The sequence below is a fragment of the Cucumis sativus genome, chromosome 4, assembly GCF_000004075.3.
Source record: "Cucumis sativus cultivar 9930 chromosome 4, Cucumber_9930_V3, whole genome shotgun sequence".
NCBI classification, from domain to species: domain Eukaryota; kingdom Viridiplantae; phylum Streptophyta; class Magnoliopsida; order Cucurbitales; family Cucurbitaceae; genus Cucumis; species Cucumis sativus.
In genome coordinates, this window is record NC_026658.2 from 24,946,363 (window position 1) to 25,012,152 (window position 65,790).

At 30.2% G+C, this 65,790-nt stretch overlaps 6 protein-coding genes across 10 annotated transcripts; 3 read left to right on the top strand and 3 right to left on the bottom strand.

Moving 5' to 3' along the window:
* Nucleotides 1-6,928: 6,928 nt before the first annotated feature.
* LOC101212868 (homeobox-leucine zipper protein HAT9) lies at nt 6,929-8,911 on the top strand. Its single transcript, XM_004141368.3, has 3 exons — nt 6,929-7,407; nt 8,174-8,253; nt 8,330-8,911. The coding sequence occupies exons 1-3, from the start codon at nt 7,006-7,008 to the stop codon at nt 8,631-8,633; spliced, it is 786 nt and encodes a 261-aa protein (XP_004141416.1). The 5' UTR covers nt 6,929-7,005; the 3' UTR covers nt 8,634-8,911.
* Nucleotides 8,912-11,795: 2,884 nt separating this feature from the next.
* LOC101213104 (homeobox protein knotted-1-like 2) lies at nt 11,796-15,726 on the bottom strand. Its single transcript, XM_011655860.2, has 5 exons — nt 15,334-15,726; nt 15,133-15,255; nt 14,907-15,042; nt 12,373-12,626; nt 11,796-12,290 (listed from the first exon to the last, which is right to left on the bottom strand). Exons 1-5 carry the CDS (start codon nt 15,724-15,726, stop codon nt 12,087-12,089), a joined length of 1,110 nt encoding a protein of 369 aa, XP_011654162.1. The 3' UTR covers nt 11,796-12,086.
* Nucleotides 15,727-30,247: 14,521 nt separating this feature from the next.
* On the bottom strand, nt 30,248-36,614 carry LOC101213349 (endo-1,4-beta-xylanase 1). 5 transcript variants are annotated; one of them, XM_031883990.1, is made up of 11 exons: nt 36,464-36,593; nt 36,238-36,272; nt 34,874-35,062; nt 34,406-34,498; nt 34,263-34,319; nt 33,715-34,079; nt 33,466-33,625; nt 32,881-33,224; nt 32,618-32,795; nt 31,979-32,515; nt 30,248-31,701 (listed from the first exon to the last, which is right to left on the bottom strand). In XM_031883990.1, exons 4-11 carry the CDS (start codon nt 34,487-34,489, stop codon nt 30,595-30,597), a joined length of 2,832 nt encoding a protein of 943 aa, XP_031739850.1. In that variant the 5' UTR covers nt 34,490-34,498; nt 34,874-35,062; nt 36,238-36,272; nt 36,464-36,593; the 3' UTR covers nt 30,248-30,594. The 5 variants fall into 5 exon arrangements, with proteins under 5 accessions (XP_031739850.1, XP_031739849.1, XP_004141418.3 ...); XM_031883989.1 differs by having other exon boundaries at nt 34,874-35,118; XM_004141370.3 differs by lacking the exon at nt 36,238-36,272 and having other exon boundaries at nt 34,874-35,118; nt 36,464-36,614.
* A 6,691-nt stretch (nt 36,615-43,305) lies between these two features.
* Nucleotides 43,306-44,928, top strand: LOC101205433 (zinc finger CCCH domain-containing protein 23). The gene is given in 2 exon segments (XM_004141257.3): nt 43,306-44,165; nt 44,168-44,928. Coding segments are annotated over 2 exon segments (1,050 nt in total). The 5' UTR covers nt 43,306-43,496; the 3' UTR covers nt 44,549-44,928.
* Nucleotides 44,929-51,608: 6,680 nt separating this feature from the next.
* LOC101213587 lies at nt 51,609-54,042 on the bottom strand. The gene is made up of 7 exons (XM_004141371.3): nt 53,888-54,042; nt 53,681-53,767; nt 52,972-53,202; nt 52,702-52,863; nt 52,548-52,601; nt 52,294-52,440; nt 51,609-52,108 (listed from the first exon to the last, which is right to left on the bottom strand). The coding sequence occupies exons 1-7, from the start codon at nt 54,026-54,028 to the stop codon at nt 51,728-51,730; spliced, it is 1,203 nt and encodes a 400-aa protein (XP_004141419.2). The 5' UTR covers nt 54,029-54,042; the 3' UTR covers nt 51,609-51,727.
* A 4,892-nt stretch (nt 54,043-58,934) lies between these two features.
* LOC101205668 (glycosyltransferase BC10) lies at nt 58,935-61,095 on the top strand. Its single transcript, XM_004141258.3, has 2 exons — nt 58,935-59,456; nt 60,138-61,095. The coding sequence occupies exons 1-2, from the start codon at nt 58,935-58,937 to the stop codon at nt 60,774-60,776; spliced, it is 1,161 nt and encodes a 386-aa protein (XP_004141306.1). The 3' UTR covers nt 60,777-61,095.
* Nucleotides 61,096-65,790: the final 4,695 nt, after the last annotated feature.

Sequence of the window (65,790 nt, forward strand, 5' to 3'; positions counted from 1 at the left end):
TAATTATGGATGCAGTCAACCTTAATTATAATAAAGAGACTCAAGCTTACCATAAACTTCCCTTATTTAGGGTTGCAAACAAAAAAATTCAAAACTCACGTGTAGACACATAAAGAACTCTTGCTCAACCTTTATTAGTAGTTAGAAGAGTAAGTTAGAGCTCTCATATTATATACTTTGAATCTTTTATTCGTTTCTTGTATGTTTTCTTCTTCTTCAAATTTCTAAGGGACAGTAGAATTAAATATAACTCAACTTTACATATGTTTATTGAGAAACTTCAACTTTTGATTTAATTTGTACATCTATTGATAAACTCTATCTTACAATTTTACGTTTCAAATTAACTAAAAAAAACTTTATAACTCAACCCGACCCGTACAAAAAGAGTATATGCATATCACATAATACATAGAATGTGTGTTTTCCCATGCTTCATAATTAGGGAGTTGTATTTGTAGGCTAGATTTAGTCTCCATGAGCTTCATGATCCCTTAGAATCTATCGCCCATCATCACAAATCATATATGGGTCCGACCTTCACCAATCACCATCACCTTCTTTGACAACATGGCATCGCTTTCTACCCAATCAACATGACTACCCGCCAATTACGAGCTTCCTTTTATTTTTCTATTTTATTTTCCCATTCTTTATTTCAAACAACACTCTCTTTAGTTTATATATTTTCTTCCTCGCAAATTCTTTTAGAATTTAATATTAATTGACAAAATATCATTTTAATTTTGAGAGAACAACAAAGTTTGTTAGGTATCATATCAACACCTTTAAACACTCTCTTTCTCTCCCACCTATCAAATCCCCAATAATTAGGTATAATTCAGGCAACTAATTTCTTGTTTGGTGGTACAATATTATTTTTTAATGACGTTGGTAGGTATATGGAATCCTTGTGCTAATTTTTAAAAAAAGTATTCAAATGAATTTAAGTTTTTATGAAAATTTAGTGGAATAAATAGTTTTTTAAGCTAAGGGAAGGTTTATGAATTAAATAAAATATTTAGGAAGTTCCTAAAGCTTTACGGAACCCTTTTTTTTTCCTGCAAATGTGTAGTGGAGAATTTACCTTATAAACTATGCTACTGATTCGGTATGATCCGTCTAATTCTACTAGAAATTATTATTAAATTGCTAATGTATAAAGTTTCGATTAATTAATTATATGATTTGAGTACTATTGTTTTTAAATGTCAAATGTATCGTTAAATACCATTTTTTTTCCTTTCAACTAGAAAATCAAGCCATTTATTTTCATCCCACTTTTACTCGAATTCGTTGGTTTTTTAAAGTCACAATATCATTTATTATATATATAAGTGGTTTGCATTAAACAAATCTTAAAAACCAAATTAAAAATTAGGTCTAAACTAGAAACATAAAGAATTAAATTATTCTCAACTATTGATAGATTAAATTATAAAAAATGTCGATAAAATTTGTAATTTATACCTAAAATGTTATTAAACTTTTAAAAGTGTGTTCTAAAGTTTAAAAAACGGTTCATAAATAAATTTACAGTAAATCTTTTATGAACACGATTAAAACTTTATTTTAAAAATATCTTTAGATTATAGAAAAATTTAATAGATATCCTAAAACTAAAAAATAGTCTCAATAATTTAAAATTTACATTAGTTTTCTTAACAACCAAAATAAAACAAAAAATAAAAAAAAATCATTAAACCATAAAGTTATAAATAAAAAATTTTCCTTAAAACATGCTAAAAAAACAAGATAAACTTAAAATTTTAAACTTTTAAAAGTTTAAAAAATACTATTTAGTTTTCCAGCACAATCCACTAATACTAATTTATTTATCTTTTTTTTTTCTTTTTTCTCTACTCTCCTTTTCCAAAACAAATAAATAAAATTGGAGTGTATTGATTTAAATCAAGGTGTATTGGTTTTGACAAGAATAGAAGCGCCAAACGATTGTAGGACTTAAATACCTTAATGAAATTGTATATTAATAATTTAGTGTGTGTTTAGTAGCAAAACACATTTTTTATTTAATTAGTTATTGTATGGTAGAGAAACTTTTATTCTCAAATTTCATAAAATTTTATGTTTTACTTTAAATTTTAGATGTTAAAAAACTTGACCTAAAATTTGAAACAATCAAAGTTTTCTTAAAAGTTTAAAAGTATTATTTATCCAACTTTTCAATAGTTTAAGGACATTTTTTAAATAAAACTTCGTTTTTATACAAATTACTAGTAAAAGCAATTTTGAATCAATTTTAAAAGTTTAAAAGTATTTTTTTAACTTTTTGAGTATTTTTTTTTATCCAAACTACACTTTAGTCCATTTATACCATACAATTTTAACTTCAAGTTTAGTGTGAGTTTATTTATAAAATAAAATTTTATAAATAAGTTGATTCAAACTTACGTAAACTTTATTACATTTTAAAATTTTAATCTATTAATTTGTTTTAAAACTTTATCTTTTTCATAATTAAGTTATTTGCAATATATATTCGTTTTAAAGATCACTCATTAAATGCATCTTAGATTGCATTAAATCTCATGTTTGTTTCTTTTTAACAAGCAACAAACAAAATATGTGCACATTTTTTAACTATTTTTCATTTAAACAAAAGTATAAACTACTAAAATTGTATAATAAAAGTATAAGTACCTTCAATTGTTGCTAGAATCTATTTTTTAAAAAAATCACTTTTAACACTTGTGATATCATCCAACCAATTATCATAAACACTATCTTCCACATACTAAAAATGTTCGAAGAAAATTTTAATTTTCATTTGAATTATGTCACATACCTCATTCAATGTCTCTAAATTTATGCAAAAATTGTTTTAAGAATCCTTACTCAAAATACATTTAAAAACGTTGATGTAATTAAGTTGAATAATATTGTAATACTTTTTGGTTATAATAGATATATAATAGATGCTATGCTACACCACCATGACTTAGGGAGAGAACTAGAAACCAAACGGCACCAAAACTTTCAATTGCGCTTCAAATTATTTATATATGCGTTCTTTTTGCTTTTATGTTCTTCTTTTTGGCTCATTCTTTTATTAAAGTGATCTTTAACTTTAATCTAAAACCTAATTATTCTATATCCTCACATTACAAAATACATTTTTATATATTTCTATATAATAATAACATGCTTACTGTTTCAAAGGTCAATGCTTATCTATTTACCCCACAAAAACTTGTCCATGAAGTCAAGAATATCTTATTTAATCTTAATCTCATCACTTTCTTCTCAATTAACTTTCATCTCTTTGTCCTAACATATCTTAGTGCTATAATTAAATTTGCTTAATCATGGGGTGAATTGTTTATATTTATCCTATAGGTTTTGTCTTCATTATTATTTTTCTTTCTTCACCATATTTTCTATCGAGCCTATCTGTAAAGCTCTCATCCATATAATTATTTTTAGTCAAATAAATTAATAAATTAAAAAGTGATCTTATACGAGATGGGATAATAATAAATAAATTTTAACTCAATCATAATTTGTATAATTTTTGTCCATAGACTATACGTATATATTTTTTAAAAAGGTGGTGTATAATAGTTTGAGGTTTCTGAAACAATCTAAATAATTTATTGAATTTTTACCTATGTATCAATGGTAGAAATGAATCTCAAATTCTTTGCTTTTTGCTTCTGTTATATTTACTTAAGCCTTTTTTTTTTTTTGCAAACATAATTTGAATATAGGTTTAAGTTGGTTATTGTGATAGCATTCTCTTTTTATTATTATTGGAGCTCAATCAATAACAATAACATTTACTTCATGGTTCTCCAATTGTATATATTAGTAATCATATTTGTGAAAATAACTTGACATTTGTTGAATTTAATGTAACTTTTAAACACAATCTGATTAATTATCCTTAACCTTACAATCTAATACGTTTGTCGACTGTAAATTTAATGATTAGACTCTATATTTTACTACATAACACAGGTGAACAACCAACCCAATCAAATGAGACACTTTTCAAATCATTTGATAGGTTGTGTTTTCAAGTAAATAAATATCTCCTTGTTTCATCTCAATTATTTTTCTAAAGAAAAAAAATGTAAACCATATTTTTGAATTTAAGAGGAGAGAAAAGAAAAATGTAAACCATATTTTAGAATTTAAGAAGATTTTCTTTTTGTTTCTCTCGTGTGATCTCATGGAAAATATGCATTTGATGTACGAAAAAACAACAAATATCAAATATCAATAATAATAATAATAATAATAGTTATTGAATTATATTTATATTTTACGGTAAAAAAAAAAAAAAACCACAAGAAGTCATTAAGAAATGAGTTTGTCCATTTTGCCATTTTTGACCACTGTTCTAATAATAACTATGATAATAGTTATTGAATTAATGGGAAAAAAAGGTTAAAGTTAAATTAGTGTAAAGTGAATTAAGGTTTAATGGACGGTTAATTGTGGCTGGAAATTCAAAATTATTGATAATTATGAGTCCCATAAAGGGTGCATTGAACTTAAGGATTCGTCGGTGGATCCACCGTACCCTGTGGGTGTCATTTCCCATCATTTATTTTATTTTTTCCAAAATTCAAAACCAAATTAAAACCAATAATAATAAATATATTATTAAAATTAATAATTGAATTATTTGAGACTTTCCCTATTAATTCACCAACCGACAAGCTACCCACACACCCAATCCTTAAAACTAAGGTCAACTACATCTTTTTCCTTCAAACTTCACCATTCTTTACTCCTTCAACTTACCACTGAAACTAACACTTTCTAACGATATAACGTACGTACTTTATTCATAGGTTTATACCTAGTATTTTCTTTACAATATTACCAAGTATAATGAAATCAATAAATCCACAAACATATATTTCAACGTTGACACATTATAAATTTATTTAGAGTTAGTTAGATGTTTCAAATCACAATGAGAGAAAGAGATAAACCAATTCCATTGTATATCCTAAAACCTATATTTCTTGCTAGGAAGAGAAACCAATTTTATTGTATTAACAATCAACTAAGGACCATCCCCAAGTGTACACTCTCCACACCTTGCCCATCTTTTTGCTATCAGCCAAAAGGAAAGACAACTGATAACCCATGCTATATGTATATAATATATATATATATATATATATATATATATATATATATTCTTTTTACTTTTCTTTTATTATATATGCATCTCACATAATTAAATTATATAGCTATGTTCACAATTGTAAAATATTTTAAAGTTCAATCAACTGTAATACAAAACTTGAGGTATTGTTGGGGATGATTAATGTAAATAAATACTTGTTTATTGAATTAAGTAAGATTAATTAGTGAAAAAAGAAAGTATAGTTTTATGAAAATATATGGGAAAGATCAAAGATGTAATAACGTGTAAGACAACAAATTTATATTTTCATGATTCATGAATGTAGAAAGAAACGGGTGAATTTGTTTCTTTTCATCGTGGGAATGATGAAAAGGGAGCGCCATGAAAATAAAAACAAATTAAAAGATCTTTAAAAATAAGAAAAAAAGATTAGTGTAGAAAAATATACCTTAAACCATTATTTTGGTATAAAATTTGTTTAATTTGAGTTCATCTATTTTGGCTAGTCATATTTCATATTTGATATTTCAATAAATCTTAAATTTTATACTATTTTTTTATTTTAAATTGATGCCTAAACTTAAATAAAATTAATAATTTAGTCTTTAAACTTTTATTTAGTTTTTAAACTTTGATTTTATAATAATTTAGTATTTTCAATTTTGTATAAATTTAATCGTTAAAACTTTTATGTATATATAACAACTTAATTGATAAACTTTCAAATTTGTAGCAACATAAACAAAATAGACATCAATAGGCTTCTTTCAAGTATCTATTAGTACATTTAATAGATATTGATAAACTTAAATCAGTATCTATCATCGATAAAATATTATATTTTTATATATTTTGTAAATATTTTTACTAATTTTGTCATTTTCAATAATTTTTTTTTATATTTTCTTAAATTACAGTCACAGAGAATTCTATTAATTTATTTATGCAAAAAAAAAAACTCAATAAATTTTTACACTTAAATTTATAGCAAAAACTAAATTAAACTAAATTGTCAAGCACTAAAATTTAGAAATTAGATTGTTATAAAATTAAAAATTCAACATTCTAAACTCTAAACATCTATAAAAGTGGAGGACTAAATCTGAGCTTTATGCCTATTATTTTTTCTTAACTATAGTTAGTGACGACTATTGTAACGGTAAACTTAAGAAATTTGCATAAAATAGAAGACATAAAAGAATAAAGCATGATATTAAAATTTTCACGAGAATCATATATAGTTGGAGTTGCGTTACCTCATACATTTACATTACATGTATCCATTCATCCCAAGACAAAAAAAAAAAAACTTGAAAGTAATAAATGTTAATTAATTACAAAAACTATAAAAATAAAAAGTAAAAAAAATACAATGAACCAGGAAGCACACCCTGGTGCATGTACGTCATATGGTATATACCAAAGCATTAAAAAAGAAAAAAACACCATACACTGTATTTTAATTTTTAATAAAAATAATCTAAAAAAGGTAACTAAATTCAACTTAAAAATAAAGAAAAAAGGAAAAAAAGATTAAAAGGAAAAAGGTTTCATCTCATATAATGATTATGCGTTCATTCTGTACACCCACAGCACACGCCTAATTGAAATCCATTTGCTCTTACAAGTCAACTGATGTATTCGTGACACCAAAATCTATTTCCTTAATTTCTTTTTTTTTTTTTATCAAAATAATAATTATAATAATTCAAAATTATTATTATTGGAATTTAATTCTCATAATTAGAGTCCCCACAATCCCATATTCCCAACCTATGAAACTTCCGCTCTATTTCTCTCCCTTTATATTCCCCCCCTCTCAAGTTTACTCTCTTTATTCATTTTTCCCCATTTTGTGTTTTTTTTCACTTTGTCAAACCATGGATACAGATTGCAATACGGGGCTTCTTCTTGGCCTAGGCAGGGTTTCCGGACACAATATTAATGCTTCTGTGCGCTCCGAACTACCCGCTCTTAATAAGAAGAAGCTGCAGCAGGTTTTGAAGTTCGATGATGATATTCTGCCTTCTTTGACTCTTGGGTTGTCGTTTGTTGTCGACACCGCGACGGAGGACGGCTGTTCGGGTAGTCCGGTTTCGTCGTTTTCCAACTCGTCGGGGTTTAAGAGGGAACGTGCTGGGGAAGAGGTGGCGGAGACGGAGGAGTGTATGAAAGTGGGTGAGGAAGATGAAGAGGGAAGTCCGAGGAAGAAACTTAGATTAACAAAACACCAATCCGCCATTTTGGAGGACAATTTCAAAGAACACTCGAGTCTTAGTCCTGTAAGTTTTTTTCTCTTTTTTTCTTTTTGCCTTTTTCTTTTCCGAGGTTGAGTGAGAAATAGAGGAATGGATAATTGTCCTTTGTTCATTTAAAAATTAATAATGAAGATTTGTAATTTCATTATTATTTTAGATAATTGAGAAATTAATATGATAAAGTTAAAACTTATAATAAAAACTTTTCTTTTTCTATTCTTTGAAAAAAAATCTTCCATCCAGATTTTTCATAAAGAGTAAAATTAAGTTTTTTATTTTTATTCCTCAAAATTAATTTGAGAGGAATGAATGTGGCTAATCTCTCACCTCTCACAATTATTGTATTCAAAACAATAATTTATTTTATTAATAGGAAGATAGATAATTAACATAGATAACATCTTACTTTTGTTTTAAATACAACAATCGTAGGGTTACAGATTTATTTTACTCGGTGTATGTTTGTTATTATAACTAGATTATATGTATTTTAAAGTGAAAAATTTTAAGTAAAGAGATACAATTAAACTCCTTTTTTTTTTCTTTTTTTGTGGTTTGTGATTGTAAATTTTCCATAAACAAGATTAATACACCATTTAATTAATTTCCATTTAATTTCTTATCCTCATATTCCATTTCTTTTTGTCACACTTATGTTTATTGAATATAAGAAATATATAGGAAGCAATTGATTATCTTTAAATCCCTTCATCATTAAATCTCTTTTACATTAATTTATTTCTCTTAGATTTTGACATCAATTAATCCGTTTCTAATCCCAACAAAACAGAAGCAAAAGCAGGATTTGGCTAGGCAATTAAACCTAAGGCCAAGACAAGTGGAAGTATGGTTTCAAAACAGAAGAGCAAGGTAATTAATTTTCTTAAAATGTTAAATTAATTACCCCAATTTAAGAATATAGTTAATTAAAAATAATCCCATGCAGAACCAAGCTGAAGCAAACAGAAATGGATTGTGAATTACTGAAGAAATGCTGTGAAAAGCTAAAAGAAGAAAACACAAGGCTTCAAAAGGAACTTCAAGAACTTAAATCACTCAAACTAACGCCTCCACCGTTCTGCATGCAACTACAAGCCGCCACTCTCACCGTTTGCCCTTCATGTGAGAGCTCCATCTGCGGCGGCAGCAGCAGCGGCGGTGATGCATCTCCGGCCAATAACTTCTCAATTGGGTCGAAGCCTCAATTTCTCAAATTCCCATTTAACCATCCATCGGCGGCTTGTAATTAGGCGGCAGCCTAATTTTAATTATAATATCATTAATTAAAATTGACCTGAAGACTGCTATTTTTCCTTGGGGCTTCTTGGTCATATATATATATATATATATAACACTGATATTTATGTATTTAATATGTTATTATATGTACAAATATATTGTTGTGTTTTGAACACATTGGAAAAGATTAGGCTTTGTAGAAATCAATCTATGAGTTATGACGACATACTTTGTATTTAAGGCTTTCATGTTGGTGAAATTAATAGTGATTTTTATTATTGGTCGTGAAGTCCTTGTCCTTCATTAATCAAATTAGCTCGTCTAATTAGAGTGACGTAATATCAATTAACTTTTAATAAAATGTAGTTTATTAATACGCGTGATTAAGAGGAATGATCGATCAGTTAAATAAATAATTATTTAAAGAAAAGTGGACAGACTTTTTTTTTTTTATTTAAAGAAATTGAGACAAGTATCGACAAACCAGTTGGTGGGCTATGATTGGAATGAAGAAAAAAATAGAACAGAAGTAGAAACTATATGATTAAGAACAAAGATATACATTTATATGGATATATATTAAATTAAAGGATGTGGGAATTTGCCGACTTGATTAAGTTGTATTTCCTAGATTGTTAAGATTGAATTTGACGACAATTAGGTGTCGGATTCTTGTGATTATTATTTAATAATTGTTCATCATTATTGATTAAACAATTGAATTCTTTTCAGCATAATTTAATTTAATCCCATTTGCCCAAGTATCTTACTTTTCGGAGCTAAATTCCTGAGATCTATCATCGAACCCAACTGCCTTTCCTTTTTGGAAAAGAAATGAAGACTAATTGTGTTAGATCAATTTCATATCATTTTTCCTAAGAAGAGGTCTCCTAATTTAATTAAGGTTCTTGTGTTAATCAAGTATGGTATCAAAGGTATTGAAACTTAAACAGAGATATTCAATGGAATAAAAAAAAGAAAAGAAAAAAGATCGGATGCAACAAAGATAAACCTAAGAAAAAACTATTTTCAAAGGAAGATTGGGAGACCTCACAATTTGATAAGAAGAATTATAGGATAACTATTCATTTGAATTTAACATTTGTTTAGTTGTTAGTATAAATTAATCAGTATTTAATTAGTTGTTGTGTGATTTTCTTTTAAGGCTATAAATAGTTAGAGCTTTTGGTTATCCTTCAAAATAAAACCTCCACTTCTTTTATGGAGCTAGGGTCTTCTTTCATTTATAGGGATGAATATTGACCTAAAATCTAAAGTTGCAGCATCACAATTTTCACAACCTACCCAGCCTCAAATATCCTACTCATTACTACTTTTGTTGCCTAATTGGTTTCGAGATGAAATAAAAATTTAATAAATGATTTTGAAGGATTTAAACATGTTTGGAATGAATTTTACAACTTCATTATGCTGTAATTGCATTTTAGATCCCATGATCACCCCATACTTTTGTTGCCCATGATCAAGAACAATGACATAATGAACAGTCATGTGAAAAATAATTATTTTGGACAATAGTTTAGAGGTTTCTCAAGTTACCTACAGATATTGTTTTGTAAAACAATAATCTTCTGCACTAACACTTATGTTCAGATTAAAAAAAATCAGAAATTGTTGCAATTTAGAACAGGTGTACATCAAAATTCCTAAAGGTAATCATAAAGAAAAAAAAACAATGGAGATATCTGTAATACATCAATTAGAAACATAGCAAAATAATTAATTTGAACTTCTGATCCTAATTAAATTCATATTTAATGTTTAAATTTTAATCTGACATAACTTGAGAATAGTTTTAAAATGAAGGGGAAGCTCATGGCATGTAGAAATTCATATATAAACACAAATTTCTAACTGCTAGAAGGATGTTTCAAATATTCAAATAAATAACAATATGTTTCATTGTCATTGAAATCAATCCAATTAATTATATAATGTAATAAAACAGATGTAATCTTGAGAGACAGATACATTACAAAATACAAAAACTTTCGGAACTTTTTTGTAAACACATAGCATGATTTTCCTAAAATAATATTTGTTTGTTGACTTATTATTATCCTCTTTGTCGACCTCATATATAAAATATATTTTCCACAAAAACAACATACATTGTTACATTATATTATATATAGAGAGAGAGAGATTTGTTTTTATGCGTCGGCGGGTAGATGGGCAGACGTTAATTAGTAATTAAGATGTGATTATGACGAAATCAAACAAAAATAAAAGTATATATTGAAGGATAAGTAAAACAAATTGGCTTTCGATTATTTGATTGACAAATGAAATAGATAACCTTTTTTTTTATGTCATTACGGAATTAAAGCAATAAATTTAGTAGCCCATGATAAGATATTCATTAATTGATTTTTCCACTTTTGTTTTTTTATAATGAAAGAACTTGCTTGTGTGGCCAATTATAAAATGTACCCCAATTTCTGAAATTAAATCTGACCCAAATTAGAATTTCACATACAGCCCACTGTCTTTGATTTTTCTTTTCTTTTTAGTTTGAACTCTTAATTATATTTTAATAAGCAATTATTAAGTAATTTGGTGAATTTCCCTTAATTTTAAATTTTGATTAATAGGTGTTTAGTTAGTATTTAGAATTAATTAAAGATAGTTTTGTGAAGTAAAGTTATGGAAAGTTATCATTTTAGAGTTGTTAATAGGAAGGTTTTGAAATATCAAATAGAATATATTGTTCTTTTTGAGAGAATTCTCTCATTTTAGGGTTGAACTTATCTTGTCTAGTTATGGTTTTGACCTAATGCTCTCTTTCACTTGACTTTAGTTTTAGAGTAAATTTCTCATATAAGTTGGGTGAATGGATATGTAATTAAATTATGAATTTACATGAATAAGTTGGAAAGTATAACAAAAGTTTATATAGCCCATAAAAAGTAACCAAACATAAACATAACTAGCCAAACTCTAAACCACAAACATGGCCCTAGTGCCAAATACTAGAAAAATTGAAAGAATTATAGGATATACATTTGGCTTTCAACAAATAACAAATATTTCTCTTTTATTATATACTATTTCCTCAATGCATATTAAATAAAATGAAATACTACAATAAGTTTCAGCAACACCAACATTATGAAAATGAAAAAGAAGGGAAAAAAACTCAAAGCAAGTTATAAGGGGAAAAAAATCTTCCATCTGTGTAACTTCCATAAAATATCTACTTTGAGTAGTCATATACCTTCTGAAAAGTGAAGCTAAATTTACCCAAACAGGCTTTGAATATAATGTAGGAAAAGAAAAAGAAAAAAAAAAAAGAAGATAAACTTGAGCATATATCATCTCTTAAAATCACACATATCATTATTATTTGTCACACTATTTGGTTGGTATTATATAAGAGGAATTAACCTTGTTGAATATTTCATAGCAAATCTGCATATAATTTTAGCAATGTTTACGGTCAGTCACGGTCCAAGCCGATAATGGCCATCGGTCATGTAGTGACCGTCAATGTAGAGTGCGGCATTGGGAGGATGAAGGCCATCCATCACCATGAATTGCATATCTTCAGAAGGTTTCCAGTGTCTCTTCCTTTGGTTAATGAACCAATTGTTTATTTGCTTTTGATCCAACCCAGTGGATTCAGCCAATGCCACCTTCTCCGTCTCCTGAAAAAAAAGAAAAATCAAATTTCGAGTTGGTGTGTTAAGTGCTTAATAAAAATATTGAAGGAGAAATCGAGGAAGTTACTGAAGGGTATGGCCATTTGTAATGCAACTCCCACCAATTAAGGAGTTTTTGCCTTGCTTCTTTTGGGAGTTTTCCCTTTTTCTTTTTCTTAGAAAGTTCTTGCTTGAGACTGCTCAAGTAACCACTGTACTTCCTCAGTAGGTGGTTCTTCAATTCTCTATCTTCAGCCCGTGGATCGATCTCCGGTAGTTCGGTTTCTCCACCGCTATTTTCTTGCTCCTCCTCAGATGATCCCATACCATCACACTTGTCATCTGTAATTAAAAAGTGAAATATCAAATTTTCAGGAGTCCAGAAACTCGATGTGCTAATGAAGTATATTTTTATATTAGAGTGATCAATTTATGCTGAAAACCTTGAAGTTTACATATAGTACAAGATGAATCATAAATCTGCCATTGTTAGAAAAAGGAAAAGGTGTACAAAAAACATGAATCATTCAAACCTTCCCTCTTAGGTATCACAAATAATGAAAAGCATTTTCTCAATTTATTTATATATTTTGGAATGACTTTTAAAGTGATTAAAACTATTTTGTTAAATGAGAATGTGATCAAAGTTTCACAATAACCATATAAAGAGATATGATCACGTACAAACAATTACAATCTTAAATGTTATGAGACCATGTTAAACGAAGGCAAAGGTAACTTCATGAGGGCGTATGCCCAATGGGGCAAAGGGAATGATATATATAGAATGAAGTATCATAAAAGATATTTGGAGGGTCGTCTCTAACAAGTGAGGTCTGAATAAAGAACTAGCGAGTCTTGTTATAACTTTTGACCTGACATTGTATCACTAGTTTATATCTGATTTTTTTCTAGTCTTGATAGATAGGGTCATGGTGTGGTTATGTGATTGAACTGGATGGACATTGTATTCTAATGAAAAAGGAATCGCCCTAAACAAAGAGTTAGACAAATAGATGACACTATTTGAAACAATAAATAATGATCATGAGTGTATAAATGAAAAAAAAAAGGGATAATCAATGGTTCGAGACGCTTTAGAAGAAACCAAAAACAAATATATGAGTTGACATCCAAAAGGAACAAGATCATATCATTATGGATATTTTGAGGGCAGTTGTCTCCATATTTTGTAAAGCACCTGAAATGCAATAACATTTCAAGTAGACCTTGAATGATGCATATACCTCAAAATAGGCACAAAAGATTTTATTCAGCAAACATGCTACCACTTGTTCCTTCCCAATGCACAAAGAAGTACTTTTAAAATTTTCAAACTCGTTGTTCCATACACAACCAAATTCCTCAAAATATAAAATATACTGCTCTAACTAAAATACTTAACCAAGCTAGCAGATATTCAAAAAAAAAAAAAAACTTCACCCTATCTCAGTGATATACAACAGGCAACATCAAATTCTAATAACGAAAAGTGGTTAGAAGTGTAAAGTTTAAATCTTCATACTCAGCTCATTATTACCGTCATCTAAATTTTTTTCAAAAGAAAAACAAAAGGGAAAAAAAACCCCAAATAATACTTCAGTGTATATACTCATTTGTTTCTTGGTGTACACACATATAATTTGATAGAATTCCAAACATTCTCATTGATTATAGAAACAAGATGTTTCTCGGTACTTTCATATTCCAGAATACTCAGTCCCCAATTAATTAATTAATAACCAAAATATTCACTAAGTTACATAATTAATAAATCAAAATATGACAGAATGCATTATTATCAAATGCAAACAAATTCCACATTCATGCATCTTCGAATATATCAATATTTTAATTCTCGTTAAATTAATTAGCACGACTGATTTTTGCATGCATGTGGTTAGCATTTCAAAAGCTTACAAAATCAACCATTAATCAAGAACGAGTAAAATTATTGATCTAAATACAAGAAAAAAAGATGAGAAAACAAAGGGTGAGTGAGAACAATAAAGAGGAAAAGGGAAAAAAGAGTTGATTTAGAAAATTGGGAAGAACACACAACACAGACGAGAAAAGAAATATGAGATTTTACAGATTGAAAAAGAATTAGTAATATATTGTTTTCACTGACAGGACCTACTGGGGTAGGGTTTGATATGAACAGAATCCTATGTTGAACTAAATTTACTTAATTAAGCTTCAATTTGAATGAGTTTAAGCTCATTAATAAGACCCATTTAAGTAAAATAACTAAAACAATGATACCATCAATCTCGGAATTGCTAACATCACCAAAACCAATAAAGATAACGAATAAACAAATAAACCTAATTAAACATATGGTCATAATTCAACATAGCTCATTAATTAAGTATAATAATCAAACAAAATTACAGTGTCAGAGATCTGATTGTACATTAAAAAAAGAACCCATAGATTACAGAACAAACGTGGGAAGATTATGATTTGTTTTATTACATACACTCCATTACATCTATCAGTGCGTTTCTGTCTTCACTATCATATAAATTAATAAAAATGCAAATAAATAGTAATTTGTGATTAGGGTTATTCCATTAAATTAAAATAAAATGGATGGATTTTCATAATGGAAAAATTTACCAGAATTGAAGATCCGAACTGGGCCATTACAGAGAGAAGTGAGCTGAGATTCAATCCTTCGCATAAAATCCATAGCTTCTTGAATCGGCCTTGAAAGTTCTTCCCGATATTTCACCAACATATCATAATAAGCTTCCTATTTTTTAATTAAAAAAAAACCATATATTTATAAAGTCAAATATATAGGCCATGATTTATTTAATTAGCACAAAAAATAGGAACACACCATAAATTGATCAAGTTCTGGATCCTTAATGGTCTCTCCAGAAACCATGGAAGATCGCTGTCGTGCTTCAAATTCTTGGCGGGCCGCCACCAGCCGCTCCACCACTTGCGGCGGAGCACCCACCTTAAAAAGAAAGTTAAAAAAAAATTAAGATTGTCTTTTAAAAAAGGTTAGGGGCCCGTTTGTAATTTTATGAATTACCTTCTGACATTCCATGTAGGCTTCGAGGAGGCTGGAGTATTGAGGATGAGCAAGGATTTTAGCCTTAATGGCTTCAAAATCAACGACACCGTTTTGTTCGGGACGACATGACGTTTGCGGCTGAGGTGGTGGTGGTGGTGGTGGTTGTTGTCGGATTAAAGGGTAATGAAATTTGAGAAGGTGGTGATGTTGTGAAGTAGTAGCTTCAGTCTTGACAATCGATTGATGATGAGGTGATTGAAAACAGTCGGTTCCTTGTTGAAGATGAAAATTATTAACATTCATCTCAGCCGTTGATCTCCCGAAATTACTTGATGAAGAATTCCCTGATCCATACAAGAAATTCCCTCTCCCATTTGAGTTTTCATTTACATCATTATTATATTCCTCCATTTTTCTTTTCTTCTCCCTCTTCAAAGCCCTAATTCTAAACCAAAAAAAAAAAAAAAAACAAAAACAAAATTAGAAAAAAAAACCCTAATTCTGAATCGCCGTTGCCACGTGGCTTATGAAGTACTCGCCGGGAAGAAGAAGGGTTATGATGAAGGGAAAACCATTTTGGTTTTTGATAAAATGGGTGTGTGGATAAATTAAGAAACTGTTTTTAAGAATCGGAATTTTAAGGAGGTTTTGAAGTGAATCTATTGCATGGAAGAGACATGGCTGAGGAAGAAGATGATGAAGAGATGTCGGATTTCACGTGGAGATGGGAAAAAAATAAAATAAAATTTTGAAATTTGTAAACTGAAAAGTTGAGGTAACAAAGTTGCAAAGCTCTGAACTTTAGAGCAAGCTCTGGATTTTTTTTTTTTTTTTTTTTAGTTTTATCGTTTGGGGTTTAGGTGGTAGTTGACAAGTCTTTCTTTGTTCAAAGTGATTTTTAAAAAAAAAATGGAATAAAATAATTGAGAAAATTAGAGGGACTATATTATTGCTTTTGATTTAATTAATTGTTGGAATTACTACAATTGGGTATATATTTCTTAGAAATAGAAAAAAATGAGTGTTCCAAATCCAATTCCACAACCAAGACAAAGACCCATTTTTTTATTATTATTTTTTAATTTAATATGAAACGTACTTTTATTGAGAGTATTTTTTCTTTTTCTATTTTGATTTCAACTCATTAGTTTCATTATTTTAACTTGTTTAAGTAAAATTTTCCAGCATACATTATTGAATGTCCTACGTTATTGAGAACAGTGTAGGGTAACTGAGAGACTGTTGAATAACAAATATATTTATATATCCATGGCATTTTTAGAATCAATCCTATAATCTAGGCTTTTGCTTCATTTTCATTATTATCATTTTTCTTACTTTCTTTGGAAAAGAGTATGAAAGCTTAGTTTTAGTATCACTCTCCCTGCTCCTAACTACCACGTAAACTTTACGACATAATTCAGGTCTCTTTTCTAGTTTAACTATTTGAAATATCATCGATGTCTTATTCACTTTTGAATTGACTTAATGAATTCATTTTATTTTAACAAAAATTGTATCATTCATTCATTTAGTTATTATGACATGTATTTGAATGTAAATTATTTTAACACCAACATAAAAAAATAGTTGTAATAGCTTAAAATAATTTTTTTTCTACCTAATCATCCTTTCAATAACAATGAATAAACAAACCCTATTTATAAAGTAGAAAAATGATAAATAAACCAACTTAATTGTGGAAATATTACCCATAAAATGTAAGATTTGCATCGATTAAAGAGAAAGGAGGAACATTCTTGATTGTGAAAATTATGTGATATTTTATTAAACAGTAACACAATATTGTATTTTGATATTTGACTAAAGTATTCTTTGAAGGCATATAATTAAAGGTTTTGTGCAACACCTTTTGTTTGTACTGTAAACGAGTTGATGATGGTATATATATATTTGTGCGGTCCGTTAATTGTAAAGTTGAGTTTATATAATTTATATATATAGAAAAAAACAACTTTTTCAATACATCCATAGCGATTTGATTTATTGACTATAAGTCATATTGGTAAATTTGAGAAGACAAATTACATAAACATGGATTGGACTATTTCTTTAATCACATAAATTAATTGTTACGTTGGTAAGATTTTCATAGCCATTTGCTATTGTTCTTTTTTTTAATTTAAAGAAAATTATTTGAATGACTTTTGTAAGTTTCCCACTAAAATTGTGAGAATATTATGTAACATATATAAGAGTAGTTGATGTCTTTTTAATAAGAAAGATAGCGAGAGTTGCAAAATAAAGTCGCGAACATGTTTAGATCATAAGGCAACGGAAGGAGGTATAGGGGAACACCCGTCTTAGAAAAAAAATGATCAACCAATTGAGCCAAATTAATATATACCAAGTGATAAATAATTGAGCTGCTCTTTGTTCCAGTATCAATATGGGTGTTTCCCTAACTTGATGACTCCCAAGGAGAGAGGGAGCACATAATTTCCAAACGAGAATCTTGACATTTGTGTGTTTGGATAAATTATTATTCTCCTTGTACTAATTTAGGTATCAAAGTGTGATAGGTTTGACATCACATCGATTCGAGAATCCATTCTTATTTCTATTAATTTAGAGACAAGATATAACCCAGAGAAAAGTGACAAAAGGTCACGCCCACATGAGGCTAGCCAACATCATCCAATGAAAACATGACCTAATCATTAATAAAAATATATAAAATGATTAATGAATCAACTTAAGTTGATGAATTATTTTATCTATGACTGCTTCAATGCATGTTGAATTTTGACAAAACAAATTAGAACTATAGCTTAGAAGTTTACAAAAATTTAACAAATGAAAAATCAATTGTCGGTAACAAGGTATGATACATTTAATTATATTAACGTTGTAACACATTTCTCGTCTTTCTTTCGTTTATTGTTTTTTTAAATAAAAATGAAGTATTAATCGGTTAAACAAAAGACGAAATTGAAACTCGAAAACAACTCCGATACTATTTCAAATCAATGAGTAATTCAAAAGATAAATTTCAAAGTAAACCTAAACTACTTAATTTAATCAATCTTTAGATCCAAGTCCCAAAATTCACCCAAAACTGGAAAGAAGTTGGGAAGCCTTTAATGACAGAAAGAACAAGCATGGTACTTTGGAATGCCATTTCATCATACAAAAATTTCCTTCATATATCACTCTTTAATGTAAGTTTTGCCTGAGAAGTATTTGTATTGTATACATAAAAGAAAGAAAAAAGGCATCTGAGTTGAAAAAATAAAAGAAGAAGAAAACAACAACAAAAGAACATGGGGTTGGGAAATTAAACTTTGCATCCAAAGGACATGAAGAAATGAAATGTTAGAAAACCCATATACAAAACTGAGAAGTTTCATCTTTTTTACAACTATTATGTCTGTCATGTTAGATGTTTCTTTTAGTACCACACACTTGGTTTGCCCATTTTATTATTGAGTTCCTTCTTTTTAACATATTTTTCTTCCTTTAATCATGCCTGGAAAAAAAACTTCTCACTTCTACCTTATTAAATAATCATAAAGAACTGAAAGAAAACATAAATGGAATTAAGTGAAAAAATTTCACCATGTTAGAAAATATATATATTTTTAAATATAGTAAAACTTAAATAAGTAATTTTTACAAAATCATTACTCAAATTTGCACTTCAAACTTAAATTTTGACAATCTTACCCTACTTTGTACTTCAAATGCCAATTTACTCTAGATTTTATGAACAAATTTTATCAACTCAATTTACCCACTAAAATGCATTCAAAAGTATTGAAAAATTAAACAATTGAAAATAAAAAATCAAATTATACACCTATTTTATGATATTTAGAAGAGACACTTACAAAAGTAACAAAAAAAATTGATGATAATAAAGTTCATGTTATTATATTTTTTTAATTTAAAAAATAACAAATTTAAAAGTTTTTACCTTTTTATAACCCTCCAATAACTGTTTTATATCATTAATTACGTGTCCTATTTGTCAACAAAAATGTGTTATAAACTATCTTTTTTTTCTAAATCCAATTTTTCTACTTAGAATTTGATATTTTTCCAACCTTCCCCTGATTAATTACAATAAATTAAAACACATCATAGTTACAATACATCACATCATAATTATTTGGTAGATTTTCTTTCGACTATATATATATATATATAGCAAGAACATGGGTATGCATTCAACAAGAAAATATTTTGAAATATCAATTTCTTTAAGGGCCACGTGAGCATACTTTCCTCCGTCGGCGACTCCCTAATCGCCGACTAAATCCTTATAAACAGCAATGAAAATCACACAAACATTTTGACAAACTCAATTTTTGCATCCATTCAATTCTCAAACTGATCGATTGCTTTCTTTTTCTCTTATTCTTCCAAAAGATTTTAAAGTTTTTACATTTCTATCCAACCAATTTTTGAATTTTAAATGTACTTAACAAATGTATACACTTTAATTTAGTCTTATCAAATATGTTAGAGATCTGATGTTGGCTATGCTTGGAGATTTTTGTGGTATTGGTCCTTTGAAATATATTTGCTTCCCGATCGTTTATGGGAAGACATCACAGACTTAGTTGCACATTGGAGCTCTAGATCAAATGCTTTTAACAATTATGATGTATATCTAAGGCTTTAATTTCTCTAGCCTCTACCATTATATCCCGATTTTGAGTTTCTTATTCCTTTGTACATTTATTTTATCCCATAATGTATCATCAATATGATGAGGATGTTGCAAATGTGTTGACCTAGTTGAGATATCTTGATGCATCTACTAATTCGTTGACCTATTGTATTTTGTTTTAAAAAATGTCTTATAGAATCTCCCTCGAATCGCAAATTCTGAGAACATGTTTTTTTTTTCGTATTGAGAATTTGTGTGTTTATTTTTTAGATATTTTATTTCTGTGTGTGCATCCCATTTTGTGTAACATGTTTATGTTTCTTTCTCCTCCACTGTTCTTGTATTCCTTTTAGAAGAATTTTTTATGTTGTTGTTACGTGTGTTCGCCGTAAAACACAAGTGTGTCCAACCTTAGTAATTGTAAAGTAAGAAATCTTCAGGTTTTTTTTAGATCATCTTGAAGTTATACTTGTTACTTGAGAAAATATTCACAAACTTAGGAGAGTGTAAATTCATAAAATTAAAATTTGAGAGAGAGTCTTGACCTTGGGAAGAATCTAATTTTTAGTTGTAAAATCCAACCACTCAATAAAAACTATACAAATTACAACTACCACTCTAACCAATTAAAAACTACAACAATTATATAAGTATTGATAAATCAATCTATTCAATTTCTACAACAAATTTGAGTTTAATATACAACAGGTAGAAAAGACACCTGTGAGCACTAAAAAGAAAGATAGACACCAACAATGATTAAGCTATAGATAGAAAGGGAAAAGGGGGTTTTAGTGGAGAAGGGAATGGGTGGATGGGGGAATTAGGAGGGTGAAGAAGAGAGTAATTAAAAGAGGAATGGGAGTGTGGGGGCTAAAACTGAGAAAGATAACTGACAGCCACAGCACCCACCCCCCGAGAGTCCCGCGGTGTAAAGGGGGCCTGGTGGGTGGTTATTAGCCATTAGGGTTTTAGAGATAAGACAAGTCCATATATTATTAGTCCACACTCACACTCAGCTGCAGCTTCAGCTTGGGGAAATGGTCAGAAAGTAGCACTACCACTCGCCCCATCTTTTCTCTTTTTTCTTAATTATAATTTCCATTTGACTGTGTGTACGTAAGTGTGTAATAATGATGAAATTGTACTGTGTACAGCAGAGTGCAATGCAGTGCGTGTGCTGCCCCGCCCCTTCTCTCGCATCTTCCCCGTGCATTCCACTATTTATACATACACACACACTCACATAACTCCTACTGTACTACTGCTCAAATACGCTCCATCCCCAGGTGTTTTTCCTTTCTTTCCCATTTCCCAATTGCCTCTTTTCTTCTCTATTTTCACCCCTCGCTCTCTCTCTCTCTCTCTCTCTTCCATTTACATTCCTTTACCTAGCTAGGGAACACTTCTAAAGCAAAGAGCCCTGTACAACTGTAAGTTATTATAGTTTATATGTGTATGTATACCATTTTAATCCAGATTTTTGGCAACATGTATTTCAAGTGTAAGTTATTTTAGTTTGAGGGAAAAAAAGTAAACACTATAGTAAAACATTAAAAAAATGATGAATGCATGTAAAATAGTTAATAAGGAGTTTTAAAATAATGTTAAATATTGTTGTTTCTAAGTACAAAATAAAATAGTATTTAACTATTGTAGCAAAATATTTGGATCATACTTTCTCGAAACATCTTCAAACATTTGCAAGTTACAAATGATCCATCGTTTGTATTATAGTTTATGTACATTATTGGTGTTATATTGGCTAATGTGTACACAAATTCACATTGTGAATTATATTTATTGTGTGTTATCTAAATAAATAATAATAACAATAGTTGATGATAGTTCAAAAGTTGATAGTTGAAGGGACATTTTTTATAAAGCTTAAGAACGATGCAAATCATGGTATGGTATGAAACGAAAAGAAATTACTTAATTTTAAAAAACAAAATGGTTATAAAGCAAAGTATAAGAGGGACCTCACAATTCTTATAAGATAGACGAGTTACTTACTTCAATCATCAATTGAATTTTAAATAAAACCTCGTTATTATAACTTATAAAACTCATATGAATATTCAATCGAGTCAAAATAAAATTTAAAATACACCTCACTTACTCTTTTATCCGAATTGAATTTAACTCAACTTGTAGCAATTCATACTCACTCCTCTTAATATGTTTTGAACTTAATCTAAACATGGGTAAAATAAATAAATAATTAAAGATATTATTTGCGTTTGTTATTTAATCTAATAAAGTAAACAAATAATTGTACCCAGACATACTATTGCTTGTCCTTAAATTGAAACAATAATGCTAAATCATGTCCAGATAGTCAATGAAAATAATGAAACAATGAAAATTAAAATTTGTTTTGAAAAAAAGAAATGATGTTTCTAGTATTAATTATTTAAGATAGATGAATAGTGACAATTATATCGAGTCATGTGCACTTTATCATTAAGTCATTAACTCTAATAAAATCTAGCCAATAATTAATTAGATCTATCATTTTTAAAATATAAAATTCTAACAATATGACATCATATAAAATTAAAATCTAAATATTAATTATTGATATATAAATAAAATCAATGGGTGATGTATAATTACAAACATCATTTGAGTCACTTTGAATTAGTTCAATAATTTAATGGAAATTTTACAGTACATTGTAACTTTTCTTTTCATATTCAATTATATAATTTAAAAACCAAAACCATGTAAATTTTCCCATAAATAATGCAATGACAGATAGGGATTGTACAGGTGAAACCCATATTCAAGTTACTAAAATTGTATAAATTTGGTCAAACCAGGAGTTAATTTGATATCTACACCTTTAAAAGTTGTACCCTAAATTTGTTTATTTGTTATTTTTTATTTAAAAGGATGCAGACGTGGATGAGGTGGTGCATTCAACCGATCTCTCATTAGATTAACATCTTTTTAGTACATTCAACGTCTTCGATATATATTCATTAAAAATTCAAAGGATACATGGTTAATTAGATACAAAAAGGGCTCGAGATAAGTTCGAAACATAAACATAAATCGTAAAAATGCAAATAAGTTTAAAGAGAGTACAAACAGTAAATGATCATGTTTTCCTATAGAATTTTTAAGCTTTTAAAATTAACTGATATTACGAACTTTCATTAATCTCACATATTTTTTTATGTGTACAAGAAATTGCGGTAGTGAAATTAAATTTCCAACTTCAAGTTTGTCCATTAATTCAACATATTTAAAGCTTACGTGACATCTTGATCCATTGAATGCATGTTTTATTTACGTTGATAGCAAAATTTGGATAAGAAAATTCACCTAACCTTCACGTGCCTTTAACGGTGACAACCTATAAGGCAAAGAAGAATAAAAACACTTATATGACGCTCACTACAAAAAGTCAAGCAAGAAGTAGGAAGAACAACTTATTCTTGGAGGGGGACTGTGGTCTCCTAAGTTATAGAGTGAGTGATCCTAGATAATCTAATCATATAAATATTCAAAATGTTAATTTGAGACGATCATGGAGCCTAAAACTACAACCCATAAGAAGTAGATCAATCCCTGTAAAGAGATGAGAGTGTGGCATAGGTACATTGAGATTTTACCCTAATTAAAAGTTGATCAAATACCACATGTATTTTCTTAAAGATATACCAACCAAACCAACACAACCTTAATATCAATCATTTATTAAGAGAATGATTTTGAACACCCTACTAGATAGAATCTTAAATTCTCGACCAAAGTTACCCTTCTAAATTATAGAGTTTGATATATAGTTTGATATTAGACATTTCATTTCATGATATTATATTATATTATATTATATTATTACATACATAAGCTATAGGTAGCTAGCTAGCTAGATCCAGGGGATGTAATGGTTTGAGGTGGCACATTGTAATCCTAGTTGGATTGAAGTATTAATTATCATTGGAAATTGGGGGTTAGAGTGTGTGTATGGGCATAGAGTTTAGAGCCCTTTTGAATATCAAATCATACGGTTCATTTTTAGAAGAAAAATTATTGATATATGATATGAAATGAGCTGTTAGTGTCGCATCTCACACATTAAAGACTTGAATTTTGATGTTTGATATTTGTAGGACATGTTTTAACAATCTACCAACTCTTCTTGTTGATATTTGGCAACATAACGGTCAACCCTCACCCCCACTAACTGCCCCCTTCATTCTTCATTCTCCACCATCCATATTTCTATATTATCTTTCTCCACCACCCCCTAATCACTCATTTATCCACTCTCTCTTCATTCTAACCTTAACTTAATTTACTTTAATTATCCACCCTTAATCACAATCACATCCATACAAACATATTAACCTTTCCTTTCGTTGCTTGATGTCATATCTCATCATTCTCGTGTGCTTCGTATCGAATTTCTCAATTTATCGTGATTTCATATTATTGAATGAATGGTTGTTATAGGTGTTGAGAAAAAAGTAGTTTTATTGATTTTGTGTGATTGACAATATATTTAGACCAGTGGTAAGTTTCGCTTTTTTCAAGAACCTGTGAGTTACGATACTGCATACGGAAGATAAGAGATTAAAAAGCAATTCAAGATGACTTGACTAAGATATTGCAAGTGGCCATTGATTAAGGAGGAGTTGTCCTTATTAGTGTTATGCCTATTGTTTTTTTTCACAATTATTAGTTCTAATGTTTGTGAGTCAGTCCATGGCCAGCACGCTCATTTATATTTAGAGTGTTGTACCATTCAATCATAACATTATAACGATCAATTACTACATGTGCAATATAATTTCTAATCATGGGTCTAAAACCCTTCAGATGTGGATGTTATGTCATTAAACTAGTTTGCCAAAGTTTCATTTATTCTTTATGCTTTAATTTTATGTGTTTTCGTAATTGTTCTTTTTGTTATTAACTTATGACACCACAAACAATACAACAATAACTAAGTGTGTGTTTTCTCACTTTGTTTAATTTGAAGTCAGATATATTTCAATCTCTTTGCTAAATTTGATTATACGAAAATTATATTCCAAACTAGAACTAAGTGAAATTAAACATTCAAAGATATATGGTAACAGTTTGACATGTGATCAAAAAATCAATTAATATTATTCACACATGCATGTAGTGATTTTTTATATGCATTGAACATTGGATGGAATCATAGTTTGCCTAAGTTACAATATGCTGTCCCCTACCAAATCATACAATGAAATGAAACATCTCCAACAACTCAAACAACTTTCTATATATTTTCACTTTTATATATCCAAATTAAATATGTGTTGAGTTATATTTAAGTGGATTGAATTAAAGACAAAAATTGAATAGTAAAATTCACAATTATTGTTATATTTATTTTAATTTTCTATATTATTTATTACATGTTAGATGCAACCTTGGATTGGACAGATCCTACCCAGGCAAATTGGTTTTGGTTTGAAATTAAAATCAAAAGATTACTAATTTTCTTGATTGACATTTCATTGTCTCATCATATATATATGTCTATAGAACTGTCACATACATACATCGAGTATACTAGATGACCATTGTTATTATTATTTCACAATATATGGGACATACTTCGTACCCTTCCCTATTTATTTATATATAAAACATAAACGTCAAAACTATCTCAACTTTTTTTCAAAATTCTCGATCTAACATTTTATTATCTTCTATAGTTCTACTATTTTACTTTTATTTTATTTTTTAATAAAAACTCCTCACAATCTGTATATTCGATTTCTTTAACTTTTAGTTTGATAACAACCGTTTTTTATTTTTTAATATCTTTCAGAATTAAGTTCATTTTTTTTCAAAATTTCAAATTTTATATAAAGATAGACAAATAAAAATTTCTATTTCAAAACTATTGAATAAAAAAAACACATATAATCCAATAAGGTTTAATTTTCTTTCAAATATTTCTGAATACATGACTGGAGTATTGAGTAAGAAGAAAATGTAAGAAAATATTGAATTTTAATTTGGGATAATTTAAAACGAGAAAAGTATTGAATATTCAAACTGATAATAATACAAATATGCTCTAAGATTATGGTATGGTTATTTTATTATATAAATGGAATGGACAGCTCCCATCTTGACCGTTGGTTGACTACATTAAAAGACGAGAAAATTAATAAAGAATGAACAGTTTGCTATCAATATATTATAATGCTAAAATCTAATCTCCATTTCATGCTTCCTAAAATGATAATTAATAACAGTAGTATTATTAATAATCATTTGGATTTCATCTGAAGATTTAAATTCTTATGACCTCATTTATGATGTAATGTGTAATATTGAATTGGAAAACAAATGGAGCAAAATCCTCTGATAATTAAATTATGTTATTTTCATTTATTCTCCATCAAGCATATAGTAATTTTGATAACATACATATACGTATATCATATACATAGATTAAATATCAACTAAAAGCTCTATTATACAAATGTTTTTTCTTCCATCATTTATAAAATAGTCCACATTTAGATTACATATAATATATATATAATAATAATAATAAGTGTTTTACCTAAACTTTATAGAATCAATAATTGAAAAGGGTATAATTAATTTTCTAAAATATTTATTCATCAATATGACTATTTGTTGATAATTATTTGGTACTCATTCTAATAGCCCCCACTTCATTAATTTTCATGGAAAACATTGGCAAGTTGTATAGTAATTAAATTGAATTGATGCCTCAAAAAGAAAAGAAAAATGTCTTATAAAGTCACCCTTTCCATGAGCTTATTAATGGCCTCTTTTTGCAACCAAAGAATGCTTTATAAAAGTAATAAAAACGACGTCCATAAAATTGAAAGCTAGATTTGCCTCTTTACAATCACTTATAGACAAAATTAAATAGTTATACCCAAATTAGATTCATTTCAAATTATTAAAATGAGAACAAAATATAGAAAGCTCCCCTATCTTAATTAATTTAATCATTGCAAACAAAATTGTTTTTTTAGATTTTCTGATCATCATCTCTAATTTCTATCCTCCTAAAATTGACAAATTATCAATAACAAATAACATATTAATGTAAACAATGTAATATTTCATTCAATATCACCCTACTAGTTAATTTCAATTAGATTCTTGAAGTCTATTGACCTTATCATGTAATGCTCAATCATTAATTCTTCAATTATTCTGCTGTGTTGAATATGAAAATATGTAATGATCACAAAAATGAGATGAAAATTATTAAATAAAATAAGTTGTAAAATCTCGAAAAGTCAAATTAGGGAAGCAAAATGATGGAAACATAGTTTTGGAAGAAACGACATGGGACCTACTAAATCATCATTTGATATATATTTCTAAAAAAATCTACAAGTATATATTACAATGTGCGAGATGGAGATCGAACATCATGCCTCAAAGATTAACTTAGCTTAAATGATATTTTCATTTATATTGTGTGTTTTTATTCTCCTATATTTTCTTCCCACGTTTATTGATTAAAAGTCTTTATATAATTGGTCATAGTAAGTTAAATTATCATATAATAAAATGAAGGAAGAAATGTAACGTTTTATATTAAAAAAGTTTACATAGCCAAGTAGGTACAGAAAGATGCAATTAAAAGATGAAATGGAAAACGTAGAAATGATTACAACATTAAAAAAAATCAATACTTTAGAATAGAAATATTTGAAAGGTGAAGAAAGGTACAAAAACTAAAAGGGATTAAAATTATGATTTATAATACTTTATAAATATAATATTGTGTAGGACCCTATATGTTTAAGATTTTTAATATTTATATTTATACTTTAAAAAAAATTCTTTTTGAAAAATATAATAATAAAGAGTAAAGTTTTCATAACTATATCACTATTTATTTCTCTTCGTTTTTAGAATAAAATAATTTAGGTAGCGGTAAACAATCAAATTTAGATACCAAATTTAAATACAAAAAATCTTAAGAGAAAAAGAAATCTTTTACATCTAACTATTCAAATTTAAACGATCAACGGATACTTTTTTTTTTGTATTTATTATCATGGGTTTTTGGGCTATTTACTTTTTGAAATTGTTAAATATTACGATGATTTGTTATATTTTTTAAAAAGAACTTCAATTTTAAATTATAATATCGATTTATTTATTTATAATTAAGTTTAATTGATGCAATAGTAAGTTTACTAACATAATAAAGAAAAGAAAAATTTTAAAATGATATAATAAGCTAAAGTTTAGAGTTAAATGAATAGAATGAGATATTGAAACTTAGAAGAAAGAAAAAAGAAAAGTGAGAGAAGGAAGAAAGGGCGTCCGTGAGGCACGGGAGAAGCAGTGGAAGTGGCAGCCGCCGGAAGAGACCACAGAACCACTTCCCCACATTCCAAAATTGCTTTTACCTCCCACTGCCACTGCCACTGCCACTTCACTTTCTTTTTTTCCTTTATTTTTCTTCACCATCGCATTAATTAAATTTTTGAATTTTTTGTGCGCTTCATCTTTAAAACATTTCTTTCACAAAACAAAGTTTGATATATCCACTTTTATCAAAAACAGAATTTTTTAACTTCTGTCCACTTTATCAAAGTATTTCTCCAACTTCTCATTTGCTCTAACATTTTGATTCAATTCTTTGGGAGATCAATACGAAGATTTCTCATACTAATCTATGTGGAATAGGTAGTAGACAGCTTGAATCTTATGGGCCTATTAGCTAGATTGCTCATTAAATATTGGAAGCTTGATGAGAGAAAATTAAGCAAAAAGGATGACCAATAGGAAGATGGAAGAACCAATAATTTTGTCCTCGTGTTAAGAAAAACATATACATTAGCTTTATCATTGATTAAGAATGAGGAGGAGTTTAATAGCATTAAATAACTATTTATAGCCAATGCTTACACATTTACCTCCAGATTACGGCACACACATTTCTCTCAATAATTGGGTCTTACATTGATCACTGACTATTTGCCATTAAACTTTGTTTTTTCTCTTAATTATTATTTTTTAATTCAGCAACTATAAAGTAAGAAATATAATCAACTTTTGAGTTAGAAAATCAATACTTTCTTTACTAAATTTTGTTTCAGAACAAAACCTAGATGGTGTTATAGTATTGAAACTTCTAAGGCCTTCATACATATGATATTTTTCACAAATACATTTATGATTAGTGACTCCAAACAAAAGTATGAAATTCGTCTACATTTTATAATAAATCATGTTAAGGATGATCATATCATAGTTATCTCTAATAACAATCTTCATTTTTTACCAATATTCATAAAAAACATACACACACGACAAACTATGAGAAGATTGACAAGGGAAGACATAATAAAAAAGATTGAAATGGTGATATGGTTGACAATTCGTAGCGATAGACATACTCATTCTTTCAATACTAGTGAGAGAAGAATCATCAATCACAAGAGCATCTGCATCATCTAAATTCTTTTAAAGAAAAAAAAAAAAAAAAAACTATGAGATGGATAGTTATGAAAGAAAAGGAGAAACGAAGATAAACAAAAAAAGTGAAAAAGGGAGGATTGAGAGTGGGAATGGGTGAAGGTGTCAGTATTAAGGAGAAGAGACGAAAGGGCGCGCGAGAACACCGCGGGGGGTACTCTCTTTGTTTATTTGTTTCTCCATACTTCCATTTTCCACTACTCTCTCAATCTCTCATCTCTTTCTGCAAAGGGTCTGCCAACTTCTCCACTTTTCCTTTCAAAACCCTCTCAATCAGACGGAGACCCCAACAAATTTTTGTTTTTCAACCTTTCCATATAACTAGGACCCACACTCCATCCCCATCATATCATACCTTTTCATCTTTTCTTTTCTTATTCTTTCACTGTTTGTTTCTGTTTAGAGAAAAAATGGACTATGTCAATTATCTTAAATCTAAGCTGTATTTAAACCCGTATAAGCAACAAGAAGATATAAATTTGGAAGTGGAGGAAGAGATATAGACATTGAGATGGGATCCTCATTGTAAACCCATGTGGGAGGTGGGGCCTAAGTGAACCAGGTATTTAGGAACAAGGATGGGACTCTCTGTGGCTCCCATTCCCATCCTCTCCTTACTTTACACACAAAAGATATAATAGAGATTAGAGAGGGAGAAAAGTTTTTCCTTTTTTAAGTAGATGGTGGGAACCTATCACTTTGATTTGATGCTCTCTGGGGCCCTCCCTTATACTAATTCCAATCTCTCCTCTTCCTCCTCCATTCCCTGGGGGAACTGCTACCATTTTTACTCGATCTCTCTTTTTCTTTTACCCGAATATTACACATTTATCCACTCTTTGCGTCCAATCCATCAACATTTATTTATGTGGACCCACCCATTTGGGCCTATACCCTACTCCAGCCCAATACTTTTTTCCTTCATTGGGCACAGAACTTAATACAGGTTATTAAGGATGGTTGCATTCAACGTAAACATCACCACATTCACAAAACCAACAAACAACACACCTGTTTTTATTGTTTTGATTTGGGAATATTACAGATTGGTATATGGCAGGAACCTGGATGGGGAAGAGTTTTCATTGTATAACCCCCACATCTTTGGAGATGCATGCTCCGTGCTGCTTCATGTGTTAGCAGTGGGTTTGGTTTTACTTTCACAGATCAATAGATATCTCCACAGGTGTATCTCCCTTTTCCACTATAAATGTCTTTGACGTTTTCTTGGAGCCATTAACAATTTGTACCTCGTATGTTCCTTGAAACCCTCTGAATCTGAATTCACTTCTCTCATCAATTTGCCCACTTGCATGTGAAAGCCATTCTTGTTTTAGAGCCAAGTATCGTTTACCAGCTTCGTTGATCTCACCTTCTGCATTCACTAAATGGGAATTGTCCCGGCACATAAACATCTCCCAAAATCCCCATAACATTATACCCTCTACTGCAGGATGAGCATAAGCCTCTCGAAGCATCACTTCTAAATCATCGGCCCTTACGTGTTCGTTGATGGACGATACATCGAGTTCTGTGAACCAGATTGGAAGGCCTAGAATTCCAATTTTGTCTAAAGCAGAACAAACAATTGGTCCCACTGGACAATCAATGTGCCCTTGGATACCAACTCCACCCACTGGAGCTCCTTGCTCTTGTAGTTGAAGAATTTGGTCGACGTACTTCTCGGGAGAAGATCTTCCATCACATCCATCCTCAACGTGATAGTCGTTCACAAATAGGAGAGCTGATGGATCGAGTTTGTTGGCATGCTTAAACATGTCTGCTCGAATATCTTTGCCAAGATGATCCTGATAGAATGATCCATGCAACATCTCATTGTTGACATCATAGTGCTTGAACTTTCCCTTGTAGCGTGTCAATAGGCCGGTAAGGCGATTGTGAACAGCAGCCATCATATCATTCTTGTTTAAGGACTGAATCCATTGTTGCACAGTATCTTGCACTTCCCAAAAGATGCAGTGACCGCGAGTCTCTATGTTGTGGCTCTTGCAAAAATCCAATAACTCATCAGCGTCCCTATAGTTAAAGTTTCCTTGTTGCGGCTCTGTCCAATACCACTTGAGCTCATTTCCAAACACAGCCCAATTGAAATTCTTCACAAAAAAGTTGACAAAATCTTCGTTGTCAATGTTTGTCCTACTAATACAAGTCCCAAAAGGAAAACTGTTCTGCATTTGTCTAACTTTTACAAAGATCCCACCGGAGCAAGACCCTAAGAACTTGAGGGTGATATCACGCTTGCGAATCTGCACTTGTCCAATTAAAATGATAAAAATGAAATTAGCAATACCGAGTTGTTGGAACCAGAAAAGTTAAGCGCATGATGCAAAACACAAGACCTAAACTAATCAATGAATGTTAAAAACTACTTCTCCACATCAAACTAGATAACCATTTATGAATTGTAGAACACTAGAATGCTAAAAATATTGTACCAAGACGCTAGTTTTCATTCTTACGGTAGTTAATATTTTATAATTTCTTTTTCTATGTGGACTCTGTGCGTGTGGGTCTAAATTTTACCTTATCTGTCTGTGTCCTCAAATATCTTAACCTTGCACGGCGATCAACAGGAAATACTTGAAGTCCAGCAACCATTAAATCAACACTTGGTGCAGGACCTTGTACATAAACTATTATCTTTTCTGCTTGCTTCTCAATCCTAAAGGAACCCCCAATTTCATGCCATCTATCATTACTGATTTCAACTTGCCCTCCATTGACCCATTGGTCATCCACTCCCACTGCAACATTGACAATTTGTGCACCAGTTGCCCTAGAGCCAATCTTTACCCAGGCAGACACTTGATATGTGTGAAAGGGTTTCACCTTATCAGTTATCATTTGAGCAGGACCCATCCAAGTTTCTGTGCGATTAGTTGCAAGAATGTAGCGGCCACTTAGAGGTTGAGAAGGGCCAAGGGGGTCTCTAGCCATGGGAGGAACAATATGTGGCGACCCAGTTCCAACACTAAGTGTACAACTTCCAAGTGGAAACCATCCCTTAGTGCCATTACTTAGATTGTTGTTCATAATTATGTTAAATCCGTAGGCTAGATTCTGCATAAAATAAACCACGACCAATAAGTCATTCTGAAACTCACACAATAACTCAAGCATGGAAATTCCTAAAATCGATTTTCAATTGCTCATTCAAAAAACCTCAGCACGTGGTGGGGGTGAAGAAGAAATCTTTTGTGCCTGCTTGACAACAAAACTATCAATGAGAATATCCACTCCTGAAGGTGGACCTTCAATATAGATGACAACCTTTGATGGGGAAGCATTTAAAAGAAACTTCCCCTGTAATTGTACCCAATCCTTATCTGTTGCCTGCACACTTAATCAAATCAATTGTTTTTAAGGTTCTTCGTAAATGGTACAAGTTTCTTTTGTACGAGGGTGGAGGATAAAAAGAGACTAACTTGGCAATTCCGATATATTGTTCGCGAGAATTTGGTGTTTGCACCCATAAAGTAGCCCGTACATCAGTAGATGTGATATTGTTTCCAAATACACGAACAACAGCAGCAACATCATAAGCAACCTTTCGCTGCACCCTTCCCGTGATCTCCTGCTGAATCCCATTCCAGCTTTGTAACCGCTCCATTGCGGAGGCAAAAAACTTACCAGACTGTGGGAGAACTTTTCCATTTCCCATTGAATCATGTAGAGCAATCTTGCATCCTCTTCCAGACCAATTTTTGAGGTCATCATCAAATCTAGGGTTCAGACTAATGTTCTCATCACCAGCGTTGGCAATTCCAGTCTTATCAAAAGCATAGTCATGAAAAGAGAGTTATGTTCAAATCAACCACAAGCTTAATTTTTTTCTGAAAGAAAAGCAGGAAATTATTATGTATGACAACAATACATATAAGAACTATCGAAAAAATTCCATTGAAGTTTTGGTTGTGGACAGGAAGGGTAGGCAGACAAGGGGTTTCTGAATATAATTTCTCTTACTAAATCAGAGAAGGATGAGAGGTTGCAAAAAGAAATATAATTACCTCCAATTCATTTGGACAAGCACATGTAATCTCAACAGACTGTATGAGCAAATCAATACCCGGAGAAGGCCCTTCCAGATAGAATACAACACGGTCTGGCATGGTTGACAAGGAGAATGTCCCCTCCAGCTTCTCCCACTTCTCTTTCAACACAGAAGTTCTGCATGCACTTTTATCTATTAGTCTTCCAAAGTTAGTTATTTTCTTCTCAAGAAAAAATAATGGATATAGGACAATAAAGTTAGTTACCTCCCAATGCACAAATAGTTTGTAGTAGAATCTTTGTAAACTAGCTTTAAAGTTGCCAGGACATCAACAGATCCTTGAAGGGATCCTGATACCCCAACACTTGCTGAAACTGAATAAGTAGTACCTGGGGAAATATTGTTGGTAATTTCCTGTTCCAGTCCGTGCCAACCTTCGTTTCGATCAGTAACAACAGCATACTTAGCACATGTATTGATGAATGCTTCATCCCGGTTATTTGACTCGGCCAAATTTATGTAACCATTACAGCAATTGGGGTGCCAATGTTGCAGCCCCATTGAGAAGTCATGGTTCAGTAAGATATTGGCAGCACGTGGACTTAATTTGGTCAGACTTTCTTCCATACCCTGCCATACAAGTATAATTTATGCAGAGAAAGGAAACCATCTATATAAATAAACTTTAGTCAAAATCAAAGTTCAGTTACAGGAACCCCTTTGATCAGGAAGATCGCTATGGCATATTAGATGATAAAAGGGAACCCAGCCTGGAAAAAGGACAATTGTAAAAATGGTGAAACAAATCAGTACCTCTGGAACTCCACTAGCATTGTTTTCCTGGGTGCTCGTCATGGTCACAACAGAGCTCTAGTCGAATCCAAAGGCAAAACCAATCGAATGGAATAATATTAGTTAAAGAGAAATAGAATTTCTTGAGGAAGGTTGAGTGGCACCTGTGAAGGCTTGTCACAGTCGGAGTTTTGAGGATTGATGTTGGGAGGTCGGCTCGTGAAGCAGCATGTACATGCCCTCCTCATTTATACAAACTGTAATCAGATTTACAAGTAAATTCTAAGGAAAGCCAATATATTTTATGTTGCTGATTCAATGACAATATGTACCACAGATGATTCGACGACGTAATGAGAACCTTAGTTTGATTTTTATTGCTTTTCCTAATTGGCAAATTTGCATCAAAATAGTTGGAAAGAAGAAAATTAAGTCCAATTTGTCATCTAACATTACTTAGGAAGAAGGAACGAAAACTTCATATCATATCTAGACAACGTAAAACAAGGTTTAGATTTTACTTGTTTTAGATTATAGCGAGGCCTCTACTAGGTATAGTATAAGGCACAGAACTAATGGATATGGTGCCATATTAAAAATTGGTATCAAAGCAACATGCTACCAGTCCAGACCTGAAACTGAGTAAGACTCTCGCTTGGAGGCCCTGTATAATCAATCTACCAATTGCTGTGTGATGGTCGGTCCCCTTAAACCAATCATCATAGTGTAATTGTTGACTCATATTCCCCTGGATCATTACTGACTAGCCTCATAAGTTCACATATGCTTGTACCTCATAAGTTCATGTGTCTTATACATACCTGCGTATATATAATCTACACATAAACTAATGATGCGAAGTCTTAATCACACAACCCTGTAATTGAGAGAATCAGTATAGAAAAAATAAATTCAAGTAAGAACTTCACATTTAAATTGAAAAGCCAAGATACATTGTTATTATACAGAAATAAAAATAAATAATTGAGAAGAAGAAGGAGAAGAAAATCCATAGAAACTGATGTAGTACTCAAGTAAATTTCAAATTTGAAAATCATGTTGTAATTTGCAGTTCTAGATCAACTTTGGCTGCTTATATTCTAAGTTCAGTTTACACATGAAAGACACTTCCCATTTGTTCATACACGTCAGGAGTAAAGATCAGAAGATGAAGTACCATAGCAAAATATTTCTCTAAAGTTCTGCCTTTATTTCTTAATACCTCTAGAGAAAGATAATTCAATTGACCAAAGAAAAGACCTGAAAAAACAGGTCAGTGCCTTATAAGTATGAGACAAGGATTTGAAATCATCATCACTTTGACGCCACTGAATATCTGCTTCAATCTCTTAATGCCAACAAAAAGAGAATGCAGCATTTTCCTTTAAAAAAAGAAACACAAGAAATCTGGCTATGGCATTGCCAAAAATAAAGTAAAATTTTGAAAAGCACTACTCTATAGTTCTTCATACTCTTCTTGCACACGGAAGCTACACCTTTTACTCTTAGCATTTCCTCTTATGTCCCATCCCAGATGATAGTGGCCTGGTCATCTTTTCTTGTGCATTGGCCATGAATAATTAGCTATTCCCCATTAGAAGTACCAAGCATCTCAAGTCTATTTGTCACAAACGATCTCAAATGCAATCATTCATTATAAAACTATTTCTACAAAAGTTTGAACACAGGCTCTAATACAATGCCAGATCACCAATCAACCAATTTGTGGGGCTGGTTTTTTTGTATACCCTTGTATTCTTTCATTCCTTCTCAATGAAAGTTGTTGTTTTCATTGAAAAGAAAGAAAAAAAAAGTTAGATCACCAATCAACCAGAAAATATAACAAAATTGGCGCACACAATCCAACTGTGACACCCAGAAGAAAATTTTCAAGCAACTAATTGACTAATTAACAACTCTACTAATGAACTAAATCAAAATAAACGAAGATTTGTATTATTCTAATTACAAAAATAGAACAACCTAAACTAATTACCTTAAATCCCCAGTAATGCGAGTATACCAATAATTCTGTAAGAAAAAAAGAAAAAAATTGCACACAATTGGCTTCTTTAAGACCTGAAGTGCTCTTTGAAAAATTAAAGAAATGCGTAAAAGGAATTAAGGCAAGAAGAGAGAAAAGACTAAATAAATTATGGAGCTGAATCAGTTCATTTGGTAATGCATCACAAATCAAGAAAGACAATAAACAAGATTTATACCCTGGAAGTGGGAGATAAAGAGAGCAGCGACATTTGATGTCCCATATCTCGCCGTTGACCGTTATCGTCTTATGTAGGGTTGGGTGGGGATGCTCCCATTCGGATTCCTAACCCAAAAGGATTCTCCGATTAGGGTTGGGTTACTTTTGACTTTTCAATTACAACTTTAGTCCTCAAATTTTTTTTGAAAACTAACACTCAATTTTCAATTTTAAGTCAAGTAATTTTAGAAACGTGAATTTTGTATTTAATGGATCTTTTGAGTTTTAACATCAGAGAAGAAGATGAATGATTGGGAATTGGTTTAAAATAAATTTGATAGCATTGTTAATTAGAGAAGTATGTAAGCAATTGCATGATGGATTTAGGGTTTGCATTGATTTTCGGTGTTTATAACAAGTCAAAAAATGTTTAGAAAGTCGTATAAATTTATGATCCAACAAATATTTTCACTGCCACAACATTCATAAGGAGTCCAATTTTGTACATGTAAAAATTGAACTTCAACTTGGAACGTGTGATGACCAGGTAGATAGAAGATGGTAAATTTGTCTTTTATTTATGAAATATAGTTTTGTGGTGGTAAGCTTTTTCTAATAAACCATCATCTCTCGTTTCCACAACAAATGTCATTCACATCCTCTTGAATGTATTTACAATCTACATGATAACAAATATCTTTCAACACTAAGTCTACAACTTTTCATGTGCAAACCATCTATTGGTGACATTTACTTTCGTGTACATAAATTGTTATATATAAGTCATTATCGATGTAAAACATAACCCAATTTACTACAACTTTATATATTTAAGTCAACATGAACTTAACTCAATTAGCACATGTATGTACTTGAAAATAAAAGATTTCAAATCATTCCATGTGAGGAAAGGAGGAAAAAGAATGTCAATTAAAAGCCATATGATATCGTCAAAATAAATAAACAAACAGTAAAGTATTGATTTAAAGATGCCGAAGAAAACTGAAAATGCATGGACAGGCCCTATTGCTGAAATAGCTATCATTTGCAGGCCTAAGCCAGTAAACGAATTGAGATGAATAAGTTAAACTCCAGGCCCAAGCCCAATACGTTTGTATGGTTGGGCTTAAGAAGTGTCAAAATAGAAAAACCACCGGATCCAGCCTCGATCCGAACGGGCGTAGTGACGAAGAGTGTAAGAATGATACGAAAAAAGATCACAAACTCACTATATATTAATATTAGTAAAGTAAATAAATATATAAAATATACAAAAAAGATTGACATACGAGAAACGTGAAAGTATGCAATAAATATGAAATAGAGGTTCATATATTTGGATTCCCATATACCTGCTTTCTTATAGTGTGATAAATATTGTAAATTGAGACTATTGTTTAGAAGTTAAAAAATAATAATAATAAAATACACATAAAATGTAAGAGTTATAATTACAAAGGTGAAAGTATTTAGATAAATAATGTAATTATTTGTTAATGAGTATCATAATTAATTGGCAATTGGAATTTAGCGAAAAGGAGGGAGCACAAGGCACGTAAAACACGGACCCCTCGAAGACCAAAACAAAACTCTCTTCTTTATTTATTTATTCATTTGTATAATATTCATCTATGTTTATATATATATATATATATATTAAATAAAATGTTATATATAATAACAATGATAATAAAAGAAATATTTTGGTACTAAAAAGTAAAAGATTCTGGACAATCTTCCTCGTACAAGGGGTGTGTTTATTCTTGTTTGCAACTTTAATATAAAAATATTTTTTTCAATAGAAAACTTTAGTATAAAATATTATAAAATACAACTTGCAATTCTTTTGAATAAAATATTATTGAATAAGATAATGTTTCTTTAGGTCATCCTGTGGATTTGTTAATTAAATAGATATTCCCCAAACCTCAAGTATGTGATCAGTTAAAGTAAACATATCTTTGATGTTACTAGAGTGCCAAGGCAACTCCCTTTGCTTAATAATAAACAAAATTAATCAAATGCTATGATGTGATAAATCAATCTTATTATTTTTTAATAATTTTAAATCACTTCTATCTATATAAAATATGTTATTACAACTAAAATTTAGGTAATTAAATATGTTATTCAAATATCAAATTGGATCTTAAAACTCAAATAAAATGTAAAATTACTGGCACTAGTGTTTATGCTTAACTTTAACAAATATAAATAAAAAATTAGTTTTTAATTTTTTATAAATTAGTTTTCATGTTATTGATATTTTGTTACGTTTCTAAATAATTTGGTTAATTTATATATTAAAAAAGAACAATAAAAAGATAGAAAAGGGAAAAAAGAAAAAGCTGATGAAAATAAGTAAAACGTTTATGATTGATTTACTATTGAAAACAGTTTAAAACTATTAATTTATTTATGTGGTGTATAGTGAAATTGATCGAAAGGTAAAGTGATATCCAAAGTTGCATTACCCTTTTGATTAATTAGGTGACACTTGAAAAGTAATGTTATTAAAAAAAAGTTACATTTTAAATTATTTTAATAAAATAAACCATTAAAATATATTTCAAAAGCTATTTTTGGATGATCATCAGTTTAATTTTTTTAAAATGTTAATATTTAAATAAAACATTTAAAAATATATTCCAAACACACTCCAAAATTAAAGTTGTTTAAATTTAAAGCATCAACAAATATAATACAATGCAAAATATAACAAATTTAGATATAATTTTCATATTCGCTAATAGAAATTTATCGATGATGGACCATATTGTTAGATAAAATCTATCATAAATAAATCGTTAAATCTAGAAGTGTTACCTTATATAATTATTTAATAGTATAAGATTTCGTCTCAAAACTAATTCAAAATAAGACAAGTGATTCTTAAATTTGATGATCTATAATAATGCAATAGTAAATTTGAATGGGGTAGATATGGGGAGATTGAAGGATGGATAAGAATGGTTTGAAGTTTTAACAATTTAACCTGCAGGTAAAATATGTGATTGAAGGTGGGGTAAAATTGATTGCAAATTAAACCCATATTCAAATGTTTATAAAGCTTAGAGACAGCATTATGAACACTTTGGTCCTCATGAACTGATGATAAAATAAAGTGTCTCCCTGTAATCCAATCAAAATAATTACATGAAAGTAAAATAATTGTTATTTCTACTCCTATCTAATCCATGGAACTTGATAAATTCCTAATTATTTTTTAAATTTCAGAGCTTTTCGTTCACTTGTTTGCTTGTATTTATTATTTAATTCATATATTTCATTACTATGATTTTTGTTATTGTATTATCTACAATTAGGTCGATACCATATGTTGTGACTAGTTTAATGGTAATTAAGTTATTTGCTGCATTTACGGACTAAATAATATAAACAAAAGTCTTTTTATTTTAAAATAATAATTTAACAATATAAATTAAATTTATAACCTTAAAAAGGTTTAATTACATACTTCTTCCATTACTATATTTTTTTGTTTTAGTTTATTTTTATCTAAATACTTTCATTTTCCATGAGTATTTTGGTAACTTAATTTTGAATGGACCAAAAGGGTCATCTATCTAAAGCCCAATAGGATCAAAATCTACTTAAACTTTTTGAAAGGACACGGACCAAAGAAAAAACATATAAATCAAAATGGACGTAAACTAACATTTAAAAGAAAAAAAAAAAATTACTTGAAGGAAAGGTTTTATGTATAGTTAGTTCCTGACATCAATAAGCCGAAAAAGCAGAAGGCGAAGTAAGCAGTGGTTGGAAGTGAGAAATTGTAAGTTTAAGTTTAACCAAACATACTCTGGTAATTGAGAAGAGTGTGTCACGAACAACAAATAGAGGACGAAAAGTGTATTAAATGCTGAAAGTGTAGATGAAAGTTGCTTCCATTGTATAAAAAGAATAAAAGTTGAAAATGTGATTAAATATAGAAGAAAGTTAAGAGAGAGTTAGAAAAGTAAAAGTAGATGGGTGGGTTTGCAATTAAAATTGGATGAAAAGAATGAATTTCTTTGGTTGGTGTCTTATGTTTGCAAATTGCATAATTTTGCTTTGTTAGGAAAAGAGAAAATAGAAATCCAGATCCAATCCAAGTTGTCACAATCAGCAAAGCACAATTATTTTAATTAAATTGGGTTGACAATTAATAGTTTCACATAGCAAAGAAGTCAAAGCACGTGTATTGTCATTAACACTTAACTCTCCTCTGAGCTCACACACGCAATCATAAAACCATATCTTATCGGATAAAACTTCATCTCCATCCATCCATTTCATTCCAATGGAAAAAAGTAAAAGAAAAGAAAAAGACATAGGAGTTGGTAGCGACTTACGATTGTGGGGATCTCCAGGAACAGAGACAAACCCAAAGCTAGTGCCACCTGTACACATCATTCGGTCTCTCACAACTATTACAAACGCCACCTCACTCTCTACTCCGGCCCCATCATCTACGTGGATAAACATGAAGCTCCAACCTCTTCCAATCAGACACCTGGATTATCCCTACCACTTTCTCTCTCTACATCGCTCCCCATATGTTTCCTATATATCTATTATTTTCTTTTTTCATTCATTTCCTTTAAATAAACAAACCTTTTACCAATTTGTTTAAAAGACGCTCAAAATTTGCATTATAAATACTTTTAGCTTTAACACAAATGTTCACAACAATGTCTTTACTTCCTCTCACCTTCATTGTCTACTTTCATTTTTTTTATTTATGATATGAGATACTGTTTTCTTAAATAACAAATTTTCGCACCTCATTTATTAAATTAATAATTGAATTTTAGATTAACTAAACCCCTAATTAACAAACATGTTTCTATTGTGACCATTGATTTAAATAATATTTTGTTTGATTAAAGTTCAATTGCTAAATATGACCAAAATCCACGTGATGTAGTTATGAAGTCGTTTATGAACCAACCAGACCTAAGTTCATAAAACTCACCATATAACTTTATAAAGCTCCCCATAGAATTTTCCAGAACTAGAGGACTACCTAACTCCTGAATATGAGATTTCCTAACTCTTGAAGTTGATCGTCTTTGAAAATTGAATATTGAAGCCTTTTGAAAGATACAAGCTTTATTTTAAAACTCAAACTTCAAGAACATCACGTACTCTGTTTCGTCTAAATTAAACATAGGCATTTAATCGAGATGATCAAGTTCTAGAGATCGAACCACATTGCATTAAATCAACACAAGCACAACGTCAATATGAATTCAACTTTATTAATTAAATTTATCCAAAAATCTTGTGGTGGAAAGAATATTAACTTTATTCTGTAATACTCTCTTACTCCAGGGACAATAAGAAGTTATGTTTGATCATTTTTTTAGTTCAAATTCATTTTATTTATTTTGATATACTTTTTTGAATCTTCTTAAAATTTAGTCAGATTTTATCGTGTGAAAATTTGACGTATGGGACAAAACTAAAAGTATTTACAAGAAAGTATTTTAAATTTTTATCTTTTTATATTCAATATAACTTTAAGGGTGGTTTGGTTTGTGGGTAAAGAGGGTGGGAATGGGTGTGTGCTTCCAAAGCCCATGTGTTGGTTGATGTGTATTTTTTTTATCCTCGAATAGATATTTTCCGAGGTTTATTATTTAGCGGAAGAGGAGGATTTTCAATCCTGAAGCAAAGGTTTGCGATTCCTTCCTTCGAAATCGAGGTGATTTTGAAGCAACTTTGCCTTGAGTTTTTATTAGAGTACAAAAAAGTACAAACAATGCAAACTTGAACTTCAACGACACCCTTTGGATTTTTAAAATATTAAAAGCGTTTATAGTACAAAAGTAGCAATAATTTTTTATTAATTTTGTTAAACCATTTTTTTTTTAAGTTTAAGGAGTACATTAAGAGATATTTTGTGTAACATATTTTCTATATTATCAAAAGAACGACGGCATCAAATTTCAACCTTTTCCTTTTAGCCTTTTAGGTTTCAATTATTCTATCATTTTAAACAAGAATTGTTTATTATTTCACCTCTTAGCCTTGACTGATTATTTACTCTTAATTCCTACGTTTTGTCTACTTTTTTCAAATAAAATAATCGTTTAACTTATTTCATTTTCGTTTTCAATTTATAATTTTCCATAATAAGTTCAATTAAAACATTTTAATTAATACCTTAATAAGTATTCCATTGTTCAATAATCAAATGGATACTTTAACACAAAATTTTATATGAACTAAAAAATACAATGATTGAAAAAGAACATAATGGTAAAATAAAACTCCAGGGGTAAAATTTGAGACACTCTTAATAATTAAATAACTAAATTTTCTTGAGATTCAGATTTGGTAATAGTTTGAGAATAACGCAGAAATTGAAAATTGAAAATATAAAATAAAAATGATGAATGATTAAAAATGAGTAGTAGCTTGTTTAGTTGTTTTGGGAACGGAATGGCATTGTGTTGATGTGCATGCGTAGTGATTTGATTACTAATAAATAAATTAATTAGGCCTGCCTGTTTAATTCCAAACCAACAAAACTCAATTACTTTTTGTATTGGAGAAATTTGATTAATGCCAATTAAATTTTGCTTTTATGAAACCTAAAAGTAGAGAAATAGGTTATTAGTACCTAAAACAACACCTCTTCCTTCCCATCTGGTAAATATTAATTATATTTACCTACTCCCTTTCTCTTTTACAACTACTTTAATTAAGAGAGTTCCAATTAACCCCATTATTAACAATTTAATTACCAATCTAATATTCCCTTTTAGATGAATTTAATTTCGTATTAAGGAAAAAAGAGGAAAAGGACCAAATTGTCATTTAAAAAAGAAAGAAAGATAGAAATTGTTAAGAATTAAATCAGTGGGACTGTTTTAAAACGGTGGGGTAGTATTTGTATAGTATTGACGTTTTGTGTGATTAATATTTTAACCGAACCACGGTTAAACAACTTAACTCTTCTCTTTCCTTTACTTGGGTTTATCATTTATAAATCAGCACCCGATCCTTTTTTATTTTTCATCATTCACAGACTCGGCTCAAAGATGATGATCGGAGAACAATCTAGATTCAACCACACCATTCAAGTTCCTCCTTGGGACCCACTTGATGACCATCATATGACCGGAATTTCCTCCCCGGTTTTCATTTCCAGTGGGGTCGATTCATTCATCGACTCTTTTTCCTCCATTCACCGTTACCTACCCTCTGCGGCGGATTCTGATGAACTGGATGGGGTGGGAGAGGCGGTCGACGGTTTTTCCTGTGACCATTTTCGGATGTTTGAGTTCAAAATCCGGAGATGTGCACGTGGGAGGTCGCACGATTGGACAGAGTGTCCGTACGCGCATCCTGGCGAGAAAGCTCGCCGCCGTGATCCGAGGAAGTATCATTACTCTGGTACGGCTTGCCCGGAGTTTCGAAAAGGTAATTGTAAGAAAGGGGATTCTTGTGATTTCGCTCATGGGATATTCGAGTGTTGGCTTCATCCAGCTCGGTACCGGACTCAGCCGTGTAAGGATGGGTTAGCTTGTCGCCGTCGTGTTTGTTTTTTTGCACACACGCCGGAACAGCTTCGTGTTCTGCCGCAGCAGAGTCCGAGAACCCCTGTTTCGGCTGATTCCGTTGACGGGTCATCACGAATTGCACATGCATTCGATTCATATTTTAGTAAAGGGTCATTTGTGACTTCACCCACTTCAATTCTATCAACGCCGCCGCTGTATCTCCGCCTTCTGACTCACCTCCCTTATCCCCGAATTGTCCGTTTAATTCAGTGAATGGATTGGTCTCGTGTATGCGCAATCTTCAACTTGGGAAATTAAAAGCAACCCCTCATTGGGGAAGGATTCAACTGGGACAAAACCCTCTGTCTCCCTCCAGCTCTGGTTTGTACAACTTACCGTCAACTCCAACCACCGGAAATTACGAATTGTGGGGGAAGAATTACGAGGAAGAACCTGCAATGGAGAGAGTGGAATCTGGGAGGGACTTAAGAGCTCAAATGTATGCGAAACTGAGCAAAGACAACTCTGTGAAGGAGATGGATCCGATATTGACACCCGATGTGGGATGGGTTTCGGAGCTACTAATGTGAGAAATTTGTCAAAAAAAAAAAAGAAGAAAAGAGAAGGAAAACTTGATGAATCGGTGGCCTTTTTGGGGGTTTGTTTGTGAATACATATTTTGGTGGTGGGTTTGTGGAGTTTTCAGCGTTGATTTTACAATTGTATTTAAATTTAATTAGGAGAAAGGAGAAAGGAATCAGTCTGTTTTGATTGTAGATATGAAAAGACGGGATTTTTAGGCTGCCGAGAAGTAAGGTACATAAGAAAGGTAGGTTGTTGTCGGCTGGGCTTTGATTTAATTTTTAATTGTAATGATATTTTGAGATTTCCAGTAAAAAAAGCAAAAAAATGTAAAAATCTTCTTCCTTTGTCTTTCTGATTAAATTCCCAAGTTGACTAATTAAACTCCGACAAGAATCTGAATTTGGTGTCTTGTGTTCGTTTATGTCAATGAAAATTAAGAAATGGGATAATGGAAGAAGATAAACAGATAAGGTTGTGACCTGGAAATTGAACCTTCAAATTTACTCACCAACTCAGGGAGGCAGTCCTTATCTTGAAATAAAGAAAAAAGAAAGAAAAATTAAAAAAAATTAATGTGTTAATTAGGATGGAAGAGAGGAGCCCACTTGGGTTTATTTTATATACTTTATTTGGGTGCTAAATTGTATAATCCGCAATCTATAAAGATTTGAAGAGGACAAGATATGGTCAAGAGGAATGACCCCACCCATCATCACTTGAGTTTGGGTGGGTCCTTTCTACTCCCCAAAAAATAATATCTATTTCTTCATTCTCTTCTCTTTCTGCTTCTCTGCCTTTGCTTCCACATAAAGATAAGCTCTCTTTGTTATTTATTTATACATTAAAAGTCAATATTATTTTTATTTTTATTTTGTTTTCATGAACTCAGTAATAAAGAAAACTATCATATTCATTTGTATTTTATAATGAGAAACGTTTTGGTGAGGGTACTTCTTTGTGGCTCCTGTCTACTACAGACCAAAAAGGAACGAGTAATCTTTGTGTTTCTTGTGGTTGTCTTAATACAATTCTTCTTCACTTTTCGTTTTTACATGTTCATCTTCTTCTTAACCCAATAACTTCAAATTTGATGCTTAGATTTAAACAAAGATACGTAATATGGTAACCAAAGAGTCCCACATCTTTTATTGGCCAAATGGGACAACATTTGAATCCACAATATGGATATGGATAAGTGGGCCTTTTTCTCTCTTACGGCCCCTCCCACCAACTTTATTTTCACACAACAACCAAACTTCTTTGTCTCATTCCCCTCTCCCTCTATTTGCTACCTCAAACCCTACATTTCAATTTTCAATCTCTTACTCCATCCTTGTATCATTTTTGTAGTATGAACAAAGTCTCGTATTGATTAAATAAGACGATAATCATAGAGCAAAGTTGTAGAGTGTATACTCAAAGTGGACAATATCATACCACATATTTGAGGGATTTGTTGCACGACTATTTTGTTATTTTCATTTCTCGTTTTTTTTTTAAAATATTTTCACTCATTCATTCTATTAAATAACACTTTATAAGATCTAAAGATACAAAAAATGAGTGATTTATTAATCCATACTTGTTAACTGTCGATTTTTTCTTAAAACAGTTTCTCATCCATAATCATTTTTCATTATAAATTTTGAAAATGCAATGAATTTTGATAAAAATAAGTTATAATTTCAATAGACTAAATTTAAGATTTATTAGAAATGCAAAGAATAAAATCGAACCAACTTTCAATATGAGGATTAAAAATGATGCTTTTAACTTTAATTATGATCTACGTGGTTATGCAAGAACTTTTTTTGTGCTCTTGTTCTATGTGGGTTTAACATTTTCACATACAAGAGTGATCCAACACGTGTTCTTTGGTATCGATCGAGCCGTGTTGAAATTGAAAGTTAGACAAAAGTTCAAATCTTTTGAAAAGTATGTGCATCTTACCTACTATCTCCATGAAATTTTGTTGAATAATTTATTGTAAAAACGAATGAGAGGAAAGAGTTGTGTTTTTGTAGAATAATTTGAAGATGAAAGTACAATAATTTCAAGGAGTTAGAAAATATAAGCACGAATTCAGGAATGTTAAACCCTTTCTCCATCTATATGACAAGACTTTGGATGTGTACAAAAATTGATCAAAAACTCACCTTGGTGCTATTAAAGTAAAGTGTGACATAGATGTAATGACAATACATATTTTCCCAATTATTATATATAAATTTGTTTTAGTGAGGTGCGTGACAAATAAATAATTACAAAAGTCTTTGTATTTGTCTTATTATTTCAAATGCTTTCTATTTTCTAGCATTTTGAGTGTGTTATTCTTTTCAAATTTTATCTTCCCAATTTTAAATCACCCTTTTTCGTTCTATTCTCTTACAATGACAATAATTCAAATTCAAATTGAGTTTCTTCCCCGTTTCAAATCCCTTTCTATTTGGAAAACACGTTTTAATTGGTTTGTATTTTTCTCAAATTCGAACATACACATCACACGATTAAAATAAGTTTACTTAAACTAAAAACGATGATAGAATTTTAGGGAAGATTTATAAATTTTTATCATTCAAATCTTAATTATTGACATTCTGCTAAGTTAAATATTTGATTCTTTTACATTGTTTTAAAAGTAATTTGATTAACAAACTAAGGTTCTTTTAGATATCAACGATAGAAACGACCATAACCAGGACCAGGACCACCAAAGTAGAAGACAGGTTCAATAGTATCAGTTTCTTAGTAAATATAAGCAGAATAACAATTAGCCTCATCAGCCCAAGTTCCCAGTTTTGGTGGATACTTCAATTGCAAGGAAATATCCACTATCCTTGATTGTGCGACTTGGCAAGCAAATGTTTTAAGCCCACCTGCATAATCTCCACACCCCATAGCCATACCTGTGTGCGGCACTTTCCTCAGATTGGAGCTAAAAACTTAGCCACCCCATTCCACTAATGTGGCACTATGGTCCAAGTATCCAAATAGTGTCTCCGCCCAATACCCCACTGGTCTCCCTTGCACCTTCAACCTCAACCACCAATTCTTTGACCTAGGATTCTATATACACACATTCGTTTATATTGATAATTAATCTATTGCATTTCACAAATAAGTATAGAATTACTAAAAGAAAAAGTGAAAAAGTGAAAAAAGTTGTATACCTGAGAGATACCAACAGAGAGACTGAATTGTTGTCCATCAGTAAGTGACATAAGATCCAAGACTGCACCAAGTGTCACACTAGGATTCGTGTGGACAAACCCACTTGCATGTTAGATCAAAGCATCCAGTTGATTTGTATGAGTCAACCTAACCCAATTTATCAAGTCACGAAATCAATATAATGCTCACGAACACATAATTAATTTGGTGCAAAAATCGTAAATGAAAAGAACAAACAACTCAATCTTACTGTCCAATATACACCCAGTCGAGTTTGTCGATCTCCATACAATCTTGGATTTAGCTGTACAAAAATCAAATATAGAAAACAAAAATATTGAAGCCTATATTTCGAGAGCTATTTAAATCATATTATTAATTAAAATAAAAAGCAGTGAAATGATCCATCCTACTTTTACGCTTTCAAATTTTTTTGAAGGACCATTATTTTTCAACCAAATTTTGGAAGAAGTAAAAGTTGTTGGGTAAATCAACTTTAGGATTCCAAATATTGATATCTTCCAAAGCACCGAAGTAATTGTATCCAAGTCGTTTATAAAATTTCCGTTTGATCATATATTTAATATCACATTAAAGTTAACCAAACAAGTCAAAATTATTCAACTCCAAAATAAAAGAATATATAGTTGATTGAAATTTAGAAGTTACTTACATAATGACGGTATTCTAACCCTAATTTTGAAACTTCCAAAAGAAAATTTCTTACCAAAGTGATGAAAAGAATTGTGTCTTAATAAATCTTGTTCGAGTACTCTTGGAATGTGAATGGTTCCTTGTGGATAACTTCCACTTTCTTGCCATACTTAAATTAATTCTAACGATTCGTTTTGAGCAGTTGACATCTTCCAATCCATACCTAATTGGTTGAGTTTCATCTACATCCAATTCCATAATTGAAGAGCGTTTAAGGTAAATACTATCTTAAGACAATGATAATCATTTTTGGTTATAATAAATACTATATTATTGTACTATCAAATTAAATACATTTAACACTATTTTTCAAAATCTCAATTTGCTATCATATTTACTATTAGATTTGCTATCATATTTACTATTTCCTACCATTTTCAAAGTTTTGGATTCATTATTTTTTTTTTCATGTTTACTATTTTCTTTTAAAAAATAAAGTTGTTTACAACTTAAGCACAAAAACTATAATAATCCATTTTTTTTCAGCCTCCAAATACCTCCTAATAGAACTAGAGAATCGAATAACAAATTCCATAAAATATTTAGAAATATCAGGCAACTTCCTTTCTAGTAGTTTAAACCATTTTATTTTATTTTAATTTTTTGTTTTGGTTGTTCGAAATTGTCTATTTTCCTCTTGATGTTTTGCATATTTTGATGTTTTGCATATTTTATTCTTTAGTACCGAAAATTGAATCCTTAGTTAAAATTAAAAAATAAAAAAAAAGAAGAAGATATCTAAGTGTTTTTTACTATTATTATTTTAAAACATTGGTAAAATATATCCTTAACATTTCCATCTCTTAAATTTCTTTTTGATCTCTAAATTCTATCTCTTTGCACCAACTCTCTTTTCTTTTTCTCTAACAAGCCTTTTTGGTGGCTCTAAATTTACCATATCTTTATTATCCTTGTCTAAGGTTTTATCTCACACGACATCATATATAATATATATACATATATATTTCTTACCTTTCTAAGAACATTTATCAAACAAAATTATGCACAAAATGATAAATGAGTATATATATAGAAAAATAAAACCTGAATGATGTGGTTTCTTAGAGATGGAGGGTCAAAAGCAGGTTGCTTGTAAATGTCAACACAATATATAATATATCACCATCTTCACTCTTCAAAATTATACAAAAAAAGATAATCCATTTACTTATTTCTACTAATATATTATTATTATTATTATTATTTCAAATTATAAAAAGTATAATTAAAAAGAAACCAAAGGTGTCACAACATTACATAAATGGTTTTAACGGCGCTTATTGAGAAGCTTTAACTTGTTTTGAACCTCCAAAGATAATTTGTTGTTCATCTCTATGTTGGTTGCATTTACATCAACAATGGCAAAATTTCCGACGATGATCAAAGTCACCATTGTCAACATTATCGTTACTACTACTTCATCATGATCTCTCTTCTCCATTTTTCTTTCTTACCCTAAACACAAATCCCATGGGCCCAATTCAAAAGTTTCAAACTCTTTTCCTTCCTTTGAAATGCATAACACAGAGCTCAAATACACATACATGAATTTCTCTTCCAAGTGATGAAATGTGTCGTCGTTATATTTAATATTTATTTTATTTTAATTATGAAATTTTTTAGCATATTAAAGTTTGAGTTTTCCTTTGAGGAAAGAAAGCCTAATGATAAGAAAGGTTAAAAGTTTGTTCATTTAATCTGCTTAATTTTATATTTGAAAATGTCTTTTTTATCGTTTAAAATAATAAAAAACAAAGTATTTTTAACTTTTTATACCTATTTTAGAAAGCTAAGTGAATCTATATTCTTATAAATTTATGAAGTACTTTTATAAAATTCATGGAGTAAACAAACATATTTAATATCTAAACTTTGTGTTATAATTATTCGGTTTTCATGGTTGAGAGATCACATGAATATACAATATATTTCAATTAAATTGATACATTCGTAACACTTTCATTACATTCTATCTCCAAAAGATATTCATTAGCTTTAAAATGAATGTGCAAGAATACAATAAGAAACTAGAGGATAACTCAGAGTTGTAGATAAAAGTCTTTTGTTTTAAAGAGATACAAGAAAAATTATAATTACAAAAGAGCGGTGAATTAGAGCACTAAATAGCAACGAAAAAACTCCTACTTACAAACATTCTCAATATTTTAAAAAGCTAAAAACTTTCGCTTTCTTAGAGGTTCCATGTTGTGGTTGTAGTTAGTGATTTTGAGTTTTATCTTCGATCTTGAAAATGGTTTGACTTACCGAATGTTTTATGTTTTTGTTAAAGAAATATAGAGTTAAATAATAAAAAAGTAGGAATAAATAGAAAAAGAAAGGGAGAGTTATGCATTTGAAAATGAAATTAAAGTAAATCTAAGAAGGGAGAGAGATAGGAGGAAAGTAGTTAAATAATGGAAATTTGTAGAATAAGAAATGCCATAGTTCAATGCTTGAATTCTAGTTGACTTGAAAAGATGAGTGAACTGCACAACATCAAATGATACTTATCTCTAACTTTATGTAATTTTCTGCCTTTCATTATATAAGATATTATAATTGTCTCTCCATTCTTATTTCGTTTTAAAAGGATGGAGCATGTGTTTCTCTAGAAAATAAAGATTGGAGTATAGAAAATAAAGATTGGAATATAGTGTGATTGATTGATTACTAGTTGACTAGTACCTTTTGAAAGAAAGATTAAACTTACGATAATAACACAAACATAAATGAATTGAGATACTCTATGTGTTAGTATGACTAAATTAAAAGGCACTATTATGATCGAAAACAGAACTAACATTTGATATATAGATAAATAATGAATATTTAGATTGACTAATATACAAAAAAAAAAAGGTTTAGATGAGAATTTTTGTTTCCTATTTTAATTGCAAAAAAGAATATGATGAGAAACAAACGGGCCATGGAATTCAAACGTGTTTGGGCCTTTAAGAGGCTGATGATACCTCAGCATTATGCATATTGGGCCGGACTATGAAGACCATCCATTCGAGTTTGGGAACAAAGCAACGACATCGTTTTCATTTCTATCATTGCTTTATTAAATTTGAGAGTTGAGATTTCTTTTAAATATTATATTCCATAATGTTTTAAAAAATTGATAAACACACACCCACACAAAGTTAAAGAACAGTTGGATTAAGATGATGATAAATATGCTTCTTAATTGTTTGGATTCAAAACTTGTATTAAAGGTTACATCAATTAATTAATTTTTTTTTTATTGTGCTTAAACATATAAAAGATAAGAAAAAGAGGTGTAGATGAAGATGACATCAATGACAGTCACGGCTGAGACCAGGGCCACCGAAATAGAAGACGGGTTCGGTTGTATATGATTGTTGGTAATTATCAACAGAGTAACAAGAGGGTTCATCAGCCCAAGTTCCCACTCTGTCTGGATATTTCAATTGGAGAGAATAGTCCACAATTCTTGGTTCTTTGACAAAGCTAGCATACTCGTAAAGCCCACTTGCATAATCTCCACTTCCCATACCTGTCCCTGTGTGTGGCACTATCTTTATGTTTGAGCTAAACACTTCTCCACCCCATTCCACTAATGTCGCACTATGGTCCAAGTACCCGAATAGTGTTGACGGCCAGTACCCCACTGGGTTCCCTTGAAACTTCAACCACCAATTGCCTGAATGTGGATCCTACAATACATCAATTACCAATCTCAACAAAACCATAACTAAACATATGTCTTTAAAATATGTATAAGATGTGATTTTTTCTTTCTTTCTAGAATCTACAATTGGAACGGTCCAAAACAATCGATAATAATAAAGGTAATTTTATAAGACATAATTAATGTCTTTTTCTAAATTGTATAACCAACCTGAAAGATACCAATGGAGATAGTGTATTGTTGTCCATTTGTGGAGGACAAAGGTTCAATGACTGCGCCAATTGCGACACTTGGGTTCGTTTGAACGAACCCACTACAAGTTAGATCAAAGCAGCCTGTGGTTTTGTAAGAGTCCACCTAATCCAATTTACAAAACTTTGTGATTACACATTCTTGATTAACCTCGGTTATTATATGTCAAATAAAAAGGAGAGAGGATACATAATTGATTAGCTTAATCTTACGGTCCAATAGAGACTTAATCGAGTTTTTGCATCTCCATATAACTTGGGATTTACCTGTACCAAGCAAATATAAATACTAAATACTTTTTACTTTGTTAATGTTAAATATTATTACGAGATTTTAATTGTAATTGTAATATAATATAAAACGAACCATCCAGCCTGCTTCTACACTTTCAAATTTCTCAGAAGGTCCATTTTTTAACCAAACTTTAGAAGCTGTGAAGTCATTAGGTAAATCAACTTTAGGGTTCCAAACATTGATATTTCCTGAAGCTCCAATGTAATTAACTCCCGTTGTGATCAAGATAGCTGTCTAATGATATCATATTTAACACAAAACAAAGAAGCAAATTAATCCATTAAATTATGAATCCATAATAAATGAATGAATGAACTTTCAATTATTTATAGATATACATACGGAACGATTGAATTCTTGGCCGAGTTTGGAATCTCCATAAGGAAATTTCTTGCCAAAGTGATGGAGAGAATTGGCTCTCAATAGGTCTTCTCTACCAACCCTCCGAATGGGAATTGTTCCTTTGGGACAACTCCCACTTTTTTGCCATGTTTGAAATGGATACAATCTCGATCCAAATGATTCATTTTGTGTACTCGACATCTTCAAATCTATGCTCAAATCAGGTTTCATCTACATTCAATTTACAGTATTCATTTGAATAATCGATTCACTTCCATTTAAAATGGCAATGAAACATAAATTTTTATTTTTGAACTTTGAAGTTTGAAATTTTTATTTCTGTTTTTTTTTTTTAAAAAAAATAGAAACAATTATTAAACACATTCAAGTCTTTTGTTCTAAAAGAAGAAAGAACAGAAAACCAAGAACAAAGAACAAGAAACAGGGAACGAGAACGTTACCAAAGGGCTCTATATGTCTACAAACTAATAAAGAATGTTAGGCAAATTTAGGTCACTCCCAATTAAATTTATATCCTATCTTAAATGTAAATAATTAAAGTTATATATATATACGGTATTGAGTGTTTACCTAATATAAACATTGTGGTTGTATGTTTGGAAGGTCAATTTTTTTTAGTTTAAATGATTTATAATTAAACATCAAGTTTATATGTAAAGAGGTATCAAAAGATATACAAAAAGAGAACCTGAATGGTATGGTTTTTAAGCAATGGATGGTCGAAAGCAGGTTGTTTGTAAACATCAACACATTCCATAATATCTCCATCTTCACTCTGCAAAATAATTACAAATCAACTAAAACAATCATTTATTTATTTATTTATTTATTTCTACTAATACATAAAAATATTAAAAATAAAACAATATAACAAAATGATAAATATTATATTTACATAAATGGTTTTGATGGAAGGCTTATTTAGAAGCTTCAACTTATTCTCAATCTGCAGCAAAGACAGATTCATCTCCACATTGGTTGCATTTACATTGACAATGGCAACACCAACAACCAAACCCACCATTGCTAAAACCATCACTACTTCATCATTTCTCTTCCCCATTTTTTAACCCAAACACACACAAAACCCAATTGAAAAGTTTCAAACTTGTTTTTTTTCCCCTTTGAAAAATAGAACAAAGAGTTCATATATATACATACACATGAATATTTCTCTGCCATGTAATCGAAAGCCATATATGCATAGAGTCCCTTGTGGAAGTTAAAAGTGAGTAAGGCTATGATAAAAACTAATTAATGGATAGACCATATATGGCTAAATAGGAAATGCCAGCAAAGTTTCTATTTGAGTGATTGGGAATTTAAACTTGGTAACTCCTTTTATATATTATGTCTCTTTCTCTCATTTTTCTACCTTCTATCCTAATAAGTATTTATTATCCAATTGTGTTAGACTTTTTTTTTCTTTCTTGTTTTTGAGGAATATGAAATTAGTTTTATTTTTATTTAAAGAAAGATAAAATATCTTCCTTTATAAATATCTTTTAAAAAGAAGTTAAAAGATCTTTCTTAATTGTCTCGAAGATAAAATATGTTCCTTGTATTTAGGAATATTTTATTATAAATAAGTTCTTCCTTTTCGGCTCTCTAAAAAGTAAAAGTTCTCTTTAACATAAAATCCATTCTTCATAGTTGTTATTCAAAAGTTTATATCTTTGGTAAAAAATTCTTGATATCTTCTTTAGTGCTTTTAGTGTATACGAGATAAGAGATTTAAAAAAGATCTTGAAGATTTGATAAAGTCTTTAAATTGTGAAGCTTCTAGCAAGTTTTTGTGTGCAGATTACTGGATTTCTACAGTATGACAAATTATTGAGGGTCGTCAAGTGATTTAACAGAGTATCGAATTTGGCTGAGATAATTGTACTGCCCTAAATGAATTAAAGGAAACCTGAATTTATTTTAAGTTACTTTGATAACTTATCAAATGCATTTTGAATCTCATTAATATTTCTTATCTGAACAAATAAGCTCCCTAGATGTAGGTCGTAGTTGAACCGAGTTATGGTGAGAAACAAAGTGGGTTTGAAGTTCAAAGAAGCTTGGGCCTATTAGAGCCCGATTGGTACAAGCTAGGTCAAATATAGTACATAATGGGCAACCACAATATTTGAATTTTGGGAAGAAAGCTACAACATCCTTTCATTCTTTGGTATCATTGCAATATATGTTGAAGTTGAACTAAAAATAAAAATAGGGAAATCGCATTGTATACACAAAATAAAAATTAAATTATGATTCCTCGGGAGTTTTTGTGAGTTGGTTGAGTTCGAGTACTTTTAGACTCAAACTAATTGTTCGAATTGTACATTTCTTTCATTCAAATAACTCTTGTTAAATAGCAAATCTAGTAGGAATTGAACCCTATGAATTCGCCAATTCTAAGTTGGACCCTTTAACCATTCATCCATGGATGCTTAGTGGGAATTCTCGTATATGGTGAATAACGAAATTCCAATTAAAATGAAATCTTCAGGATAAATCAATGCAATTTAGGAGGACGGATTTTAGAATGAAGAGAGATTAAGAATTCTCATTATTTCTTACATTCATGAACCCAATTCAATTCATTGGGATTTTTCATTCACTTTTTTTTTCTTTTTTTTTAATCAAGAATGTTTTATATGAATTTTTGACTCACGTCTTCCTCTCTTTGAAATAAGAGATACTTCTAGTTTTGTTATTGCTTAAGATAATTTAGTCTTCTCCATATTACTATATCTCCAGAGTCAATAATATTATATGAGAAATTACTGAACTCAATCACTTGTTGTCGTTACTCTTTAATTTACTGTTGAGATCTATCATGTGAAGGTACTCAAATTGGATCAGTGATCGATCTCTAGGTTTCATCGTAAACCTAATTGGTTATTTCCAATTATGTAAATCAATATTTCAAACTGCACTCAAAGGTAAGACATTTCCAATTTTTAATTTTTTATAGGAACTTCGGTACAAAAAACAATGGTATCTCTAATTAGAGCTCCTCTGAGATGTAAAATATATATTTTCTCACCATTCCATAGTGTATGAGACAAATGTATGCATTTTGATTATGATCGTATTCTATAATTACCATTCTACTATGTTTCTTTAAAAATATTGTTTTCATGCTTTAAAATAACTTAAGAATATATGGAGAAATGAGACAAACAAATGAGCTAAATTTAAAATTTTCTAACCATTTATAAAATGTCATATTGAACAACTCTCTAAAATTTAAAATAATTTCGAAAATGAATGTATGAAAAGCCTATAAAATTATTTTAAAATTTTAAAATTATTAGAAGGGAATCAATATGGATTAAAAAATAAAAAGAAACGATAAGATGATGCTAAATTTTTTCTAAGATAAAATATGAATATTATTTACAATTTCCGCTTCTATTACTAATACAAATAGACTTTATTGTTAATAGAAGTTTATAACGTTCAAAAAAGTAAGATATGGTCTATCATTAGTAGATTTTGTTATATTTTTTTAATTCATTAAAATGTTGTAATACAATAAAATGGTGGATTAACCTAAAAGTAGTATTAATTTCATTTACTCAGTTGTTTAACGGTTAAAAAATAATTGAATTTTCTTTAAACAAAAGAAGGAAAATAACAAGTTATTCAATTTTTAACTTTATAATAATCAAATTGTTGTGAAAACCGAGTACAAAAATGAGAAAATCTAATATTAAAATAATAAATAAATGATAAAATAAAGAAATAAGAAAATTAAAACTTCTCCACCTTCTTCAACTAATTTAGAAACGGTAGCATCTTACAATTCCATCATATTCTACTTTTTATAAGCAATTTGACAAACATGAGATAAATTACATGACCACTATTGATAGAAAGACATGTGACTATTGTCATTCAACACAACATCGACTTAATAGTATTTGTAATATAAATGTTATCGTAATATTACTAATGTATGGGAGAGTAGAATTGAGAGTATATGGACTTATAAGTAAAAAGAAAACGTATGAGTGTCAATTTAATGTTTCACAATAATAATTAAATATAGTTTGCAAAATCATCCAATAATTTATTTCAAAAGAAAAGTCAACCAATAATCATATGTATATAAATAAAACAAATAACCATTAGATTAGAGCTTGCATAAATAACATTTAAGTCGAGAAGAATAATAATAATAAATTATCAAAATAGAATATTGGATAATTATTTACCCTTCGTAAAAAAGAATATAATTAATTTTCTCTTTTACTAAAACCGAAATAATTTGTTAATTGTTTTTATGTTTGGAAAAACACTATATATATATATATTTTAAAATATTGATGGTGCTATATATATTTTAAAATATTGATGTACATTTATTAATTATCCTAAAATAAGTTTTTTTTTAAGAAAATAACAAAGTAAAAACTAACTATTTACCTTGGGGAAAAAATCAATCAAGACAAAAGTTTATCATATTTTTTTCTATGAAATGTAGATATTTTATTCATTTCACATTAAAAATCGTATAAAACAAATTAGTTGTAAGGTTGAATACTTTACCTTATTTGATTTCTTTCGTGTGGTTGTTATTGACATTTTAAAATGATAGTATTGAATGACTCATTTATTTCAATATGAATGATTCATTTATTGTAGTGTACTATATGCCAAATTAGAAAAAAAAAATCCATAAGTTATACAATGGTTTTCTTTTTCCAAAAACAAAAAAGATGAAAATAAAATGTATTTTGATGCAATAAGTTGACTGATTGCCATTTAAACCTTCCTTGAATGCTTAATTATACATTGAACTAACTCTTTTTGATGTACTAATGGTTGCCAAAATCATTAATTAAACAAACTTTATTGGAAAAAGAAAACTTCCAATTTTATACTCTAAATTTTGAAGTTTGATTAATTAAATTCTTAAATTCTTCTAAAAAGTTAAAATCCTAATTAATAAATGTATCGAAATATTATAAATTTTGATACTCGTTAATTTATAATAATTTTATTTTCGTTTCATTTAAAATTAAATCTAACTCATTTAAATAAATTTATAGGAATCAAAATTTTCAAAATTTTAAATTTTATTAATGATAAAAATCTAAAATTTTGATATATGCTATTTGTCAAATTTGCTATTTTTGATCATTTTCGAGTTAAGCAGGATATAGAAATATGAATTTAGATTTATGAATTTATTGAAGCAATGCAAAAGGTAGATGTTAATAAAGTTTAATAAGTGAATGAAAATAAATATGTATAAGATGAGAAAGATTTGAAGGCGTAGAGAATTCATATTTGATTGGGCGAAGAAAGCAAAGGAAATGGTAAAAGTAAGCAAAGAGAGAATAAATTTTTAAAAGTAAAGTGAAAGAGTGTGGAGTTTGTTTTGATTTTGATTTTGTTTCGTGTTGGGAACAAGAGTTCGATTCAAAAGCAAACTGAGAGCCGTAGTCGTAACTGACATTCGCCATTCTTCCCAATCTGAGTGGCCGCAGATTATGGAAACCAAAAACATTCTTCAAATTCCTCAGATCAAATTTCTTGTTTCTTCATTCTCTCAACCATTTCATTCCTTCCTCTCACTCTCGTAAACATCCACTTCCAACTCCTTTACACTCTTCTTCTTCTTCTTCATCGATTCACCGCCAAATTCTTCAACTGGTTCTTTTTCAAAATGGGGTCTTCTTCAAAACCCACCATGCAAAACTTTTCCTTTTGCTTCTCTCCATGTTTTCTTTAACTTCATCAATATCTTTTCAGTTTTTTCCGAGATTCCAACATTTCAGCCATTTCCCGCTTTCATCGCCTCCTTCAGATGAAAATCAGGATTTCTGGTGGTTTGTTCGTTGGAACAAAACCCGATCACCGGAATAGATTTGAAGGGTAGCGATACTCTTAGATTTTGGCTTACCCAGAAAGGGGTTGTTTTGTTTCGATTTTAATTGAAGATGCAATCGAAAGTTCTGCCTCTGGAAGAAGGGAAAGACCATGTACCTTTAAACCGGACCAACCAAGCTAGGCCGTTGCCCCTTAGGTTACTTCAGTTATTCGTGTTGTTTTTGGTTCTTTGTGTTGCGTTCTCAGTTGTTAGTTTGTATACGATCCGTCGTTTTGGGGTTGACAGTGCTCTGATGACGGTTAAGTCCAATTTCCTTCCTTGTTTGGAGGAATTCAATATTAGTTTGAGTGAGTGGATTAAGCCTTCGGTGAATTTGATGCATTCAATGACGGATGAGGAGTTGTTTTGGAGAGCATCGTTTTCACCTCAGATTAAGAATTACCCTTTTGAAAGGGTTCCCAAAATTGCTTTTATGTTCTTGACTAAAGGTCCATTGCCGTTTGCCCCACTTTGGGAGAGATTTCTGAGAGGACATCATGCCCTCTTTTCAATTTACATTCACTCTCTGCCATCATTCAAACCCAATTTCTCTCACGCTTCTGTGTTTCATGGGAGACAAATTCCTAGCCAGGTACGTTTTGGTTTCTTTCTGTTGTACATTAGTACCACCAATGAAGTAATTTGGTTTTGCTTTCGTCAATCATTGCTTTATAAGCTCTTTTGAGAATCAGTTTGTTGTTCCACATTGTTCCTTGAACTACTGATGGTTTTGTTCCCTTATGAAATTAGTTGAAACTAGTTCTATTCCCTTGTTTCTAACATGTTAAAAATGGTCTGAATGATGCTTGAATGGGCTTGTGATTTACATTAGAATGGTAAAGCGGATTATGAGTAAACCATAATATTTGCTTATTGGCTTGAACAAGAGGAGTGTTGAGACTTGTCTTAACATATGGTATTAACAGGTTTCACATTCAATAGGAAAAGTCATTTTGAATGTGATGGGCACCTTTGAAATTTCTATGTTCAACTCTAGGACTTTTATTATGCTAAAATGTTTTCTCTCCTTAATTGGTCGACTAAAATATTTGGAACTTGTCTGTGTTCTCTCTCTCTCTCTCTCTTCACATTATGATAAACAGAGTATGTTAACCATGATCAAACATTAATAACTTTGGTCCATGTGCTGGCCATGGTCATTTTATTGATTTTTAATTTGTGTTAATCCTCAATTGTAGTTTACCCATCAAGCTTTTTGATGTTATACATTTGGGAATGTTATGATGAATATCTGTTGATTCTATTTTGGCAGGTTGCAGAATGGGGAAGAATGAGTATATGTGATGCAGAGAAAAGACTCCTAGCCAATGCGCTGCTCGACATCAACAACGAATGGTTCATTCTCCTCTCGGAATCATGCATTCCTCTCTTCAATTTCAGTGTGATATACAAATACCTAAAGGAATCCAAATATAGCTTTGTTGGTTCATTCGACGACCTTGGACCTTACGGGAGAGGACGATATAGGGATGCCATGGCACCAGAGGTAAACATCACAGAATGGCGAAAAGGTTCCCAATGGTTTGAAGTAAACCGTAAACTTGCAATCAGCATAGTACAAGACACCAAATTTTATAAAAAATTCGAACAATTCTGTCGACCGCCATGCTATGTCGACGAGCATTATTTCCCAACAATGCTCACAATAGAAGCAGGAGACGTTATAGCCAACAGAAGCCTCACATGGGTGGATTGGTCAAGAGGAGGCCCTCACCCCGCAACATTTGGACGACGGGACATTACAGAAGAGTTGTTAGCAAGAATAGTAAACGGTCAGAACTGCAGTTACAACAATGGCACCTCCTCCATTTGCTCTCTATTTGCAAGAAAATTCGCACCGAGTTCGTTGCGGCCTTTGTTACGTTTAGCATTGGATGTGTTTGGATATTGAAGAACACAATTTGGTTAAATGGTCAGAATAGAGAAAGAGGGCAGGAGAGGTTAGTAGAGTTGTAATCAATTACAGTACACAAATAGGCAAACACATAACACTAATTCTTTTAGAGTAACTCCAACAAAAAACAATACAAAAGAAGAAAATACATGTAATATCTATCATTGCAGAGTGGGTTTTGTTTTGAATGAACAAAAGATGCTTTGCAGTGAAGAAATGGAATAATGAAATGATGTTACTCTAAAAGAGAAGAAAGTGATGGTGGAAATGAATGAATGAATGTGGACCTTATACTGGTTAGTATATTTTTTTTGAAGTGGAAGAGCACATGAAAAGTACTTTTAAAAAAAGAAAAAGGGTCACGCTTGGTTGTTGTGTTATGTGTACATTCCAAACCCACAACCCTCCAAATGCATACGATATAGATAGATAGATATCTAGAGAAACCAAAACGTGATTTTTTTATAAAAGGAATTAAGCAGAGCTTTGGTTGCTTATCAAAAGAAAGGAATGAATTCTATTTCAACTTCTTTTATTAATAATAAATCATAACTTTTCTCCAATATGGAAATGGAAGATTTAATATCATTTTTCTCAACATCATTTGTGGTACTTAACCGATATTTAGTTTAACTACACCCACTCGCAAATATAACAAAATCTAATAAACCACGAGAGTATTAGAAGTTTATTATTAATAGAATTTGTTATATTTACAACTTTTTAAAAACGTTTCTATATACTTAATTATTTAAAATTTAATTGCTATATTTACAACTATGGAGTATTTATATTGTCTGGGAGAATGTTGTGGTGTGATATGTTAACCAAAATTATAGTTTGAAATGGTGAAGGACATTTGAGGGCATCATGTGGAGCATCAAAGAAGGCCCATAGCAAAGCATTGAAACCTTATGGGCCGAAAATATGATAATAGTGAGGGCCATATAGTAAGGGGACACATCTAGGGAGGTCCCTCCCCTAATTTAATACTTGTATGATTTTTCCCATTAATAAATAGTAATTGAAAATGGGTAAAATAATATTAAAGTAATGAAAAAAAGGGCAATAAAATATATTAAAAGAAATAAGCACAAAACAGAGAAGCAATAAAAAAGGAGTAATAATTCATAGTGTTGGAAAATTTTGGAAACCAAAATACCAAATCGACTCAACAACACCCTCTTACCTAATTGCAACCCAAAGCAAGTTTGTGAGTTCCCATCACGATTATCAAACACACAAAATAACACCATCTTCAAAATAGAATACAAAAACTTTCAAAGACGAAGAAGATTGAATGGTTACTCAAAAGAGAAAGAAAGAAAGGAAGGAAGGAAGGAAGGAAGAATGTGTCTCTATCAAGTTAGTGTTGCTTGTCTATTCCACGAAGAATGTGTTTGTTTTTCTTAATGTCTTCGTTCTGTTATTTAGAAAACTAACAATGCTTATTTGATAAGCAATAAACTTCTTTACAAATCCATAAACAATGCATGACTTTGTTTATAGGAAAGATAAAAGATGTATTTTCCATCCACTTTTAATAAACCATCCCTACACTTTTTCTCAACGGGATAGAGAAAACTTTGGAGGAAAAATAATAAGCAAAGAATAGCATAGTCCAACTATGGAGGACCATATTCCACCAAGGTTTTGAATTAGCATGAAAAACTAAATTATCACGGTAACAAAAATGCATGATTTACGACGACAGTTATTTTATGTCGTAAATAAAATTCATGACAATTATCTACAGTCATAGTATCGCATGTTGTGAAAAGTCCTTTTATGATAGTTTTAAAAAATTGTCACAATACGCATTTTCATGACAGAAAATAAATATCATTATTTAATATTTTATGACAACAAATAACTGTTATTATTTGCATATTGACGACAGTTACAAAAATGTCACAAATTCGTATATTTTGACATTTTTTTCTGTCAATCGTGACAGTTTTTATAAAAGTAAATGTCATTATTTTGATATTGACGACAGTTACAAAATGTCACGAATTCTTAAATTATGAAAAATAAGGTGTCGAATTGCATTAATTCTCCAACTCTCTCTCATTAATGTTATACGCTCACTAATTTTTCTCTCTCTTTAGTTTTCTCCCATTATCCATGAGCAAAACTTGAGTGGTCATGTATCATAACCCATCCATGAAGAAGAAAATGTCAATTTTCATTCCATCAAACAGAACTCCCATCATTATGTAGAGAAACTAACGATTATTAATGTTTACTGTGTTCATTATGCTATGAGTACCTAAAGCTTTGATATACCCTGAAGTGTACTTTTGTAGGCAAGAAGAGAGTGTCCAAGTCCAACTCTCATATTCCTTAAAACATTAGAATCAGTCAAGTCACGCTACAAAAAAGATAGAAGTTTTTCAAGTTAAATACAATCACAGAAGACCTCCATGAAATGAAAATTTTGACGAGAACAATGTTTCTTTGAAACTAAAGAATACAGTTTTTACATTATTAAATTTACTTTTGTGTTATCTAGTATAGTTGTAATACCATAAAAATAAAATATTATTGTATCTCACAATGGTAAAAAAGAGTTTAACCATGTAGTCATGAGTTTCAATATGAAAAAGAGATGTACAATTATATAGTTAGCAATTTTGCATAATAACCAAATTTATACACATAATGTCCAGTGTATGTATGTTCATTATATATAATTTTGGAACATTGCATCATTGTCTACTGAAACAAATTTACATGCTTATTCTTCAAAGTCGATGAAAACCCACAAAGAAAGAAAAGAGTATACCATGACGTGGTAGAGTAGCACCAGAGTAATCCCTAGTAACTAGTTGTTTCAACAACAATCTATGACAAAGATGATGAAAGAAAAGTATGAACAAGTAGCACAAAAGCAAAATGGGCTAGAATACTTAATAGTGTCAAAGTTTCAAAGCACTAACACGAGAGTTTAAACCGTAACCTTAAGTAGTTCAACAATTATATATTTTTGTCGATAGAAATAAGCATTCGACCTGAAATAAGACATACACATAATTTGGAATCTCTCAAAGGCTTTTATCTTCCAACATGGAATTAAGGAATCATGAGGTGACTGCATGCAAAGTGCTCCTTAAATGCATCAAAACATCAATAACAAAACAATTCAAAAAGAAAACCACTCATTTTATTTCGTGTTCATGTATGTGCTATTGTGGTTTATTTTAATTTTAAAGGAAAACAACGTTTCTCAAGAGTTTAATAGTAAGAAATGGAGAGAACCCTAGAGTTAAATATTACTCTAAATAAAACTTCAAACCTCTCACAACTTTGTCCTTGAAGTTCTTTTGTTATCAGCAGATCAAATGCCTTAAAATAGGACACCCACCTTAGATTGCCAAAAGCATCTTTCACTTACCAAATTAAACCAATTGCCTCACATTTGAAAGAAGAAACCAACAAATAATCTTATTACTCCAACAAATAAAACATATAAACAGTTTGTCCCATTCAAATTGTGGAATCTAAGATCAAGTAGAAGATAACAAGATTCAATCATTGTATTTTTTATAGACAATTTATCACATAAACATGAAGTGGCATACTGTATTGCTAGCAAGTCTGCTGAAAATAGATAAGGAAGAACGAAAAATAAGTATATAATATTTCAAAATGCAACAGTCTAACCTTCAATGACTTGGAGAATCATACTGAAAATGTCGTTTTTTCTTTTCTTTTTTTTTGAATAATAAACTATATAGTGGCAATCATAATGCAAACATTAAAACTGAGAAATGCAATGACTTCAACGATCCATTTTCTTAAACCTTTCAATTTATAACTTTTACAATCAACCGATTTCAAAAAATGAAAGTTGTAAAATATTTGAGTAACAATAAGTTAATAAGATATAAAACCAACAATTTTCCAATTAAATTAGTGATGAAAATTACTACGCATTTATTACAAATTTGACAAAAGAATTCAAGTTGAGATATGTATTTGTTTCAAAAATCATGATGCACAACACAACTATCATACTCATATTTTTATCTTTTTATATATTATAAAGTAATGATTAAAGAGCAATTATGATTAATAATGGACAAAGGTGTACAAATTCATATAACCAATTATGTATGCGACTAAAATAAGTAATCATTATACTTAATTGAATACTTAATTTTATACTTATAAAAGTATGCATAGTTTATTAATAACTATAACGTGCTTACTACCTACTCTCATTATTATAAAATTAATAGTAACAAATTCATCTAATTAGTTTCCTCTAACTCTCAATTTAGCCTTTCCATGTGTCAATCTTTTTAATAACATCTACAAATAATTCAGAAACTCAACACTTTTATTTTAGGTTGGGTACCTTAACACTTTACACTTCCCAATTTGTGTAAAATGTGTTGAACGGATCCAAAAAATTTATATAAAGTATAGTATATACACTAACAAACGTTAAAATATATATATCTAACGTTTTAATAATATTTACAACATTTGTAACAATTCTTAACCCTGATTAAGCATAGGTTAATTAATGGAAGCTTTGTAGGCATAAGTTAAAAACAAAATAATGATTGAAAAGATGTGTTTAATCCCAAGATGACAACTGTCCAAATTCCCAAAATTCATGCGTCATCATACACACCTTTCTTTCTTTCTTCAAAACAACCTGTAATTTCTCTGCTTGCCCACGCGTCCTATTTCCATTCGCTCTTCGTCTGCCTAATAATTTTATTTGATAAAGTGGGACCCAATAATAACATGTGAAATCCCCACTTTGCAATCTACGCTTACGTTTCCTCTCTTCAACATTTTCGGTGCAGTTGGTAATTTTCACACCGCCTCCCCTTTCAAACTTTCAAACTTTCAAACGACGACGTTAGAGTAGCGGAAACCCCAAGCCCCAAATTTGTGGTGGAATTTTGGACGGTGGGTGATCCACCCATCTAACCAAAATGAGCTGTCTCTCACCCAATGGCCAGCTTTGTAATTCCGCCATCTCCTCCACTCC

Bases quoted from the DNA above. Each gene is read 5' to 3' on its own strand.
- LOC101205668 (XM_004141258.3), top strand. From the start codon at position 58,935: ATGCAATCGAAAGTTCTGCCTCTGGAAGAAGGGAAAGACCATGTACCT. The intron at 59,457-60,137 runs GTACGTTTTGGT...CTATTTTGGCAG, and splicing joins GGAGACAAATTCCTAGCCAG to GTTGCAGAATGGGGAAGAAT.
- LOC101212868 (XM_004141368.3), top strand. From the start codon at position 7,006: ATGGATACAGATTGCAATACGGGGCTTCTTCTTGGCCTAGGCAGGGTT. The intron at 7,408-8,173 runs GTAAGTTTTTTT...CCAACAAAACAG, and splicing joins AACACTCGAGTCTTAGTCCT to AAGCAAAAGCAGGATTTGGC. The intron at 8,254-8,329 runs GTAATTAATTTT...AATCCCATGCAG, and splicing joins TTTCAAAACAGAAGAGCAAG to AACCAAGCTGAAGCAAACAG.
- LOC101213587 (XM_004141371.3), bottom strand. From the start codon at position 54,028: ATGGTTTTAGCAATGGTGGGTTTGGTTGTTGGTGTTGCCATTGTCAAT. The intron at 53,768-53,887 runs GTAAATATAATA...ATTATTTTGCAG, and splicing joins CTTCCATCAAAACCATTTAT to AGTGAAGATGGAGATATTAT. The intron at 52,602-52,701 runs GTTCGTTTTATA...TGCTTGGTACAG, and splicing joins GTGTAGAAGCAGGCTGGATG to GTAAATCCCAAGTTATATGG.
- LOC101213349 (XM_004141370.3), bottom strand. From the start codon at position 34,489: ATGAGGAGGGCATGTACATGCTGCTTCACGAGCCGACCTCCCAACATC. The intron at 34,320-34,405 runs GTGCCACTCAAC...GGATTCGACTAG, and splicing joins ACTGTGACAAGCCTTCACAG to AGCTCTGTTGTGACCATGAC. The intron at 32,516-32,617 runs GTTTTTTGAATG...TATTTTATGCAG, and splicing joins CACCCCCACCACGTGCTGAG to AATCTAGCCTACGGATTTAA.
- LOC101213104 (XM_011655860.2), bottom strand. From the start codon at position 15,726: ATGGAGGAATATAATAATGATGTAAATGAAAACTCAAATGGGAGAGGG. The intron at 12,627-14,906 runs GTAAATTTTTCC...TTTTAATTACAG, and splicing joins AGTTCGGATCTTCAATTCTG to ATGACAAGTGTGATGGTATG. The intron at 12,291-12,372 runs GTAACTTCCTCG...CTTTTTTTTCAG, and splicing joins ACAAATGGCCATACCCTTCA to GAGACGGAGAAGGTGGCATT.